Genomic DNA, 72,089 nt, shown 5'->3' on the forward strand with positions numbered 1-72,089 from the left:
ATCCAAACAGGGCCTTTGAACGGTCGTCTAATCCGTTAGTTTGGGGAGAGACGTGGGGCGGGTTTGGTTTCGACATTGCTGACGTGGCCGTTGGCTAGGCCGCAGCAGTCACCTACTCACCAAGACCGTCTCCAACACACTATGTATCACGCTACTTATATCAAAATGTATTGTTCACAGGGAAAAACATCCTTCAACAGACTACGCAAACGGATTACCTATTTTACGTCCATGGTGAGAGAGAACCCAAAGCTACGTTGCCTTCTCCCCGCTCTCCTCCAAGGCCGCCCTCTCCCCGCACTTCCCTCCCGCGCTCGCAAACGCCGACGCCGACGCGCTGGACTTGTCATTCACCTCCACCGCCTCCGCCTCCGCCTCCACCTCGTCCTTCACCACCTCCACCACCTTCAGCGCGCGGAGCTCGTTGTCGCTATCGTCCTTCTCCTCCACGTCGCTCTTCCCACGCGCGCACTCCTCCTCCGCGTCCCCGCACTGGGTGCACCTCGCCGCGGCGCGCGCCGCCACGCTCGACGGCGTGCTCTGCCTCGCGCACCTCCACCTCGTCCGCAAGCTCGGCCACGGCCACCTCGCGCGCGGCTTCCTCTAGCAGCGGGGGTCGCGCGCCCCGGCATGGGTGTCGCACGCCTCGCTGGCGTGCTTCGCGAGCTCCGACAGCGGATCGAGGCGGTACGAGGCAGATCGAGGTGGATCGAGGCACATCGAGGCATATGCGACGGCGTGCGGTCAGATCCCTCCTTCCTCAGCCAGATTCGGCATGGAGGCGGGCGAGGAGGAGGCCAGCGTGGAGGCGGGCAGCGCTCGACGGGGAGGGAGGCGGCCAACGCTCGGCGAGGAGAGAGGCGGGCGGCGCTCGGGGCCTCTTTTTTTGCATTCACTGTTGGAGTTCGCCAGTTTTGGTTGCGTTTTTCTTTCACTGTGCGTGACCCAAACAGTGAAATAGGTCTCGTGTTTGGGTCGGCTCTGTTGGAGATAGTCTAACACGTGGTCCCAGTTCATAACTGGCGCCCCCGTTTGTGAGTTGTGAATTAGGCGAAATAGCTATCATTCAATTATTGTCTGGTGTTCAATTTTATCCTTGAATTTTTAAAATGATCATTTCAATCTTTAAACTTTAATTCTGGGCTCACTTTCATCTCATGACTATCAAGCCATAGTTCTAGTTCTTAAACTTTGCATTACGAACTCAATTTTATCCATAAAATTACTCTTGAGGAACTAGACCAAAATGCATTTTGATAGTGTCGGATTCATAAACACGGGGTGCCTCATGGACCGGCTTCCCAACAAAGACTCGGCCTAGCAGACGATGTTGCGAACAACGCGTAACTCATGGGCCAGCCCAAAAACCTAAACGATGGGCCAGAAGGGTAATCCAATCTCCGACCGGAAGGCCTGGCCGAGGAAGAACGGCGCTCGCTTCCGACTCTGGCCAGCCTCTCCGACCAGAAGGCCTCACTGAGGAGGAAAAGCGCTCGCTTCCGACTCTAGCCCGCCTCCGAACAACCTCACCGACCAGAAGGCCTAGCCAAACATCACTTCCAACTCTGCCCCACGTCTCCGATCGGGGATGCGTCGAATCCCTGCTTACAGCTCTTCTCCGACTGACGTAATCAGAGCCGACTGGGGACCAACCGACTAGGGATGCCTGCTCGGTGAGGACCAGGAAATGGACGGAGAAAGTAAGGCAGGGCACTCAAGTCAACCGTAATACCAAGAATCGTATCCTATACACATGTAGGACAGTACCAACAAGGCATGTCAGAAGGGTGCCCTGCAACCTTCCTGACATGTCAGGACCCAAGCAGTGTTATAGGCGCCGACATTTTCCCTATAGTGTTGTGGGCGCCATCAACTCCCATACCAGACAAACACGGTAAGGCTCCCCCCATATGCCTCTGGGCATCAACAGTATTGTGGGCGATGGCATTTACTGTACCAGACAAACATGGTAAAATCCCCTGCATACCTCTGGGCATAAGCAGTATGGCGGGCACCAGTGTCTGTCATACTAGAAGAAGACGACGTAACCTCCCACATGCATCTAACATAAACAGTATTGTGGGTGTCTACCATTATCTTGTACATGACGGCGTGGGCAACAAGACTTAGCATACGTACTCTCTCTCTCTCTCTCTTGTAAGGCCATCCCCTTCATCTATAAAAGGGGGTGCGCTCTCTCCCAAAGGGGGATCGGTCCACAAGAACTTGAACAACACACACAATAGAAGAACCACTAGGTTCAAACTTCAAGCACATGCTCAAACACTTAGCACATAGTGGAGCTCCCGTCACTCTCAGTCCTTCAGACCGGAGTCCGACCGGACCTCTTGTACCCCCACCTTTCTCCCTTCTGTTTGTAACCCCACAACAAACTTTGAGCACCTGGGCTCAGGAATAAAGTCACTGACCGACTCAAACTGGACGTAGGGCACGTTGCCTGAACCAGTATAAATTCTGTGTCATTGAGTGTTAGGCCACCTCTGATCACAACGTATATCAAAACTACAAATATTTACGTGTTGGTCATTTTCTGCACCGACAGTTGGCGCCGTCCGTGAGGGAGACTTTGTATGTTCAACACTTTTGGTCATCGGATGGCCCACTTTTCCACCACCTTCGCCATGGTAGGCTCAAGCGATACGACTCGTTTCGGCTCGCTGGAGTTTCCCGTACTCCCACCTGCTGGGATGAGGGTTCCACCCATCTTTGAGCTATCCCAGACCTTCATCTTCGAAAGCCTAGATTTCATCGTCGACCGGCTTGGCGCACTACACCTCCATGAGGAGGCACTTGTTCCGGCATCCGTCGGAGGGGCGCCCTCCATCGGCTCCAGAACACATGATGACTTCAATGACGAGGCGACTGTGCTTCAATCCGAGCAAATGCTCTGCTCCAACCTCGCTCTGAGTAATGTACATTCTAATATTTGCTCACTATTTACTATCTCCAACCAATTATCCAGAGGGACCACATTATCCGCACCGCGACCACCGTACGACCAGTTCCCCTACGGCCTCACATCCCCCGTGGGCGCGTGCGCTCGAGGGCTTCGAAGGATGCTGGCATCGCCCCCTCTCATGTCCGAATTCGTTGGAATGGCGAGCTATGCTCCCACCTATTTCCTCAACCTCATGGATGACAACATCGAGAGCGATGGCTCTAGCATCGACGATGTGGCACCTAGCCATCGTCCGTCCTGGGAGTACGCTATGGCAGACGCTCCGGGACAGCCGCCGGTGGTTGCGGAGTCCTTGCAGACTCACACCCCTCTAAACCCTCATGCGGGCCCCTCGTGCTCGCACAAAAGCATGGCGAGGAGCTACGACAACGGCGGCAGAACCAGTCACCACATGCGCCGGTGCGCTCGGTGCACCACGTTGCGCCCCATGCATGTAACCCGGCGAGTGGCACCCAGAGTCATGCCCGTTAGGTCCAGTGCAACATCATAGATGGGGGGACGATCCCCCACAGTTCACTCGGGTCGCCCAGAACATCGCCGCCGCGGTAATGCTTCTGCATGGCCTTCCTGAGCTGAACAACCCCTAGGAATAGGCGATCCACCGAAACCTCTGGGCGCTGGTGGAAACTGTCGCCGTTGAACAGGTGGAGAGCTCCGCATCACGACACCGAGTCATGGCCTCTCTCTCCACTAGGGGAGTGGGGACACACCAGATGAATCGCTCCACCCGCTCATCGCTCCACCCACCGAGCATGGCATAGGAGGCCGTATCTACGCCTTGGCCTAACCTGGTGCCCGCTCTACACCGATCGCCTATACGCGAGTGGCTTGGGCCGAACCAATACGCTCGCAGCGTCATCAACAACTGGCATCGATCCCCGCATGATGATGACGCCCATCAAGCGGTAGTGATGGCAGGCAACATGGACCCCGGCCAAACCATCGCGAGGAGTGGTGAAATGCACCCCAGGCGCGGTCACCGGCCGGACGACCGAAGTCCTAGCCCGGATGGCCTGAGACCACGGGCCTTTGGTCGATGCATCCAGAGAGCGCCGTTCTTGTAGTGCTTCAAAAAAGTCCACGACAAAGACAAGGCCAAGCGTGAGGAACAGGATGAGGGCCCCTCTATGCAGAGGGGCAAGAAGAATAAGAAAGATCATCACCGACTGGCCGACTCCACGTTGGTCGCCATGGCTGATCACATGGGCAAGCAGACCCAGCAGGGCCTTCTGGACCACTTCAAAGAGCTCATGGAGAGCCCATGCACCAACCACGCCTACCCCGTTAAACACCTCTACAAGGACCGCGAGCTCCTCAAGCGCCTTCTGCGATAGGCCGGCAGGCCGAAGAAAGGAAAAGGTAAAGAAGCAGCAGCCAAGAAAGGGGGCGTAGCAGGCAAGGATCTGGACGACTGAAGGTCCCTATACGGCGACCGAGGTGATCCGATCGGAAGCCTACCTACTGAAGGACGACAATGGCAATGTTCTCACCAACACTTAGAACAGCGAACAACTACGTCATTTCTTCCCCTAAAATTCAGTCTTATCATTATTTACTTAATGTTTGCTCCTATAGAGCGTCCCGACCCAAACACTTCTATCCTAGGTCGCTTAGGGGCTCCATGGGGGTGCAATGCCACCTCTCCTTTTACTATCATATGATAAATACATTTTCCCCCAAACGAAAGGGTAGTCTATTCCTTTAATTACCTTATGTAACTTTGCTTTAAATATTCTGACCGATCGCACCCCACCTCTACCTACTGTTACGAGCAGCTGAGCCTCGCGGGCCACGCCTAGGCTCTTAAGGTTGTAGCCTATGGTGTGAACAGGTAGGTGTGAAAAAGAAAAGAATAAATAACAAAGTTATGCTAAGGTAAAAATAAGGAATGGACGGGAGAAGCTTCCCCGAACGAAGTAGTTCCATCACAAAAACAAAGTTACTGTATTCATGAATACACAAAAACACTTTACATAGGGATCTCCCCCATGACATTATCTTCTACATTTGCTAAAGTATTTCTACTCTAAAAACTTCTGCTATGGCTCCTCGGCGGCATCAACTATCGGCTCGACCGGCAAGGGTAGGGGTTGCTCGTCCTCTGACCGGGCAACTATTGGCTCGGTTGGAGATAGGGTGACGCCCACTTTCGACCCAAGCTCCGTGCCATCCGTAGGCTAGGCGACGTCCTCCTAATGCATGCTGGCGGCCATGTCCGCACGACGAGCATCCATCACCCACCGCGTGGAGACTTGCTTGGCCACCAACTTTGCGTGTGGCAACAAGCTCTTCCCGAGCGGCTGGATGTCCTCCGTGCTCTAGCCGTCGGCATACCCACTATAGATGGTGGCAAAGTCTAGGTCCGGGTGGTACGTCTCCACCAAGGTGAACACCCCCGATGTCCCATAGAACAGCCCGTCAGTGATGAGGGCCCGAACCTCATCCGGAACCTCCGCCAGCCGGATGGCGGGCGCGCTGGTACTTGGCACCGACTCGAAGACCTCTGAGATGATGAGCTAGGCAACATTACATATCTGGTCAAGTTCCTCCTCGAGAGCATGTCGCTCTTCAAGGGACTTCGCCAGCGCCTTTGCATTCCGGCCAATCATCGCCTTGGCCGTCTCTAGGCCCCACTCCAATGACTCCACCTTTCCACCCAGCTCTGGAAAAAGGACGATAAGCTCAGAATCAAGCTAAAGGAAGAAACCAACATATCGAAAGCAGAAAAGGTACCTACCGAGGTAGGTGTTCTTGAGGATGGAGAGTCCCTCCTCCTATCGAGTCACCTGCTCACGTAGCCAGACGTTCACCTCCTCCGTTCCCATCACCTGGCTCTAAAGCACAAACACTTCCTGGTCTAGCTCTGACCGAGCCTTTCGCTCTGACTCCAGGGCATTCTGCTTCATCTCCAGGGTCTCTAGGGATCTTTGGAGAGCTGCCTCGATGTCCGCTAGGGACTTCTATAGCGCTACCTCGGTCTCTGCCTGGTGGGCCTTCACCGCCTTAAGCCCCTACTCGATGACGGTCTCGTGCTCCACCATGAGTAGCTCAGCCACCCACGCCTCGGTCACCTCTGTCGCCTGGTCTTAGGACTCACGGCGGGCAGACTCTAGCTCATGCTCAAGCTCGGTCATCCGGGCGTGCTCCTCCCAGAGGAAAAGGGACTTGCAGCATGACATCCCCTCTAAGCCCTACAAAGCAAGGAGCTAATACACTGAAGCAACCAGCAAGGAACTAAGGAATCAAGGACAAATCACAAAGGACTTACCTCTGCGATGCGGGGCATGTCAACCATAACTGTCCGATGGAAGGACTTAACCTGCTCCAAGACCTCCTCATGCCTCGCCCTGGTTTGGGCGAGATCGGACTTCATTGACACTCTACTCTCCATTAGGAAGTGCCTGAGCACCACCTCTTCGTCACCGCGGAGGATGAACCAAGCCCTCCTCGAGTTACTAGGACAGGGCCACACTAGATTATGGCTCACCTCGAACCCACTGGAAGGCCTAACCAACGATCCAACCACCGCTAGCTCCTGCGACGGTGTTAGTGGCTCCACCTCATCACCTGCTTCGCCATCGGAGGGGATCTCCACCACCTCATTTTCATGGGCCACCGGTAGATGTTCTGGTTCTAGCCTGGCCACATCTCCCCCAGCACCTTCAGCTCTGAGTGGGAGGGTGAGCCGTGTGGCCCTTCGCTCAGCGAGGCAGGGAGCTCGGTCTCCCTCTCCTCTTCCACCATAGCCGGTAGAGGAGGGGCCACAAGGGTTACCTCCAACATGGCCTCTGTCGTCACCACCGGGATTGCCGCTAACATCACTGCCGCCATACTGGCGATCGACCCGAGGGGCGCTGCCCCCGGAAGGGAAGGACCCACCACCACTACCCAGCTCTCCCCGCTGCTCATTGCGGTGCGCTACAAGGTGGGCATCCAATCCTCCTGCATGAGAGTTGGGGCGATGCTCAGCCCCGTCAGCATCCAGCCACTGTAAAAAAAGTATAGGTCAGTCATACTCCAAAAAAACTCAACAACAACATAAAAAAGAAACAAAGAAAGGCATACCAGGATGTAAGCGGTATGACTCTTAAGCCTTGACCCAACATCAATGGGTCCACCATGATGTAGACTAGGCCCGATCTTCCGAAAGGTATGATAGCGTCAATTGGTGGAGACTCAACATTCATGATCTAGGCTTCAAACCAAGACTGATTCAGACCCCCTCAACTGTTACACCACAGCTCCATTGGTTATCAACCATGTGAACGTGATTGACCTCACCGAGAAGGTTGTCCTACAAGTGAATCGAGAACACAAGCAAGAACGGAATGAACGCAATCTGAAATTGCAAATAAATATGAGGCTTATGATAACGAGAAGGAGTTCAAGTCTTTATTCGAAAGGACTAATCGCCACAGGTGAACAAGATCAAGAACTAGGGCCCTGGTTCACAGCAAACGGCCTTGGCGGCGACAGTTGTAGCAAAATGATGTCTGTTTCATGAGGAAATCAAGAACTAAATAAAACCCAAACCCTAAGGAGAGCAACGACTAGTATTTATAGAGTCTTGGGCTTCACCACCCCTAGACGCACCCCCTAATGGGCCCAAACATGATACACGGTCCAACAAACCAAAAGAGGGTGTCACAGCACCCTGATAGATTCTGGACGCTGACTTATTTCAATGATTTCTATTGATTTTGAAGGTCTTTTGATGTGAAACCACTTGGATTGGCTTCCTTATCAAATTATCTTTCCAACCATATGTGAATCGTCGAAAACAGAGTCAGGATGCGTCCTAGGTGACTAGTTTAAGGCAGACTGGTCCTAGAGCCCGAGCTGAACTCGAACTTGAGTTGGACTGGGCTTCCACCATGAAAAAGATGAATTGGATGCCCATGCTGGACCTCCTCATCTCCTTAGCTTGTATGTGATGAAGTAGTGATGTCCTCATCACACCGGGTGAGGACCGCTCCCAGATCGTGACCCACGCCCCCTCACATCAATCAGGGGTGGGAGTCGACCCAACCGGCTCCTGCTCCGCCCGCGAGTCACCATGACCTTCGACTTGGGGCACACCAACCGGGGCAGCTTATGGGGCATCCTCCCATTGTGGATCGCACGCTGACACCGGCCCTGACAACGCGTAGGTGTGAGCCTGCTCCTCTAACCACCTAGCCTATCCCATCGCGCCCACGGCAGGTGGGGACGAGGCCGATGACACCTCAGAAGGGCACAGTGACCGCATCTACTTCGCCTCCCATTCGCCGATGGTGTTCATGCTTGTAGTGCGCTTCCTTAGCACAAGAACATCGCTACGCCTCTCTGCCTCCTGCTCACTGCCAGCGGACATGGCCATAGGATCGCAACGCTCTGCCGAGGTCGCAACAACCTCCCAGCTCTCCTCCTCCTCAAAGAAGATCATGTCATCCCCTACCTTTGTGGGGTCCTTCGACTCGAGCTCTGACTCGATGTCACTCCTGTTTTCCCTAGCCCACACACACCGGGCTATCTCCATCTCCTTCTCGTGCTTTCGTTGAGCCTCCTTAGCTTTCTTCCTCTTCCTCTCAACCGCCGCCTCCTTCTAGGCAGCTTGCCGCGCCGCGCCCTCTAGCCCCTTCGAAAGGTGTGTTTGGGACTTGTGACCTCCAAGTCCCTATGAAATAGGCAACTAAAAATCAAAGAACAGAAGGGCAGAGGAGAAAAAAACATGGAGTAAGGAGAAGGGGAGCATACCAGTTTGGACACTGTCATGGCGTTGAGAGGTCCGGGCTTTCCATCGAGGGTCTCTTTGGGCTTCAGCTGTAGCACCCGGTCAACGCTACTCCAGACCTCGTTGTTCGTAAGCTCCTCTAGCGACGCACGGTCGGGGTTCATCGGGCCATCGTACTTCCACATCGGCCGTGTCCTCTCCACCAGTGGAGCAACCCGACAGCGAAAGAGGGTGTGGAACACCCGCACCCCATCAAGGCCACGCCGCACGAGCTTCTAGAGCTCCACCTCGATGATCCCCACCTTCTTCTTTTGCCAGCTGGTGGGGCCCCATGACCAGCTCTCCTACTTCTCTGGCCTCCCATCGGTGAAAGGTGGAAATGGCGCCTCCACCGGGTTCGTGATGTAGAACCACTCCCCGTGCCACCCCTGATTGGAGTCATAGGGGGTGTACATGGGGTACGAGCCCGACACGCTCGGTTTCTTCTGTAGCGCGAAACCCCCCACCAGCGCAATCATGTGCGGCTTCCCCTCCGACAAAGCTTGCCCAGAAAACATCCGCCAGAAGAGGTCTGCGTGTGGCTCCATCCCAAGGAAGGCCTCATAGACGATGACAAAGCCGGCGATATACAACACCCTAGTCGAATTGAGGTGCTGCAGCTCCAGGCCCCACTCATTGAGGAGCCCACACAGGAACCAGTGCGCAGGGTATCCTAACCCACGCTCATGGAAGGCGAGGAAGGAAATAACCTCGCCGGCCTGAGGTTGTGGGAAATCCTCCCTCCTAGGAGCCCTCCAGTGCGCCACCTCCTTCTAAAGCGACCTAATTTCTGCGAAGGGAAATCCACAGAGTCGAAGTGTAATAAGACCGTTGTAGATCATATTACCCAAATTCCAGTCGAATATTACATCCATACAACGTAATATCAGAGTACAAATAGTGCGGAATTACATAAATTATTACATTGCCGTATTGGTGGAATCAAAAGTAGCATTCATTCAGAACAGCTTGAAGATAAGATCATCAAACTCGAGCGTAGGTTCGAACCCCTCAACCGTCAAACTCCTCGGAGCTAAACTCCTCGGCAGAACCTGTGTGCCAAAATGTATCAGTACAATTTGTACTGGCCACTCCCACCCTATGAGCATTGCTTTGTGGAAATTGGATGCAAGTTGGATATCATCAAAAGGAACCTATAAGGCTGGAGTTTCCTATGTTTTAGCATATCAAGTATATAATAATAATTGGTCAAATTTTAACACCATTCCCACACTCATTCCACCTCATTCCCTTTCTCGAGCCAGGTTTCGATCCTGGGATCGATATACCACCATCTCCACACCATCACCATACCATCGCTCAGTCGACAGGCCAACTCCCTCTCGGCACTATCTCAAGGCCCGTAGCCCCTGGCTACGACCGACACTCTCTCTCATGGGGGAAGAAGAGAAGGACTCATCTCTAAAAATGGAAAAGGTTGAATTAATATCGTGCTGACACGTGTCACACTATGACTGATCCATGTGGCATGCTGACATTAGTATGACGTCAGCATGACATCATCATCTCGGTTCTAGTACTGACAGGTGGGACCATGGGTTCTTGGGTCACTGACAGGTGGGTCCGGTCAAAGTCAACGTCAAGTCAACGGGTGAGTCAATGGTCAACGGGTCATAGTCACTGACATGTGGTCCCGGTCAACGGTCAATGTTGACCGGTCAATGGCCAATACAGGCCAGGCCTCGACTGGGCTGGTTGGGCCTAGATTTGGGCCAGGCTTGGCCCGCCATGTGGCATGCGCTGGTGCGGCCACATCATCATACTAGGCCACTAACGGGCCGTGGTCCATGGGCGCAGGTGAGGCGTGGTTCATGGTGAACCCGCCTGCGTTGGTCCATAGACCGCAGAGCCGGTCTATGATGGACTTGGTCCACTTACTCCTTCCTAGGGTTTGGTTCACGTGCATGATGTGGTCGTGGTCGGAGCTGCTCGGGACGTGGTCAGCGTGGTCATGGTCGATGAGGTCATGGTCGGAGCTGCTCGGCGGAGCTGCTCAAGACGTGGTCGATGAGGTCATGGTCGAAGCTGCTCGGCGGAGCTACTTGGGATGTGGTCGACGTGGTCGTGGTCAGCGAGGTCGTGGTCGGAATCAGTCGGGTGTCAATGTTGCCTTTACCACGACATAAAAGACGCGGTGGTCTCGCCATGGTTGTGCTCTCAGCCATGGTGAGCGTGTCCATGCATGTGCACTCCTACTTCGATGTACAACGTCATGGCTGGGGTCCTCCTTTTGGCTGATGGCAGCGCGCACGGTGCATCCTGGTTCTCAACAAGCGTGGCCATGGCAGTCTCCCTAGCTAACCAATTGGGCTAGGCCAGAGCTCAAAGCTTCAGTAAGGTTTTGATCATGGCAGTGCACGTTCCATTTGGCTAGGGAGGTGGTCTTAGCAAGATGGCTCACCGCAGGGTTCATGGCGGTAGGATGGCGGTGCGGTGATGAGGCGAGGCCATGATGAGGCGATGCAGTGCCGTGCCGAGTAGCTACGTCGCTGTAGCTGATCAGGGCGGCGCTCCTGGCTCCGGCGAGGTCCTCCCCACCGCGGCTTCCTTCTCCTCCTTGCTTCTCCCTCCTCTCTCTCTCGGCTTGATGATGTGTGGTGTTGTGCCACCAGCGGTGGCGACGAACGGGCTGAGGGTTAGGGCTAACGGTCATTGGCTTTTATAGCCGAGCCCTAAGGGCTCCAATGGTGGACGACGATCGGGCGATGGTGATACGTGCAGCGCATCCGATGGCCTGCGTGTAGTAGCATAGGCGCAGCGCAAGGGGAACAAGGTCATGCAATTTGCGTGACCCTAGGCCTACGCCTGCCATGCTGGTCGGCTCCCGGTCACGCGGGGAGATTGCGTGGGCGAGGGGAAGAAGATGCTACTATGCTGACAAGCGGGGTCGGGTCATCAGGCACTTGGCGCGATGTGGCTGCGTGCGGTGCGTGATAGCTGACGAGCGAGCTCGGCTTGTCAGCGGCTGTGCGCGTGAAAGGGCAGGCGAGGCTCGGCCAGGCTAGCTGGGCCGGTCGAGGCAGGCTAGGCTGAGCTGTTGCCTCCCTCTTCTTTCCTTTCTCTTTTATTTGTTGCCAATTTGGTTAGGGTTTATCATAATATTAAGTAAGTTAGTTAAACATCACATAAGGCAAAAGAATCCAAATCACAAGTGGGATTAAGGATGCATGCATGATTTATTTATTTAGGAATTTAATTACTCATGTGGCATAAAACCAAACTATGCTTATGATTTTAACCTAGTTGGGTCACATCCAATCTAGAACTAGGGTTGGGCTTCTACATGTGTCACTCAACATCACATAGGGCTAAAACAAAAATTTTGTAGTTGTGATTTTTGGTGTGTGGATTTTTAGGTTGTTACAGTCCTACCCCCTTAACAGAATCTCATCCCCAAGATTAAAGCGTAACGTACTCTTCGAAGAGGTAAGGATATCGTAGCCGGAGGTCAGACTCTTTCTCCCATGTTGCTTCTCTCTCAGTGTGATTGCTCCATTAGATTTTGCACATAGGAATAGTTTTGCTTCGGGTCTCTTTGGTATCTCTATCCAGAATTCTGATAGGATGTTCTTTATACTCGAGTGTCTTGAATGTCAAGTGTATCAGTTGGAACTACTTCATTGGGCACTCTCAAATACTTGTGTAGCTGTGAGACATGGAATACAGGATGTACACCTACCAATTCCTCAGGTAGCTCAAGTTTGTAAGCGAGCTTTCCAATCCTTTTGCGGATCTTGTATGGCCCAACAAATCTAAGGGCTAGCTTTCCTTTCACATGGAATCTAATAGTTCCATGTAGCGGGGATACCTTGAGATAGACGAAGTCTCCCACATTGAACTCAAGTTCTCTTCTTCTTTTGTCAGCATAGCTCTTGTATCGACTTTGGACAATTCTCAAATTCTCCTTCACTTGAGCAACTCCTTCTTCGACATCTTGAATCTTAGCGGAGTCAAAGAATGATCTTTCTCCTAGTTGGGACCACATTAAAGGTGTCTTACAAGGTCTGCCATATAGGGCTTCAAATGGCGACATCTTGATACTGGCTTGGTAGCTGTTGTTGTAAGAGAACTCTGCATAGGGTAGGTATTTCTCCCAATCAGAGCTATAATTCAGTACACTAGCGCGAAGCATGTCTTCTAAGATCTGATTTACTCATTCAGTCTGTCCATCTGTCTGTGGATGATATGCGGTACTGAATTCAAGTGTGGTTCCAATGGACTTGTGCAGAGCTTCCCAGAACCGAGACACAAACTGAGGACCACGATCAGATACAATACTAGAGGGAGCTCCATGCAACCTAAGAATATGCTCAACATATAGATCTACTAATTTTTTGGCATCGGTCTTGGTCTTAACTGGTACAAAGTGAGCAATCTTGGTCAAACGATCAACAATCACCCAGATGGAATCATTGCCTTTCTGTGATCGGGGCAATCCAACTATAAAATCCGTAGATATGCTCTCCCATTTCCACTTGGGAACGTCAAGAGGCTTTAGCAAACTGTAGGCCTTTGATGTTCAGCCTTGACTCTATTACAGGTGTCACACTGTGCCACATGTCCCATAATGTCTATCTTCATGCCTTCCCACCAAAAGTGTTTCTTCAAGTCTTGATACATCTTTGAACCTCCAGGGTGAATACAGTACTTGGAATCATGAGCTTCTGATAGAATTTCCTCTCGTAGTACTGGGTCAGATGGAACATAGATTCTGTTCTTGAACCAGATGGTTCCTTGTTCATCTTCCTGGTGGTTGGTCTTGTAGCCTAGTTTCATCAGACCACGAAGATATTCGATCTCTTCGCAACTTTTCTGAGCTTGACGGATGCGATCTATGAGATCATACTGTATGCGAAGCTCATTTAGCAAGTCATGCGGTAGTATCTCAAGTTGGAAATCATCAATCTCTTCCTTGAGCTCAGGTGGTATGGATTCAGTGATCAAAGTGTGACAGTAACTTTTGCGGCTGAGAGCATCTACGACTACATTAGCTTTTCCTAGATGATAGTGAATTTCGAGGTCATAGTCCTTGATCAACTCTAGCCATCGGTGTTGCCTCATGTTCAAATCTTCTTGAGTGAAAAAGTACTTCAAGCTCTTGTGATCGGTGTAGATATCACACTTGTTGCCTATCAAGTAGTGTCTCTAGATCTTTAAGGCATGCACAACTGCTGCTAACTCAAGATCATGAGTAGGGTAACGGTTCTCGTGTTCTTTCAACTGTCAAGACGCATATGCCATCACTCTTCCATCTTGCATCAACATACAACCAAGTCCTTGATAGGATGCATCACAATAGACCACAAAATTCTTGCTGATATCAAGCAATGCTAGCACAGGAGTTGTGGTAAGCTTCTGTTTTAATTTCTAGAAGCTTTGTTCGCACTCAGGCGTCTATTCAAACTCCTTAGTCTTCTTCAGAAGGTTGGTCATTGGACATGCTATCTTGGAGAAGTTCTCAATGAATCGGCGATAATATCCAGCCAATCCCAAGAAACTTCTGACTTCTGTCACATTACGGGGTTGATCCCACTCTTTCATGGTTTCAATCTTGGCTGGGTCAACTATGACACCTTTAGCTAATAGTACATGGCCTAAGAAGGCAACTTCCTGTAGCCAAAATTCACACTTGCTAAACTTTGCGTAGAGCTGATGTTGGGCTAGTTTCTCAAGCACAGTTCTTAGATGATGTTCATGTTTTTTGGTGGTGGGTGAATAGACAAGGATGTCATCAATGAATACTACCACGAACTTATCTAGTTCATTCATGAAAACCTTATTCATCATGTTCATGAAGTATGCTGGAGCATTCGTGAGTCCAAAGGACACCACGGTGAACTCAAACTGCCCATACCTAGTCACAAAAGTTGTCTTTGGGATGTCACTCTCTCGAATCTTCATCTAATGATAGCTAGATCTGAGATTAATCTTGGAGAAATACTTGGCACCTCGAAGTTGATCGAGCAGATCATCGATTCTTGGCAGAGGGTACTTGTTCTTGATGGTGACTATGTTCAAGTTCCGGTAATCAATGCACATTCTCATTGAGCCATCCTTCTTCTTAACAAACAGAACAGGGGATCCCTAGGGTGAAGCACTGGGTCTGACATATCCCTTCGAGATGAGCTCATCAAGCTGTTTCTTGAGCTTGGCTAGTTCATCAACTGACATACGATAGGGTCTCTTGGCAATGGGTCCTATTCCCAGCAAAAGATCAATGGTGAACTCTACATCACGGTCTAGTGGCATACCCGGTAATTCTTTAGGGAATACATCAGGATAATCTCTGACCACAGGCACATCATGAACTGTCTTCTCCTCTTCTTGTGATTCTAAACTCGCTTTAAGGGCACATAGGATGAAAGTGGACTTTCTGGACTGGGGTTCACATCTAATAACTTGGCCTGATGGGTGGGTCACTTGGGCATATCTAGGTGAACATGATATGATACATCGGTGAATAGTCAGCCAATCCATACCTAAGATGACATCTAGGTTTGTGGAAGGTAACAGGGTTATGTCGGCTTTAAAGGTAAGACCCTCAATGGTAAGACTCACTCCCTTACAGATGTGGGTGCACTTTAGGTCTCCTAAAGGTGAACTGGTGATGATAGGCTTTTCATGTGGGGTTACAGGCAGGTCATGTTCTCATGCAAACTTGGATGATATGTAAGAACAAGTTGCTCTAGAGTCAAATAGAACTGATGCAGTATTGCCATTAACTAAAAACATACCGTACACCACATCAGGGGCAGCCTGTGCTTCCTCGACGTCCAGATGGTTGAGACGTCCACGAGTAGTAGATCCCTTGGACTAAGACTTCTAAGCGGCTGAGTTTTGTGGGCACTCAGTGGCTTTGTGACCCAGTTGGCCATAAGAGAAGCAGGTGAAAGGCGTACCGCCTATAGGGGTTGGCGCGGGTGCCTTCCAGTTTCCAGTGCTTGGTGCAGGGCGATTCTATGTTGGGCGTTCATTCGTAGAGTGAGAACGGTTGAAACAGTCCTGAGTGTTGCGGTCTTGAGCATAATGGTCCTGGGTGTAATGATCCTGAGCAGGGCGGGAGTATTTGGCGGTGTAGCCTCCACTACCCCTACTCGATCTAGGGTTGTCATCCCTGTTGTGGCGAGAGCATTCCCTGGATGGTGCATCTCTATGGAACCTCTTGCGATCACGGCCATGGAAGGACTCCTCAGGCTTACGCTTCCTCTCCCTGTACTCCTCTCTAGCTTCAGCGCAATCTTTCTTGATCTAGATGCAGCGATCCACTAGAGCACGCAACATGTTACTCTCAATACCGCCAAACTTCAGCTTGATGTGCGGGTTAAGTCCCTTGCGGTAATAGTACAGCTTCTCCTTCTTAGAGTTCACAACATAGGAAGGTGCATAGCGAAGAAGATTGGTAAAATGAGTAGTGTACTCAGTCACCCTGTCCTTTCCCATCTTGATGTTGCAGAACTCCTCAGCTTTGGCCTCCATGATACCCTTGGGAATGTGATACTTAGTGAATGCTTTAGCGAACTCATCCCACGAGATGTTGGTAGGGTCCTAATGGGAATCACTAAAACTATCCCACTAGGCGCATGCTGCACCTGTGAGCTAGTGTGCGGCTGCTCCAACACACTCATCGTCAGTGAAAGTAGTGAGGTCAAGCTTCTTCTCTATCTCCTTGAGCTAGTCATCGGCTATAAGTGGGTCAGGGTCGGTGCCATCATAGGTAGGTGGCCTTAGCTTCAGAAATCCTTCCAGCTTCCTTTAGAAGTCATTCTGCTGACCTCCCTAGTGATGGTTTGCTCCATTAACAAGAGCTACAAGAAGTTGGGTCTATTGTGCCATTACTTCTACCGGGCTCGGTGGTGGTGGTGGCGGAAGGTTCTCCTCAGGCGGCGGGGTATTCTCCAGGTTGAAGGGTATCCCTCCATGTCCACGGCCATGGCCACGGCCATGGTTGTTGCTGCCATGCCCCCCATTTGGTTCGACTGGTTCAGGGGTGGGCGCACGTCCACGGTTCATTAGGCGATCAGATCGGCGGTTCGACATCTGCAACATGGATCATAGAAATTTTAGTGTTTGTGCTATAAGTGCTTATAACTTAGTATGATTATATAATTTTGATGATTTAATGAAACATTTATTCTATCCAACACTCATTACAAAGAAGCAATAAGATCCATAAGATGTAATAAGATCCAAAACATTCATTACATGGGTTTTTATTACATAACATCATCTCCAGTAGCTACACTTGAAGACATGTGAGAATCGTACTACGCATAATGTCTCATAATACATCTCATAAGGGGTATATCATGGGGTACAACTTATGGAAGCCACTGATATAACTCATGACCACGTAGGGTCATCTACTCTAACTCGTACACTGCAGCTGGGATACGACTGTTCTCAATCTCGATCTCCTCGTCTGACTTGTGAAGTCGAGACACGTACTTCAAGGCCTCGGCGAGCTCCTTAGTAGGCTTGGCTCCAGGTAGGGTAGGGTAGGCGTCTAGGTTGAGGCGAGTCAGGGCTAACTCAAACTCCTCTATCTTAGGCTTCGTCTTGCTACGAATCTCCTTGGGTAGCTGATCCCACATACCCTTCATCTCCCTGAGACGCTTCCTGTCAGACTTCTGCCAAGCCTGCCATGTCCTTTCACACTTGTCCTATAGGTACTCGTTCTACCTAAGTGCCTCGATCAGGTGACCCTGGTTGCAAACAGCCTTCTTCCTAAACTCCTCTAAATCCTGAGTCATGGTCTTGTTCTGAGATTGGATTTTCAGCATATCAATCCCCTTGGACCTTTCTCTGTCTCCTCTATGGTTGAACTCGGCCTTCTTGTCATCCAACTCTCTCTGCAACTCCAAAACCTTGCTATCGAGGTAGCAGTTCCTATTGCCTAGGTCGGCGGCTTTGTCCTATAAGTCTGCAACCTTGGTTTTGTGGACTTCTTCACGTCGGTTGAGCTTGTCCTGTAGCTTGGCAACTGTCTCAAGTAGACTAGCTCACTCCTGTGCTCCCTGCGAGTCTCGCTCCTAGTACTCCCATAGAAGGGCCTGGTCTTGTCATCTCCTCTGCTCTAGCTAGGTCACGTACCTATCCTGCTCTAGTAGGTGGATAGCTGAGATACGAAGGCATCTGTCCTCCTCGATAAAGATAACTCTACCGGCTACGAAACTCTGCTCACTAGGGGTAAGGCTGAGGTTGAGGGCCTAGGGAAGTAGACGGAACTCTGTTGTCTTTAGGTGCTCGTAGTGGTCTCTCATCACTCTGCGAAGTGCCTTGTGTGAGATAGCTTGCGGTCCTTCCTCGACTGTGTCCTCTATAGTCATCTTGGTAAAAGCTGGGACACTAGGTAAGGTAGTGCTAGCTGGGAACTCGACTAAGGTGACAATCGGTCCTTCGATTCCTCCTTCCTGAGCTGGCTTCCTGGTGCAGGTGACCTTGACAAGCTTGTCGGGGACTCCTAACATGATGAGAACTCGGCAGAGGGTCTATGCAAAACCCCTGAGCTCACGTAGGTCAAAGGTAAGCTTGGCGTGGTCTAGAGGTAGCGGTCCTAGAGGCGGCCAGTCGACATTTGTTGCCATCTGCATGTTTTTAAGGAATCAGGTGTTAGCAGGTCAATAATAGATAAACCTTACATAAAAGTAAATGCAGGGTCGGTATATAACTAAAAGAAGGGTTGTTCACGTCCTATTCTATTGTCCATTTCTGAGGGTTTCGTACTATGGTCAAGTATGGCTCTGATACCAACTGAAGCGATCTGATTTCTGCGAAGGGAAATCCATAGAGTCGAACTGTAATAAGACCATTGTAGATCATATTACCTGAATTCCAGTCGAATATCACATCCATACAACATAATATCAGAGTACAAATAGTGCAGAATTACATAAATTATTACATCGCTGTATTGGTAGAATCAAAAGTAGCATTCATTCAGAACAACTTGAAGATAAGATCGCCAAACTCAAGCGTAGGTATGAACCCCTCAACCGTCAAACTCCTCGGAGCTAAACTCCTCGGTAGAACCTGTGTGCCAAAATGTATCAGTACGATTTGTACTGGCCACTCCCACCCTATGAGCATTGCTTTATGGAAATTAGATGCAAGTTGGATATAATCAAAAGGAACCTATAAGGCTAGAGTTTCCTATGTTTTAGCATATCAAGTATATAATAATAGTTGGTCAAGTTTTAACACTATTCCCACACTCATTCCGCCTCATTCCCTTTCTCGAGCCAGGTTTTGATCCTAGGATCGATATACCACCATCTCCACACTATCACCATACCATCGCTCAGTCGATAGGCCAACTCCCTCTCAACATTGTCTCAAGGCCCGTAGCCCCTGGCTACGACCGACACTCTCTCTCACGGGGGAAGAAGAGAAGGACTCATCTCTAAAAATGGAAAAGGCTGAATTAATATCGTGCTGACACGTGTCACACTATGACTGATCCACGTGGCATGCTGACATTAGTATGACATCAGCATGACATCATCATCTCGGTTCTGGTACTGACAGGTGGGACCATGGGTTCTTGGGTCACTGACAGGTGGGTCCGGTCAAAGTCAACATCAAGTCAACGGGTGAGTCAGCGATCAACGGGTCATAGTCACTGACATGTGGTCCCGGTCAACGGTCAATGTTGACCGGTCAATGGCCAATATAGGCCAGGCCTCGACTAGGCTGGTTAGGCTAGGATTTGGGCTAGGCTTGGCCCGCCATGTGGCATGCGCTGGTGCGGCCACATCGTCATACTAGGCCACTAACGGGCTGTGGTCCACGGGCGCAGGTGAGGCGCGGTTCATGGTGAACCCGCCTGCGTTGGTCCATAGACCGCAGAGCTAGTCTATGATGGACTTGGTCCACTTACTCCTTACTAGGGTTTGGTTCACGTGCACGATGTGGTCATGGTCGGAGCTGCTCGGGACGTGGTCATGGTCGGCGAGGTCGTGGTCGGAGCTGCTCGGCGGAGCTGCTCGGGACGTGGTCGATGAGGTCATGGTCGAAATCAGTTGGGTGTCAACGTTGCCTTTACCACGACATAAAAGACGTGGTGGTCTCGCCATGGTTGTGCTCTCGGCCATGGTGAGTGTGTCCATGCATGTGCGCTCCTGCTCCGATGTACAACGTCATGGCTAGGGTCCTCCTTTTGGCTGATGGCAGCGCACATGGCGTGTCCTGGTTCTTGGCAAGCGTGGCCATGGCGGTCTCCCTAGCTAACCAGTTGGGCTAGGCCAGAGCTCAAAGCTTTAGCAAGGTTTCAATCATGGCGGTGCACGTTCCATTTGGCTAGGGAGGTGGTCTCAGCAAGATGGCTCACCACAGGGTTCATGGCGGTAGGATGGCGGTGCGGTGGCGAGGCGAGGCCGTGATGAGGCGATGTAGTGCCGTGCCAAGCAGCTATGTCGTTGTAGCTGATCGAGGGCGGTGCTCCTGGCTCCGGCGAGGTCCTCCCCGCCACGGCTTCCTTCTCCTCCTTGCTTCTCCCTCCTCTCTCTCTCGACTTGACGATGTGTGGTGTTGTGCCACCAGCGGCGGCGGCGAATAGGCTAAGGGTTAGGGCTCACGGTCGTTGGCTTTTATAGCCGAGCCCCAAGGGCTCCAATGGTGGACAGCGATCGAGCGGTGGTGATACATGCAGCGCATCCGACGGCCCGCGTGCGGTAGCATAGGCGCGGTGCAAGGGGAACAAGGTCATGCGATTTGCGTGACCCTGGGCCTGCGCCTACCACGCTGGTCAGCTCCCGGTCGCGCGGGGAGATTGCGTGGGCGAGGGGAAGAAGATGCTACTATGCTGACAAGCGGGGTTGGGTCGTCAGGCGCTTGGCGCGATGTGGCTGCGTGCGGCGCGTGATAGCTGACGAGCGGGCTCGGCTTGTCAGTGGTTGTGCACGTGAAAGGGCGGGCGAGGCTTGGCTGGGCTAGCTGGGCCGGTCGAGGCAGGCTGGGCTGAGCTGTTGCCTCCCTCTTCTTTCCTTTCTCTTTTATTTGTTGCCAATTTGGTTAGGGTTTATCATAATATTAAGTAAGTTAGTTAAACATCACATAAGGCAAAAGAATCCAAATCACAAGTGGGATTAAGGATGCATGCATGATTTATTTATTTAGTAATTTAATTACTCATGTGGCATAAAACCAAACTATGCTTATGATTTTAACCTAGTTGGGTCACATCCAATCTAGAACTAGGGTTGGGCTTCTACATGTGTCACTTAACATCATATAGGGCTAAAACAAAAATTTTGTAGTTGTGATTTTTGGTGTGTGGATTTTTGGGTTGTTACACCTTCGGCGGTAGAAACCCCTTTTCGGCGAAGGCAGCTAGCACCAACTCCCTCATGATGGATGACCTCCAGCTTGATATTTCGCTCTGGGTTCATGAATGGATCTGTGAGTTTTCTCCTCTCCCTCGCTCTCCCCTTTTCTCTCCTAGGAACCACCACGACACTCAGACGCTCTTAGCGAGAAGGAAGAATGAGAAGAGACGGCATATGAGGAATGGGCGAAGGAACATGGCAAAAGCCCTCTCCCTTCCTCTACTTAAAGAAAATGGCACAGCGGTTGGGAAAGGCGCGACGATAGGGGAAAGGCGAAACACCAGGGGCGAAAAATCCTCTCTCTTCCCCCCATTCAATGCAGATGGGAGACAATGGGATGTGCCCTGACCGATGGGACGTGCCCTGCCCCATGGAATGATGACTAGTCAGACAGGACATGGCCTGGGTATGGCCCACCACTCCCGCATGCCGGGCGCAAGAAACAAGGCGCCACTATGCATAGGCGGCCCTTTGCCTTCCTAGACGGGACTTGGAAAGGCCCAACAATGGGATCTCCGCTAGGAGAGACCAACGGGCTTCCTAAGTCGATCGGACGGCTCAGGCGAACACCGAGAGATAGGTATGGAACATAGGGATGTCCCATGTGGGCCATGCTGACTCCATCATGAACGACGAGTGCGGATCCCGGTCGAACATATCCAATAGGAGCTCCTCAAACCCCGTCACTCGAGTCATCAATGTAACGTTACCAACCCCCACTATTTCTTTATATAAACATTCATTTATCTATGCACGCATTCATTCATTCCATACATCCAAAGCATTGCATATGCAGTCAAATGCATCACAACGCTCCTTGTTGCGTCACAAAGCGGTAGTTGCCTCATTCAACATGAGCAACGACCGATCAGGGTTCGAAGGTCGGCCCACGAAGGGCTCGAGGCTACCTTGTGTCAAACAGAGCTAGGGGAGAAAATGTAGATGAGCCCTAAGCGGCCCTCACCCAGTCTGCCCCGAAGTAGTAGGGTCATCTTAACCTTCTCGTTCGATCTTAACCTCACCAAACCCACATAATCTCCATCGAGGGAAGGCCAGCAGGCCACCGGGTCGGTCTCTAGAATGACCCAGGCATCTGTCGAGTTGCAGGGTAAGGAGTAGTGGAGTGCCACATGAGGTCTATGCCGACTCCATCACGAACGATGGACCCGAACTTCACTTGAACATTCCCTTTAGCGAGCTCACCGAGCGCATCACTCGAGCCATCGAGGCAAGTGATGTTAGCTTAGCCCCTTCGGTTGCGAGAGACCACAGACGGGGTAATGCACAAAACTCAAACCAACCCCAACCAAGCCCAACGAGGCTTAGGGGCTCAAGACACCCAAACGCCTCGGCGACGTCTGGATCCGCAACTCCGACTCGCCCGATCCCTTGGCGTGCCCGATGCCTGGATCCATGAGTCCGTCTCGTCCGATCCCTTGGCACGACCAACACCTAGATCTATGAGTCCATCTTGTCCGATCCCTTAGCACTCCCGACACCTTGGTTAGCGACTCCAACTCGCCTAATCCATGGATTAGCGACTCTGATTTGCTCGAAACCTCGCCCCGTCCCTCGGCCACAACCAATCGACTGGGACCACGCTCCTGGAAACGATGGGCTAGAAACTAAAAAGGGAGGCTACACCCACCAAAGTGCACACACTCACCCGCTGACAAACCCCCCAGACGATTTTGCCCAAATAGCCCGGGGGCTCAGGAGCGCACCCGCTGACAAAACGAAACTTCCCCCGCTGGCAACACGAAACCCCCAGACAATTCTACATGAATCGCCCGAGGGCTCAGGGGCTACACCTGTGGGTGCGCTCGCACGCACCCATCGTCAAGACAAAAATCCCCTAGATGATTTTGCCTGAATCGCCTAGGAGCTCGGGGGCTACACCCCCGGGTGCGCTCGCACGCACCCGCCGTCAAGACAAAAATCCCCCAGATGATTCTACCCGAATCGTCCGGGGGCTCAGGGGCTCCTGTCGGGTTCATAAACCCGGGGTCCCTCATGGACCAGCTTCCCAACAAAGGCTCGAGCCAGCAGACGATGTTACGAACGACGCGCAACTCATGGGCCGACCTAAAAACCTAAATGACAGGTCAAAAGGGTAATCCAATCTTCGACCGTAAGGCTTGGCCGAGGAGGAACGACGCCCGCTTCTGACTCCGGCCAGCCTCTCCGACCGGAAGGCCTCACTGAGGAGGAACAATGCTCGCTTCCGACTCTGGCCTACCTTCGGACGGCCTCTCCGACCGGAAGGCCTGGCTAAACATCACTTCCAACTCCGACCCGCGTCTCCAACCGGGGATACGCTGAACCCCTGCTTATAGCTCTTCTCCGCCTGACGCAATCAGAGCCGACTGGGGACCAACTGACCAGGGACACCCGCTCGGTGAGGACCAGGAAACGGATGAAGAAAGTAAGGCAGGGCACTTAAGTCAACCGCAATACCAAGGACCGTACCCTGTACACCTGTAGGACAATATCAACAAGGCATGTCAGAAGGGTGTCCTGCAACCTTCCTGACATGTCAGGACCCAAGCAGTGTTGTAAGCGTCAACATTTTCTCTACAGTGTTGTGGGCGCCATCAACTCCCATACCAGACAAACACGGTAAGGCTCCCTCCATATGCCTCTGGGCATCAACAGTGTTGTGGGCGACGACATTTAACGTACCAGGCGAACATGGTAAAACCTCTTACATATCTCTGGGCATCAACAGTATGGCGGGCACCGACGTTTGCCATACCAGAAGAAGACGACGCAACCTCCCACATCCATTTGACATAAACAGTATTATGGACGCCTACCATTATCTTGTACCCGACGGCGTAGGCAACAAGACTTAGCATACATACACACTCTCTCTTGTAAGGCCATCTCCTTCATCTATAAAAGGGGTGCGCTCTCTCCCAAAGGGGGGATCGGTCCACAACAACTCGAACAACACACACAATGGGAGAACCACTAGGTTCAAACTTCGAGCACACGCTCAAACACTTAGCGCATAGCGGAGCTCCTGTCACTCTCGGCCCTTCAAACCAGAGTCCGACCGGACCTCTTGTACCCCCATCTTTCTCCCTTCTGTTTGTAACTCCACAACAAACTTCGAGCACCTAAGCTCAGGAATAAAGTCACCGATCGACTCAAACTGGACGTAGGGCACATTGCCTGAACTAGTATAAATCATGTGTCATTGAGTGCTAGGTCACCTCCGATCACAACGTACAACAAAACTATAAATATTTACGTGTTAATCACTTTCTGCACCGACAAATAATTTATCGATGAAATTGAGCTCAGAATTCAAAGGCCATAGAAACTGAGTTGTCATATTCCCTGATCCTTTGGGAATTGAACACACAGGAAAGTAGATGAGGGAGCCTTTGGTTGCAGCACAGGTAAACACAAAGCTTGATGCTTCCATTTTTTTAATCTGAACACCTACCAGTGGAGCATTCAAGCAAAGGCTGCAGTTTACTACCAGACAATTTTTTTTTTACATTTTCCTAGCCTATGTTCTAAAGAGACCCTAAGGATTGAGATAGTCACTTCGTAGAAAAAAAAATTAGCCTGAAAATAAAGTTTAAGGATTGAAATGGTCATTTTGAAAGTTTAGGAATAATATTGAGCCTCGGCCTAAGAGCATCTCAAGAGTTCCTAATAAAACCTCCCAATCTATGATTTATGGCAAGAATAGAAAAAAAACATCTCCAAGAGTTCTCAATACAACCTTCCAATCTTTTGGCACTTGGAAGACGCGCGTATCGGTTTGCCAATTCAAGCTGGAAGGGCGTGAGAAAGAATAAAGAGTAGAAAATGATTCCTGACACAAATATACAAAAGAGAAAGAATATATAAAAGTGATTAAGATAATTTAGAAATTGTACATGATTCTTGATGTAAAATTATCTTCTATGTTTTAGGAGTGAATTATTGAAAACTGTGGGAGATTGTCTTATTTATTGCTTCCACGTTTTAGCGGGTTGGAAAACTTATGGTTTCGGGAAGAAATAATTGGGAACCATTGGAGATGCTCTTGAGATCAAAATGCCTATATCCATCTGTGACTTGTGACTAGGGTTGAAAATGGACAAAATTTTTCTTGTTCCGAACCGCCCGGCTTTCCACATTTGATCCACCCATTTCTGTATTTTCGGAAAAATCCAAAAACGGTACAAAATGCGGAACGACTGTTTCCGGAATCGGAACAGAAACAGGAAAGGTCTTTTCCCGTCCGTATTTTCGTAATTCCATATTTGGCCAGATTTTTATCGGATTTGTTCCAGATTTTAGCCAGGGCCATAAAACCTTGTATCTTGACGTCTTATCTTGAAGGCCTAACACTACAACCCATCTAATGAAACCCTAGATCTCATCTCTCTCAGTCTCTCACCTAAAAAAAATCTCTCTTAGTCTCTCTCAAGCACAAGCAGAGCCGCATAGGGACTGGGGAGCAGCCAGCCAGCCGTCCCGCCTCCCCCTCCCCCTCCAGGCCACCACCGCCTAGTCGCCAGTCATGTGCCCGCGCAGGGCTCCGCCTCCGCCTCCACGCTGCCGCCATGCAGTGAAGAAAAGGCCTTGACTAGTTGGGGTATGACCTCCTCCGCGCACCTGTTATGTTAATTTTGGACCTAGTTATTTTTAATTCTGAGTGTTAAGTTGTGCTGTTATTTTTGAATTATGAGTGTGAAGTTTGTCATTTGTGAACTATTTTTGTGTGATTGTTATTTGTAAGTATAAAGATGTGCGGTATTCCGACTTAAGTTCCTGGCTTCTAACCCTTTCTATTGAATTCCGATCATATTAGTTCATTTTGAACACCCGTATATTCCGGTTCCGTTTCCGTTTCCAAACCCGATTTCGTTTCGAAAAAAAGAAACACTAGAAATGGTTTCCGTCCGTTTTCGTGACGCACGAACTCCGTTTTCATCGATACATTGTGACACCCTTCTCGCTCGGTCGCTGGGAAAGCTTTCCCCTTCCCGAAGCTTCGCACCGCCTCTTCCTCCTCCTCGTCCTACTCGCCGCCGCCGCCGCCCCTTCTAGAATTATCCAGAGGCGTGCCGGTGAAGCGCGAGAGCGGTGAGGCATGGCGACGCAGACGGGGGTCGCGACCTCCAAGGTCCTTATCCTCGTCGGTGCAGGTCCTCGTCTCATCACCGTCATCGACGCCCCCATCAAATCTCTATCGGATTTGATGCGATTTCCCCCCGATCGGCTGTTGTTTCGACACCTTACGTGGTGAAATGGTGTCCTTGCAGGGATGACGGGGTCGATCCTGCTGCGGAATGGACGCTTATCTGATGTGTTGGGGGAACTCCAGGTCTGTATAATTTTTCCCCATTTTTATGTTCATGTTTGATTACACGCACTATCATGCGGTTTGGACAGGTGAGCGTTGTCAGATATGGAGTAGCTGATAACTTACACATTTTTTTAAATGACTTGGCGATGGGGTGCTAGAAGTATTAGTTCTGTCTGTATGAGTATGTGATTAACACCATGTGATAAAATTGCATCAACGACTTAATGCACCAATTGTCGTTCGGAAGTCCTGCATAATTTATGCTTCACTAGTTAGTGATTCCTAATACATATCATACAGATTTTGATGATATGCTCTGCAACTTCGCCTACAACCACACATATTAACCCTGCAAACTACTAATTAATGTTTATTTAAGACAATGCTGTATTTGTTATGTTTTTAGGAGATTATGAAGGGTGTAAATCAAGGAACTGCTTCAGGCCCCTATGATATTGCATTTATTCAAGCTCAGGTATGATCTTCTTCATATAGAATGCATCTGACATTCTCAGTGGCAGCATCTGCATAGAAGTTACTCTTCCTTCCTTCCATCTTGATAAAATTATTCATTTCATCTTAATTTTGCATGCTCGTGCTTGATATTAGATTCGGAATTTAGCCCAAGAGGTCAGAGATTTAACGTTGTCAAGGCCCATTACCATACTGAATGGCAAATCTGACTCAGGAGGTCTGTATCAGTTTCACTGTCTCCTCGTTCTGTTTCCTTTATTCACTTATGTGTACAAATTACCATTTCATGCAAATATTTAGCTTCAGTTCAGATAATTCCTGTATCAATGTTCACAGAAGATTAAATAATCAGTTTCTTAATCCCCTACAGGCTTATTTACACTTCTAAACTATGTACATCTGAAAGGAGACCACCCACGTAGTAGTTCTGCAAAAAACTCTTGAAAACATGTTGAGTGCTGAAGTTAGCAATGAGTGATACATGATGTCTGATTATTTACAAGCTGGAACAGTGGAACCGCATACACATTGATTCTTAGCTTATAGCAGTTTACTATAAGTGGGTAAATGCTACTGTTATATTCGGCTTTTGTATTATTTTCCCAGTTATGTGCTTGTTCCTTTTGCAGGTGGTTTATCATCCTACATACTGCCAGCAGCTGCAATTGGAGCAATGGGTTATTGCTACATGTGGTGGAAGGTAAAATGCAAAATCTATGCCCTTAATTAGTTGGTTGTGAATTTTCTTTATTTTCTCCTCCTTTTCTCCATTAGTTGTCTCTGTTTTTTAGGTTCAAGGTAACTTTTATTGAATTAGTAACCAAATAAAAGAAAGTAAATTTTTTTATTCCCTGCATATTTATTATTTTAGCTATTCTGCTCTGTTTTGTTGTCTGTGAGTACTGATATTTGTGTTTTAAATAAGGAAGTTATGCATCATTTCTTACTGATGCTACCACATTCAGTTCCAGAGGGTCTTATGTGAAGCAGCTTAAAAGTGGTATCCATCCATGTGGACAAGTAATTGGACATTAGTAACTGAATAACTGGTACTCATCCATGTGAACACCATGGATAAATCCTCTTTATATTAATTCTATAATAATGTCTTCCTGGTTGGCTATGGATGTTATGGCCGGTATTGTATACACCCAGCGGAAGAAGGACCAGGGGCTAACGACACGTCCGAGACATCCGACGCAGCAGACTCCGGGAATTAGGCAGTTCCTTAGTAGATTAGATAAATAGGAAATCCTCTGTATCAGTTAGGCAGGCAGGACAACTTCTATTGTTGCCTCTGCTCTTTGCGCCCGCTCTTCCGAGGTCGTGACAGCTCCCTTACGCCGGCGATCCTGGAAGTGGCGGCCTTCTCCCTCCCACTCATATGCTCTCAGATCACTAGGCTCTTCCAATTTGGTATCAGAGACCAGGTTATCCAATCAAGTTTCATGTTTTCGAAGTTGACAGTTGATAGGCACTTTGATTCTAATAATACAGTTTTCCTGTTTCACTAGGATTTAGAGGCAAGATCATCAGATGTTAACAGCTCCAAGTCGAGATTTTTTTTTTCATTTAATAACATGTTGCAGTCAGAATGATCGTTTCACCTATTCTGCTTAGGCTTTCTGACATGTTAATAACCTCATGCAGGGATTGTCTCTCTCAGATGTCATGTTTGTCACAAAACACAACATGGCAAATGCTGTTCAGAGCATGTCAAAGCAGTTGGAGCAAGTTTCATCAGCACTAGCTGTATGCTCTGTTCCCAACTTCATTTCATATTTACTTCAGCATCTGTCATATCTATAAGTGCAATTAATTTCAGGCAACAAAAAGACATCTAACTCAGCGGCTTGAGAATTTGGATGGCAAAATGGATGAACAAGTAGAGGTCTCCAAAGCTATTAGAAATGAGGTTCGTTCATTTTAACTATGACTCCTGCCTCCTGGGCAGTAATATTATGATATTCTCTTGATACCCACATGGGCCTCCTAAAAGGCTGTTGTTTCCTGTGCCTGAGCATAATGTTCTTCTTTTTTAATACTATATGCCTGCATTTGATCAGCACTAAGTCCATATAGTACAGCCCTAAGTGGTTTCACGCATATTTGCGTCTGTTGCTGCATAACTGTTTCATTGAAGTTATTCATTGCAAGGATTTTCTTTGGTATCTGCTCCAAACTAAAAATAAAAAATGGAGCCTGTACCAGCGAGCAAGTAACATTTGAGATAGACTGTAAAGAACAGAAGAAAACAAGCATTAGCATGTTGATATTATTTTTTATTAAATTATGTGATTACATTGGGCTATGGCTGTTGATAAACCAGTGTAAATCTGTAACATTCTAACATTCCCATATATGTGGCACTGATATGTTGATAGCTCGTTTCATTTTCTTCGCTTAGAGCACCGAAGACATTTTATGTTCTTCCTAATGATATGCAAAAGCTTTTCCCCACACCATATACACTTATAAGCTGTAAAGCTACAAACTATATTTTATTATCCTTGTTTCAGTTTATTCATACAATTTTGTTCTATATGTGAAGGTCAATGATGTTAAAGATGACCTGTCTCAAATTGGATTTGATATCGAAACAATTCAGCAAATGGTTGTTGGATTGGTGAGTTTGAGTATTCTCTTAAACTTGTTCATGAACTGCTGTCAAAATTATACATCTTGACCTTTTTGTTTCCCTTGTTATCAGGAGGGAAAGATCGAGTTACTTGAGAACAAGCAGGTAGTTGACTTGTGAGTATCAGTTATCCATGCCATCCTTTAATTCCCCTTATCCTAACTTCCGGTGTATACTGAACAGGACGTGGCTAATACTGGTATATGGTACCTCTGCCAAGTAGCAGGCGGTTTAAAAGATGGAATAAACACCAAGTTTTTCCAGGTGATCAGATTATTGAGCATTCTGCATGATAAAAGATTTTTTCATTCATGTAAACTTATATCCTCCCAAGAACTAGCAAACCAAACATATGATAAAGCAGGCTTGGCAAGGTAGGGTCAATCAGAAACAATGTGTGAAAAGACATCTATGTGTTTGTTGTTCTTTTCTTCTGATGATTCTTCACTGTTCTTCATAACGCAGGAAACCAGTGAGAAGCTGAAGCTCTCACATTCAGCTCAACCTGAAAACAAGCCAGTGAAGGTACCCCCTCTCTCCCTCCCCCCTCCCACCCTCCCTCCCTTTGTTATGAAATTGTTGATGCCGAATCTCCTGTCTTATTTGTGCACATTCTAGGGACTTGAATTTTTTTCGGAAAGCGCCAAGGAACAGAAAGTAGCTGACTCCAAACCAATTGCGGTCGCAATCGACGCCGAGAAGCCCGCGAAAACCACAGCTGTAAAGGGCACCGCAGTGCACAGGTCTATCAGGTTCTCATATCGGAAGGAAGGCCTTGCTTTGTGATCAAATCCTCTCCGCTTGAGATGCACATGCCCTTCCTGGTTGCTTTGTGTGTCAGAAAACATAGAAGAATAACCTGCATCTGGAGTGACAGAATTTCTTTTTCCCTGGAGTAGACATGTGTGATTATTTGGTCTGGTTTGAAACTATCTCCAGTTCCACTCATTTATCATTTTTTCTTGGATTTTGATCAATTTTATGTTTTGATTGGTTGCTTTGTACACTGTAAAGTCATTGGAAAGAATAAATAAAACACGATTGTTTTCTTGTAAAATTGGAGATGTACTAGAGGCCAAGCGATGCTTCCAATCCCGAGAGATTACAAACTGCCTCGACTGCTTAGCAAGTTTCCTTGCTGACAAAAGTACGTAGCAACAATCAGCAATAGATAAGGAGGCACCGAGCCAAAGCCAAAATGCAGAAACATATCAACTGCAAGATTAAAATTCCGCCGAATCATAGGGCGGTCGAAGTTAGCAAAATTTAACCACAATTTTTTTTAGCAGAATTTCATCACAATTGGTGAGCAATACGTATATAGACCGAATAAAGCTCAGCCCATCAACGCCCAGGCTGTAGGACCCAGGGAGAAACCCGCCCTAACCCTCCCTTCTCCCGTCCGCCGCTAGAGGGGGGACGCGTGCACCGCCTCCACCAGCAGCTGCCGGAGAGGACGCGACCTCTCCCCGCTCCCGCCCACAAGTCGGTCATCTTCTTCCGGGCGCCTCACAAGGTAAGCAGCGCTCTTGGCCCGTATGCCTTATCCTTCGTCGTATCCTTTGTTCTTTTACTCATGATCCTTTGTTCTTGCGCGTGTGCTTCCCATGGTTTTATCAGTCGGAGCTGTTCACAATTTTGTTGAGGAATCCGGTGTAGTGCTCCCTATAATCTGTAGGCCCTAGCATTGTTCATGCCCGTGTGCTTCTCCATGGTTTTATCAGTCGGAGCTGTTCGCAATTTTGTTGAGGTATCCGGTGTAGTGTTCCCTGTAATCCGTAGCGATCGGTTGGATATGGTTTGTGCGAGAGTTGAGTTGTTTGATCGATCGATTGATACTTTAGCGATTAGCTTCTGCTTAGACGTGACATGGGAGAATTAAGGTTCCCTATAATCCGTAGCGATCAGTTGGATATGGTTTGTGCGAGAGTTGAGATGTTTGATCGATTGATACTTTAGCGATTAGCTGCTGCTTAGATGTGACATTGGAGAATTAAGGTTCATGTTGGGTGTACGGATATAATCGTGTTTTTCAGCCAGAACAGTATTTTCCTTTCACAATATTGCCCCGTTCGGCTGATCATAAATCTGGCTTGTTTGGCTTCTTTTTTCAGCCGGAACCGTGTTTTTCTCACAACATTTCAGCCAGAACAGTGTTTTTAGCCAATTTCAGCCAAGTTTCAGACAAGCGAACGGGGCCAGTAGTTCGAGCATGACCACCGAAACCTTCAATTAGTTTTGTGCTACTTTTTCTTTGTGGATTTTGTGCAGCTAATCAAGATTGTTTTGTTCTTATCCATGCAAAGGATGCCTGTTGTCTGTTACTGGCATCTTGCCTTTCCTTAGCTTAGCTTTAAACAAAAAATCATTCTTGCCTGCAGGTGATGCATTATGATTTGTGCTCGCCTTAGGATTTTGCTGATGCCAGTTTAATTTGCTTTTGCTTTTTCTGATAGTATCATTGCCGTGCGTAGTAGCAAGGTGCTGTGTGATTAAATTGGTTCATTGCCATGGAGTATTCTAAAGCAACCAATAGCATGTTCAACTTAATATGGAAATCGGTTTGTCTTTATATTTGGTCTGATTAATCTGTACCTTCTTGTGAAGATGCATATTGACGCTTTTTTTATAATCATTTCAAAACGAATGCTTGCAAAGACATTGTTGGTTATGTCGTCTTAGAATTTCTTGTTCCTAATTTTGGGTATCTATAGTCAGTATCTGAAATTGTAATCGGGTAGTTTGGGTACGGGTAATTCGGGTATGGGTTCGGGTATCGGGTATTTTGCCCAGTCTTATGTGTAGCATTCGCATTTGTTCTTGTTTTACAGGAATTGGTATTCAAGTTTTGTATCACCAAGATGGTGCAGTACAATTTCAAGAAGATCACTGTTGTCCCTCCTGGGAAGAACTTCATTGACATAACCCTGTCCCGCACTCAAAGGCAGACACCGACTGTTGTCCACAAGGGATATGCTCTCTCCCTCATTCGCCAGTTTTATATGCGCAAGGTTAGGTATTCCCAGCAGAACTTTTATGAAAAGCTCTCCACCATCATCGATGAGTTTCCTCGACTGGATGACATCCACCCTTTCTATGGTGATCTCTCCACGTGCTCTACAACAAGGATCACTACAAACTTGCCCTGGGTCAGATCAACACAACTAGGAACATCATTGCAAAGATATCCAAGGACTTCTTGAGGCTCCTCAAGTGTGGAAAGTCCCTTTACCAATGCAAGCGTCTGAAGGAGGCTGCACTAGGGCGTATGTGCACAGCTGTGAAGAAGATCAGTCCTAGTTTGGCTTACTTAGAGCAGATCAGGCAGCACATGGCCAGGCTTCCTTCCATAGACCCGAACACCCGGACTGTGCTAATTTGTGGATATCCAAATGTGGGCAAAAGTTCTTTCATGAACAAGGTTACAAGGGCAGATGTGGATGTCCAGCCGTATGCCTTTACAACAAAATCCCTGTTTGTTGGTCATACAGATTACAAATTCCTACGCTACCAAGTGATTGACACACCAGGTATACTTGATCGGCCTTTTGAAGATAGAAACATCATAGAAATGTGCAGCATCACTGCTCTGGCACACTTGAGGGCTGCAGTGTTGTTCTTTCTGGACATTTCTGAATCTTGTGGGTACAGTATCGCTCAGCAAGCTGCACTCTTCTCCTACAACTAAAAAGAACAAAACATGGACACTTTTTGGTGCGACATTCCAATGTAGGCCCATAGTCTTGCTTGCTGCGTTCCCGCAGCCCTCGCTCCTACACCCATTCCTTGCAACAAAATTCTTCCTTCCAAATTAGTCATACACAATTATAGCAATACAATTTGCTAAATGAGGACTATATATACGAATGATTGATTATAGACCAATCTCTATTCTTTTTTTTTTGAAGAAAGAAAGAATATCAAGGAGTACGTGAAACCGAGCAACCAGACCACCTTCCATGCACGGCGCCACAATGGTGCATGCAAACAGGAATCGTGCATGTGCAATCAAGAAGGAAGCCATGCAACCAATCAAGAAGGAAACTGCCATAATCAAAGACCACATAAACCACAAGCGGCACGTTAGCATGGCTCATCAATCTCTTCTCTCATCATGGCTAAAAAGACTAAAAAGTGGATATCGTTTTGGTGCGACAATCCAACGTTGGGTCATCGGTCTGCCTGTGTGCGATCCCATGCTCGTTATCCCACCCGGCGTCGTTGCCGCCCACAATGGCCCACACGGCGCTTCTTCCCTAAAAATGCCACTCCACGCGAGAATCATGTGATCACGTCTCATCATATGTCACTAATAGACAGAAACCTACGGAGCATGCCCGTGCGTTGCTACCGGACATCTAAACTTCAATTAATGTTACCGATAATGTTACTTCAATTAATGTTACCTATGTCATCCAACTAAACAAGCCAGTTAGGAGCAAGTACCGTAATACAAATTTATATTTTTATTTATGATAATTAATGTTACTTTAGCTTTAAACAATAATTGTTTATATGCAGGGCCATACTTTCATAAACAGGACAGCTGCAGGTGACATATTAAGATTGAGTTTTGTCCTAGTAGTTTGCAATAAGATTGTTTTGTTTCGATTTTATGCTAAAACTTAAATTATATTTTAATTATTCACGCATTATGAAGACGGATTTACAAAAAACAAATGTTCTGAACATCTCTTAAGTTACATTTTAATTGTTCATGCATCATGCTTATGTCGACCTTGTGCATGCCGGAGCTTTGGCCAGTAGATGGCAGGGCAGTAGCTATAGGAATTAATATGCTCTATTTAATTATTCTTTGCAATATTATTTGCTTGATCATAAGGCATAAGAGCAGGAGAGCATAGCAGTTCTGTTTTAGTTCAGTAGTTGAGTCATCTTGCGAACAGAAGCACAGTGCAATTTATTCATGATTCAAATTCTATGTTTTTGGAGCTTCCTAGAATTTTTGTTCTTATCCACATATAGTTTTTGTGTTGCAGAGGCTGTACTACTAGGAGCAAGAATGCCGCAATAGCTGGCATTATTGTGGCGGTTTCCACGGTGTGTAACTGCTTTAGTGTTATTAGTAGTATATATTTAGTTTATGTGGACTTCCTAACAATAAATTAATGAAAATGCTTAAGAGAGGGTATATCATCATTTCGTTTTCTTTTGGGGAAATATATGCATCATTTTGGTATTCAGATCAAACAGTGGCGATCTAGCCCTGAATGGCCGCGCCAGGCCAGCGGGCGCAAACTTTGTGGCACTCGCGTCCGCCCGGTAACGCAGCACTCGCGCATCCTCCTCTCCGACATCGTCTCCCTCCCTCCACCGCCGCAACCACTGTGACACGCAAAGGTGTGATCTTAACACCGGATTCGGCTCCCCTTGCGCCATTGGTCCCCCAAGGCATCGCCTTTGCTCTGATCTGTGGTGTTATGTGGTCGGGGTTGCTTGTGATCTCTTCTCTGGGGGTAGACTTAATGTTGCCGGGCCGGAAGTGGGTCGCTAGGCTGTAGTTCTTGCCGTCGTGGAACGCCAAATCTGGAGCCTAGAGGAGAGTGGAGGCCTCCGCGCCTCGTCGATGTCCGATCAAGGCTATCCATGCAGAATGAGCTGTACTTTGATCATCTTCATAGCAAGTGGTGATTTTGAGTAGTTAATACCTTCTTGCCAGATATATTTTAATCTACCTAGGTAGTGGGGAAATAACAAAGGACACAAGAATACCTCCATATTTTAAGTTTTTCTTTTGCATAATACTATATAAAACTTGACTGTGAACAAGAGCATGGCAGCTTAGGAAGCCGTCTGTAGGGATCATCTCCTATTCTAGAGTCACTGAAAAATGTTCAAGTTATAAAAAAATAGAAAGAGATGTTTCTTGTTTGACTACACTGTCTATCCCTTCTTCTATATACAACACAGAGTTCTGAAATCTGAATTGCATTAAAATTTTGCTTGCCTTCTGTAACTACTTGTGTTCTAGAAAGGGTGAGTAGGTTTGTTGCAATTTCATGATATGTGACTTCTTAAGTATGATAATCCCATTATAGTATGCTAGAATTATAGTCTGATCATTACAAGTCTTTTATATTGAATTAAATAATTGCCTACATCTCATTGAATTACTAATGGAATAATGTTTTAAAGCGGCAAAGGCATACTAAACTGGATCAAAATTCAATACTAGGGGCATATGGTTGAAGACATGTTATGTTATTATCTAAAATATGAAGAAGTGTGACCTTGGTATACCAGTCCTGTATGAAGCAAACTAATAATTCATGGAGATGGTTAGTTTTAAAAGGTTGAGGAATCAATTAATTTTGTTATAGTGATATGAACTTTTATGTGCGTATGCACAAATGTACAATACTATAAATGTATACCTTGATGATTGCAAACCATCGATGAGAGTTTTAGCCATGCACAAGATTCAATTTGTAATATTGAACATCATGCTCGCATTATCTTTTTTTAACAATACAACACGTTCATGCTCAAATTATTAGGACATTATTTATCCTATTGTAACGCACGGAAAGGTCTATACAGTAGAATTGATGAGCCTGCGACGCCGCGCTCTCCGTGAGAGTGTTATTTTCATGAACTTTGCTTTTTGATTAAATATTACTTTAACGTCGGTATTTAATTACACAATATTGTTATCTTATCGTGTGATCCGTGTATTTTTAGTACAAAAGTTATGTTAATTTCATGAAATTTGCTTTTTGGATTAAATGTCATTTTAATGTCAGTATTTAATTTGATAGTATTGTTATCTTATCGTACGATCTATGTGTTTTTAGTACAAAAATTTAGTTGTCCCGTAGCAATGCACGGGTACGCTACCTAGTCCACAGTATAAAGTCTCTATTCATGAATAAGCCTTTGGTCATTATGTGCAACAAGACTGACTTGCAGCCTCTTGAAGGGCTTTCTGAGAATGACATGAAGCTAGTTATGGAGATGAAGGCATAGGATATGAAGACCGTAACCCAAGCTGATGGTCCTAATAAAGAGGGTGTTCTGTTGACTGTTGGCCCCTGGATCTCCGGCACGAGTGAGCCGATCGCTCACCAGCGTTGCCGACCACACACTATGACTTGAGGTTGAAGAAGAGAGGGAGAATAGAGCGCACACATATACAACACAAGCACCAGCGTTGGCCAGAGCTCTGCAGAGGAGATGACAAAACTAAACTCGCTCACTTTACTGAGTTGCAGTGAAAAACTATATATACAACTCTACCCATCTAATCCTAGTACACAGACATGTCATGCTGTCATACTGCTATAGTGACTAGATGTCACAGCATGGCTGACTTTGATGCCTGCCCATGTTGTGGCTACAGTGCGGCAGGGGAGCCTTTTAACGCATGCCCCTGCAGCGGCTACAGTGCAGCAGTAGGGAGTCTTTCGATGCCTGCCCCTGCCGCGCATTCATAAAGGGGAGCAGCAGATTACTTAACAATTGTTCTTCTAATCCTCCTGCTCCGATACCACTTGTTGGCCCCTGGATCTCCAGCACGGGTGAGCCGACCGCTCACTAGCGTTGCCGACCACACACTATGGCTAGAGGTAGAAGAAGGGAGGGAGAACAGAGCGCGCGCGCACACACATAGCACAAGCACCAGCGTTGATCGGAGCTCTACAGAGAATATGGCAAAACTGAACTCGCTCACTTTATTGAGTTGCAGTAGGAAACTATATATATAACTCTACCCATCTAATCATAGTACACAAATATATTAGGCTGTTATGCTGCTACAGTGGTCCCATTCGCTTGGAGGAATTCTAGAGAAATCTGGATGAATCTAGAGAAATTTGTGAGAGGAAAACACTGTTCTAGATGAAAAAAAGAAACAGATCAAGCCAGGTTTAAGGGCACGCGAACGGGGCCAGTGACTAGATGTGACAGTAGGACTGACTTTGGCATCTGCCCCTGCTATGGCTATAGTGCGGTAGGGGATCCTTTTGACACCTACCCCTGCAGCGGCTGCAGTGAGCCTTTCGACGTCTGCCCCTATGAAAGCTCTAGTTTGGTTTTGATGAATTGATGAAAATCTAAGTGCTAACCTAGTTTATCAAGTGATTATGAGATAGGTAGCACATTCCAAGTAGTGAAGCAAATGAAGATCATGATATGATGATGGTGATGCCATGGTGATGATCAAGTGCTTGGACTTAAAAAGAAGAAAGATAAAAATAAAAGGCTCAAGGCAAAGGTATAAATGGTAGGACCTATTTTATTTTGGTGATCGAGACACTTAGTGAGTGTGATCATATTTAGGATCGATAGCCGTACTATTAAGAGGGGTGAAACTCGTATCGAAATGCGGTTATCAAAGTGACACTAGATGCTCTAACTCATTGCATATGCATTTAGGATCTAGTGGAGTGCTAACACCCTTGAAAAATGTTTGTGAAAATATGCTAACACATATGCACAAGGTGATACACTTGGTGGTTGGCATATTTGAGCAAGGGTTAGGAACTTCACTGGTGGAGTGTCCACCCGTAGAGTGCGGATAGTTCGACGGTGCCACCGGTGCCCTAAAATCAGGTGAATGTGGTCACTGTAAGTGACCGGACGCTGGTCTCTGAAGGACCAGCATGTCCGGTTAGTAGCAGCAGAAGAAGTGCAGCGTCGGTCTTCGACCGGACGCTGGCGCTGAAACGACCAGACGTTGGCTGGCTGGGTCCGGTCACACTGATATGGTCACACACAGAGGAGTCACCGAGTGACCAGATGCTGGGTGTGTCCGGTCGTGAAAAGTCGTCTCTAGATGCTTACTAGAAACGACCAGACGCTAGGGGTTCAGCGTCCGGTCACTTTGAGCTACAGCGTCCGGTCGTCATATGACCGTTGAGATCGGGTGTTCAATAATTGAAGAGAGGGACACATGGCACGCATCACGTGACCAGACGATGAGGTCCAGCGTTCGGTCAATATGACCGGAGCGTCCGGTCACCCTGTGTTGTGCCTAGTGAAGGGGCACAATGACTATTTCGTGGGGACTTCTATTTAAGCCCCATGGCCGGCTCAAGCTCACTCTCTTGGCCATTTGTATTGACATAGCAACCTTGTGAGCTTAGCCAAAGCCCTCTCACTCATCTCCATCATTGATTCATCATCTTTGTGAAATTGAGAGAGAATCCAAGTGCATTGCTTGAGTGTTTGCATCTAGAGGCACTTGGTGTTCGTATTTCGCTGCGGGATTCGTTTGTTACTCTTGGTGGTTGCCGCCATCTAGATAGCTTGGAGCAGCGAGGATCGTCGAGCGAAGAGTGGTGATTGTCTCTGGCTCCAATCGTGGTGATTGTGAGGGGTTCTTGACCTTTCCCCAGCGGAGAGCCAAAAGGTACTCTAGTGGATTGCTCGTAGCTTGTGTGATCCTCATCTTATGATGGTTGTGCGACACCCTATTGAGGGTTTGGCGTGTGATGTCAATTAGCTCATGAACCTCCAAGTGAGTGAATCACTACAACGAGGAGTAGCTTGCCGGCAAGCAAGTGAACCTCAGTAAAAAATCATTGTGTTCATCATTTGATTCCGAGATGATTGGTCTTCATTGGTATTCATTCTTATGATTGATTGGCTCCTTCGACATGGCGGTATAAACAAATTGCTCACTCTCTTTATATTATCGCAAACTAGTTGTCAAGCTCTTTAGTGTAGCTAGTTGTGAGAGCTTGTTAGTTTGGTTAGTGTTGCTCTTTAGTTAGCTTTTGAGAGCACACTAACTTAGTATAGTGTCATAGCTATTGTGTGGATAGAAACTATATAAACTAGAATTGTGGTAGATGGCTTGCATTTTTAGTAGGCTAGCGCAACACTTGCTTCGCCTCATAATTGTCTAACCAGTTTGTTTAGTGTTGTTATAGAATTTTTAATAGGCTATTCACCCCCCCTCTAGCCATTACGACCTTTCAAGTGGTATCAGAGTCGAGGTCACCGTGATTTGAGGCTTAACAACCTTCGATGTAAAAAATAGCTCAAATCAACAACACCAAGAAGCCACCCCAATTTGACGACACAAATTATTCGTATTGGAAATCAAAGATGACCACACACATCAAGTCAATCAATAGAAAAGTGTGGAAGGTGGTAGAAACCAAAATTGAGATGGGTGATTCAGAGAATCCCACCGTAGCCGAAGAAGTGCTTCTCCAAAACAATGACATTGCTCTAAGTGCCATTCATGATGCAATTGATGAGAAAATATTTGAGCAAATCAAGAATATTGAAATGGGTCATGAGGCGTGGAAGAAATTGGAGGAATCATTTGAAGGCACTCAAGCCATGAAGGGTGCAAAGGCATATATTCTCAAAGAGAAGTTTGCAAGCTTCAAGATGAAGAAGGATGAGAGTGTGTCGGAGATGTTTCATAGGCTTCAAATGCTTGTCAATGATCTCAAAGCACTTGGAGAAGAGGTGAAGGACAAGGACTTCTCCCACAAGTTCTTGAGATGTTTACCTTCAAGATTTGGCACATTGGTTACTATTCTAGTGAGAAGTGGTTTGAACACCATGACACCAAACCAAGTGTTGGGAGATATAATGACCGATGATACATATAGAGATGATGATGAGAAGGAAGAAAAGAAGGAGAAGAAAGATGAGAAGAAGGATGAGAAGAAGAAGAGCATGTCATTCAAAGCCACATCATCCAAGGGCAAGGCAAAGCAAGATACATCAAGTGAATATGATGGCTCATGGGATGATGATGATGATGATGAGAAGATGGCTCTCTTTGTCAAGAAATTTGGTAAATTCATGATGAAGAAAGGATACCGTGCTAGAAGAAAGAAATCTTCATCTAAGAACAAGGAAGAGTCAAGAAGGTGCTTCAAATGTGGAAGCAAAGATCATCTTGTTGCTCAATGTCCATACAATACCGACAATGATGATGACAACAAGAAGAACAAGAAGGACAAGAAGGAAAAGAAAGAGAAGAAGGACAAGATGACCTTCAAGAAGAAGGAGGGTGGTTCATATGTGGTCACTTGGGATAGTGATGCTTCCTCAAGTGATGATGATGATGATAGTAATGATAACAAGACCACCATGAAGAAGGCACTTGCAAGCATTGCAATCAATGAGAAGCCTTCTCTCTTTGACATTCCATCATGCTTCATGGCTAAGGCCACTAAGGTACAAAATTGTGATGATAGAAGTGATGAGGAACATGATAATGAAAATGATAGTGATAGTGATGATGATGAACCTACTAAAGATGAATTATTTGACATGCTAGAAGATGCCAAAGAACACTTTGATATTAAGAGAAGGGAATGCAAGAGCTTGAATAAGGAGGTAAAAGCCCTTAAGCAAGTCCTTGATGAGCTCAAAGCAACTCATGAGAGGCTAGAGGAAGCCCATGAAAAGCTTGGCAAGGCTTACAAGAAGCTTGAAAAAGCTCATTTCTATTTGCTTAATGAGCAAAATAAAAAGAAGCATGTTAAAACTTGCAATGTAGGCTTAACTTGTGATATAATTGATGAATCATTATCTATGCCTATCATTGTTGCTCTCACTAACCCTTTTTGTAGTACTTCTACTTCCACCTCATCTAGTAGTGATGGTCTTACTTGTGATGCCTCACTAATGGTTGAGAATGAGAACCTAAAAAAGGAGGTCAATAAGCTCACTCACACCTTGGCTAAGGCCTATGGTGGTGAGGACCACTTGCTTATGTGCTTAGGTAGCAAAAGAGCTTCTCTCTACAAAGAGAGATTGGGCTATACCCCCAAGAAAGGCAAGGCGGCCTTTGCTCCTCACAAGACTAATTTTGTGAAGAACAATGGTCAGTTTTGCACTAGTTGCAAGTAAGTTGGTCATAAAGAGCATGAATGCAAAAACAAGAGCAAAAATGCTAATGTATCCTCCATTAAGCTTGATTCTTTCTATATGCTTACCAATGGTACAAATGGTGTGAAGGCTAAGTTCATTGGTAAACCATGGATGAGCTCAAAGAAGAAAGCCATTTGGGTACCAAAGATCTTAGTGACTAACCTTCAAGCACCCAAGCAAGTTTAGGTACCTAAAAAGAATTGATCTTCTTTTATAGGTTAATTACAAAGCCAGAGGAAGGCATTGGGTTCTTGATAGTGGGTGCACTCAACACATGACCGGTGATGCAAGAATGTTCAACTCAATCAACACCAATGGCAATGATGGTTATGCTAGCATTACATTTGGTGACAATGGCAAAGGCAAAGTCAAAGGGCTTGGTAAGATTGCAATATCCAATGATATGAGCATATCCAATGTGTTGCTAGTAGAGAGCTTGAACTTCAATTTACTATCCGTGGCTCAATTATGTGATCTTGGATTCAAATGCATATTTAGGGTAGATGATGTAGAGATCATAAGTGTAGATGGCTCTAATTTGATCTTCAAAGGATTTAGATATGAGAATCTATACTTGGTTGATTTTAATGTTAGTGAAGCTAAATTATCTACATGCTTGTTCACTAAGTCTAGCATGGGTTGGTTATGGCATAGAAGGCTTGGTTGTGGCAGAACCGCCTAATCTAATGCCTCACAGGAGTGCTCGTCTTCCATTAGACACTAAGCACTCAAGGGAGAACACCAAATTACTCGGTTCCGTCGGGCACACCCCAGGGGAGAACCCAAAAATCCATATTTTTGCCATCAGGATCGCAAATGACAGAATAAAACTTACAACATTTAACCATTTCTTACATTACTTTTAATACAACATCAGAGTATAATATTTATTATTATAACAGCAGAATGTAAGCATATTATCAAAGTTATGAATCATTCAATTAAACATCAGAATATAAACATGTGAATAGAGTTATAGCAGAAATAAATATCTATTAATGACATGATGAAGTATTGGTATATAGACTACAACAACAGATTATGAAACTTTCGTTTATAAAAGTATTTGGTGAGAGTTATAAATAACAACTACGATCGCAGCGTAAAGGAAATCCTCTCTGAGCCCACCAGGAGGTATCCACACACAAAGGTCAGCTCAAGCCTCCACCTGTCACCTGCAGCAGGGGGAATAAAACCCTAAGTACTCAATTGTACTCAGCAAGACTTACCCGATAGGAGGAAAGAAAAGACTCCAAGGATATGCAAGGCTATCTGGCTTGTGGGTTTATTGTATTTGTAGGAAGCATTACTAAGCGTGCGTCCTTATATTGGATTTTTATCCATAGCCACATTGGTTCATTAACTAACCATTCTATGTAAGCACATGTACAACTTTCAAGCAGGTGGTAAGCAATTAGATTTCCTTGTCCATCTTCCATCTTTCATCTTCAGTTCTTACTACGATGCTAAACCGTAGACAAGCCGTACTGGATCGCCCGGCGATTCAAGAATCAATGCCCCTAGCTAGGTACCCCGAAAACACATGACCCGCTTGTACCCCAGGCACAAGCAAGACCAACCCATCACTCTCCTATCCCGGGTGTCTAGGTCCCCGTCCAAACTGGGACTCCAAGCCCCCGTCCCTGAGTCTCGGACTCAGTGCGGTGCAAGGATCTCCTCCACCAAAAACAAACCCTAATAGTCGGTCCGAAAAGAGTCGGATCCGTGACAAGAGAGCAACAAGTCTTCCAAGCGCCTATACACAAGTATGTGCTCGGGATAATAAGTCTGTGACCTACCTAGAGTCATATGCAACGATCGGTCCTTAACCGACCAGATAGGGAAAAACAGTATAACCAAGCTATGCCCCGTGTCCACGGCGACACAACTCCTTACACTCACCAATACCCAAATCATATCCCTGCCTGGTCACCATTTTTTCTTTCCACCATTTATATTTTTCAAGTGATAGTAATATATTTCCTATCTCTCACGAGTGACGGACAATCACTCGACTTCTACCAGAGTCCTATAGCATAGCATTCTACATGATCCTGTCATACTAGTAAGACTCATAGGAATAAAGATATATATGCAAGTGGGTTTCATTCAACTCCTTAAAACTTAATGCACAAATATAATTTAAACTATAGAAAAGTAGGGGTTATGCACCGGGGCTTGCCTGGGTAAGATATAACCAAAAGTTAGTATTTGCATCTTCAGATCATCCACCATCAATTGGATAGAAAGCCCATTGCATCGTCTTCGGATTCCCAATCATCCTTCAATTGATCCGTGGATCCATCATCGTACCTATATGATATGCAATGCGATGCAATGCAAAGATGTAATTAATCGACTACAACGGTGACTTGTAAAATACGATTTACGCCTCTCAAGCTAACGAGCTAGTTCTAATGACGACCATACTTAGGCTACATATACACGTTGTCGGATAAGGCGTTATTTCCCAACAATTAGTTTAGTTATATAAACCCAAGTTGTTTCTTTATTCCTATCTATCAATTTAATCGTTATTCGAAATAGATCATCATTAGCTACCTAGCAAACTAATTATTATTGAGCTACAAAAATTACAGTGGGTAGATTATAATATTAGTAGTTTACTATCAAATTTTTAGAGTCAACACTATTACCGATTTATCCGGGAAATTCCTACAAGTTCATCTTTGAACAATATTAAGCATTTTAAAATAATTATATAGCTCCCAAAAATATTGCCAAACTTTGTGAACAAAATATACTAATAAATAGAGCATGATTTTAGGAGACTAACAAAACTAGTTTCATAAATTTTGGATCACTACATAGATTTATATTGATTTTACAGTTTTGCCTTACAAGCGAATTTAGAAATTGCTTAAGAAAAAATAAAGAGGCCAGCAATCACCCACTCGGCCCAACGGCCAGATCAGCCCAGGCGAGCACAGGACCGGCCCAGACGGGGCAGGACGCATGCGGCCTAGGCACGGGGATAGGGCGCACGGCTGAAAGGTCCTAATATGGCTAGGGGGGGTGAATAGCCTATTTAAAAATCTACAAATCAACTAGAGCAATTTGATTAGTATGACAAATAGCGTAATGCAAACTTACTCTAGCTCTACAAGGGTTGCAAGCCACCTATCCAACAATTCTAGTTGCAATGATTACTTAGGCACACAAACTTGCTATATAATTACTCGCTAAGAGCTCTCAACCTTGCTACTCTAAAGAGCTCAACTAGATGAATGTAAATAATAAAGCAAGCTCTCAATTCTAATTACACTAAATAGCTTGTATCAACTAGTTTTGCAAGAATGTAAATAAGTGAGTAGGGTGATTATACCGACGTGTATGGGATGAACCAATCTCAAGATGAATATATAGCCAATCACCGGGAGAATGCCAAAGACAAGAGACAATCGATTTTCTCCCGAGGTTCACGTGCTTGCCAACACGCTACGTCCCCGTTGTGTCGACCAACACTTGGTGGTTCGGCGGCTAAGAGGTGTTTCACAAACCTCGTCCACACGATAGGACACCGCAAGAACCGACCCACAAGTGAGGTAACTCAATGACACGAGTAATTTACTAGAGTTACCTTTTGGCGCTCCGCCGGGGAAGGTACAACTCCCCTCACAATCACCGGAGATGGCCACGAACAATCACCAACTCATGCCAATCCTCCACCGCTGCTCCAACCGTCTAGGTGGTGGCAACCACCAAGAGTAACAAGCAAAATCCGCAGTGCAACACGAATACCAAGTGCCCCTAGATGCAATCACTTAAGCAACTCTCCCAATCTCACAAAGATGATGAATCAATGATGGAGATGAGTGGGAGGACTTTGGCTAAGCTCACAAGGTTGCTATGTCAATGAAAATGTGCAAGAGAGTAAGCTTGAGCCGGCCATGGGGTTTAAATAGAAGCCCCCACGAAATAGAGCGGTTGAACCCCTTCACTGGGCACACTGCGGGCTGACCAGACGCTCCGGTCAGACTGACCGGACTCTAGACCCAGCGTCCGGTTAACCAATGTAAGCCACGTGTCATCCTACGTTCAACAGGAGTCGTCTGATCTCAACGGTCATGACATGACTGGACGCGTTAGTTACAAAGTGACCGGACGCTGGATCTCAGCATCCGGTCATTTCCAGTAAGGTTCCAAATCTAGTTTTCTTCGATCGGACACGTCCGGTCCACCTTGACCGGACACAAACCAGCGTTTGGTGCTAAACCCTAGTCACTGTGTTGCCATGTCAGTTTGACCAGACGTAGAAACTAGCGTCCGGTGCATCTCAGGTCCAGCGTCCGGTGCAACACCGAAACTGGTGATCTCTCTGCCACACCTGACTAGACACGCCAGTCCACCCAAGATCAGCATCTGGTCACTCACAGTGACCACCAATTTTTCTGTCTAGGGTGCTGGTGGCACCGTCGGACTATCCGCACTCTACAGGCAGACACTCCGTCGGTCGAGTTTCTTGCTCTTGCACCTAAACTTCACCACCCTTGATTAAATATGCCAACCACCAAGTGTATCACCTTATGCACATGTGTTAGCATATTTTCACAACCACCAAGTGTAGCAGTTGGGCTAGAGGTGCAGGCCGTGGCCCAACAGCCAGCCCATGCGTCTAGGATCCAGAGAGGACATGAATTTATGCAAAAAGGTCCCTATAGTTTTTCGAAATTGATCCACAGTCCTGACTACACTATTCATTTGAGTCATGTATTAGCAATAAAGACCCTATATTACGCTCTGGCTTGGATACTTACCCTTCGTCTTCTTCCAAAGCAGAGGAGGCCAGCCGCCGGTAGGGCGACAGCGAGCGCGGCCAAGCGGGTACTATGGTGGAGCAGCCGTACCAGAGCGGCGTGGAGCTCTGATGGAGAGGCACGGGTGGAGGCAAGGTGCTGCTGCCTGGGCGTGCCATGGAGCAGTAGACCCGCACGGAGCCAAGGCGGGCATGGTGGTCGTGCGACGACTTATGTGCGCTCACGCGAGGTGCTACGGCCGGATGAGCAGCGCGGGCGGTCGCGAGAGCTGTGCGGTAGTGAGGCGCACCTACAGACACCCACAGCGTGGCCCATGACAGCCTGTGGCCCTCTTGCCATGTGAGCCAGGGCACATGACAGTGGCTTCACCTCGGCGATAGCACGGAGGCGTGGCCCGGCGACCGGATGGCAGCGACGTGAATGGCCTTGGCAGGGTGATGCGGAGTGGAGCTCCACGGCGGCGGATGCTGGCGTGCAGGGCCAAGGAGCGGACGCCCGGTGACGGTGGGGCACGACGGCAAAGCATGGGCTCGCGGGCACTGGAGACGAGGTGGTGTAGCGCTGGCAGGGCGCCTTCGGCGGCAGACGGCATCTGGGCTATGCGGCACCGGCGTGGATCGGGGTGAAGGGACGCGCTCGCACGTCGTGCTGTGCTTGGCGTGGCCCTGTACGGAGTTAGGGAGGGGGCACAGCAGCCGAGGGACATGGATGTGGTGTGGCTGCCGTCCAGCGCGGGCACAACGACTACAGTGTGGGCACGCGACGTGGGCAGCGGTCCAAATCAGACCAGGCTCACACGTGCAGCGATGCTAGAGCGGATGGCCGGCAGATAAGGAGGTAACGCGGTAGAATGAGAGCAAGGAGGCATCGGTGAATGCTGCGGCTGTGGCCTAAGAGAGATAGCGGAGCAGAGAAAACAAGGAGGCGCGACGAGTAAGCCAAAACGACTGGGACGCTATCAATCGGGTGCCTGGCTTGGTACCGAGGCAGTCTAGACAAGCAAGGATTGATTTGGACAAGCCACGGCAAGGCAGAGAACCATGTACACTGTAAGCACAGGCAAAGCCATATTAATGCAAGGAGAAGACGTGGCAAGTAGTGAGGGAGAAAGCAAACAAAACTGTAGCAGCGAGGATGAGAATGAGTCAACGAGGAAGCACACGCCCAGTACTCTCCTAGCACAGAGCAAACCTCAGTGCACGGCTCAGCCTAGAGGCGGGGACAAGCCGAGCCAAGTAAGGAGACGTGTGCGGGTTCGGCCAACTTTCATTAAACAAGAACAGCGCGACGAAATTGACACGAGTTGACCTGGAAACAGGACCACATGCTTCTGGCTCAGGCACTCTTCTATATCTATATCATCATAACAGCACTTTGCTTTAGAGCACATTCATCTATCGTAACTTTTACAATGGTTTACTAATTTACGCAAGCTTCGCTTATCGTTTCCCATATATTTTAAATCAAAAATTCGAGAAACTCGTTCGAAAGTTTTACTGAGGCCTAAATCGCGGCGCTGAAAGGATCGTAACACCAGGGTGTTACATTGGTCATGTTAGAATGAAACAATTGAATAGATTGGTTAAGCATGACTTGGTTAGAGGCTTGAAAGATGTTGTGTTTGAAAAGGATAAGCTTTGTAGCTCTTGTCAAGCCGGAAAACAAGTTGGAAACACCAATCCTAAGAAAAGCATGATGAACACTAGTAAAGCATTTGAGTTATTGCACATGGATTTATTTGGGCCAACACAATACATTAGCATTGGTGGTAACAATTATGGCTTTGTGATAGTAGATGATTACACTAGATACACATGGGTATTCTTTCTAGTGGATAATAGTGATGTGTTTGCAACATTCAAATCATTTGTCAAGGGCATTCACAATGAGTTTGAAACAACTATTAAGAGAGTTAGAAGTGACAATGGTAGTGAGTTCAAGAACACTAGAATTGATAAGTTATGTGATGAATTTGGAATTAGACATCAATTCTCAGCCAAGTACACTCCACAATCAAATGGCCTTGTTGAGAGGAAGAATAGAACACTCATTGATATGGCAAGGTCTATGCTTAGTGAGTACAATGTGAGTCAATCTTTTTGGGCCAAAGCTATCAACACGGCTTCCTATTGTAGCAACCACCTCTATTGTCACCCATTGAAAGAGAAGACACCATATGAGCTCTTGAATAGTAGAAAGCCCAACATTGCATATTTTTGGGTCTTTGGTTGCAAATGCTATATCTTGAAGAAAGGCACTAGATTGGGCAAGTTTGACAAGAAATATGATGAAGGATTTCTACTTGGTTACTCCACTACAAACAAAGCATATAGAGTTTGGAATTTGGATAGTGGTACTCTTGAGGAAGTTTATGATGTTGAATTTGATGAAACCAAGGGTTCACAAGTAGAGAATGAGAACTTGGAGGATGTTAGAGGCATTCAACTTTCAAATGCCATGAAGAACATGGATATTGGTGAACTAAGGCCTAGGCAAGTAAATAATGATGAAGATGATTAAGTGTAAGTGCTCTCTAACTTAAATGTGCAAGATGATACAAATCAAGTTAGTGCAAGTGGATCTCATGATAATGAACAAGATCAAGTGGCCAGTACATCATCTCAACCCAATGATCAAGCAAGTGCAAGCAATCAAGTTCTAATCCTCCAACCAACCAATGTTGCAAGGGATCATCCATTGGACACTATCATTGGTGATATTTCAAGAGGTGTACAAACTAGATCAAGATTGACTTCATTTTGTGAGCATTTCTCATTTGTGTCATCCATTGAACCAAAGAAAATAGATGAAGCATTGAAGGATGTTGATTGGGTGAATGCTATGCATGAAGAATTGAATAACTTCACAAGAAATCAAGTATGGGAATTAGTAGAGAGACCAAAGGGACACAATGTGATTAGAACCAAATGGATCTTTAGAAATAAGCAAGATCAAGATGGGATAGTAGTAAGGAACAAAGCAAGATTGGTAGCATAAGGATATACACAAGTTGAAGGTCTTGACTGTGGAGAAACATATGCCCCGGTTGCTAGATTGAAAGCAATTAGAATCTTGCTAGCCTATGCTTGTGCCCACAACATCAAGCTATATCAAATGGATGTCAAGAATGCATTTCTCAATGGTTACATCAATGAAGAAGTATATGTTGAGCAACCTCCCAGTTTTGAAGATGATAAGAAGCCCGACCATGTGTACAAGTTGAAGAAGGCATTGTATGGCTTAAAGCAAGCACCTAGAGCATGGTATGAGAGATTGAGGGACTTCCTACTCTCTAAAGGGTTTATGATGGGCAAGATTGACACCACTCTTTTCATCAAGAAGATAGGAAAAGATTTATTTGTGTTGTAAATCTATGTTGATGATATCATATTTGGATCAACCAATCAAGACTTTTGTGATGAGTTTGGAAAGATGATGGCTAATGAGTTTGAGATGTCCATGATTGGAGAGTTGAGTTACTTCCTTGGTCTTTAAATCAAGCAATTGAAGAATGGTACATTTGTGAGTCAAGGCAAGTATATTAAGGACATGATCAAGAAGTTTGGCATGAGTGATAGTAAAGCCATTAGCACACCAATGGGAACAAATGGCAACTTAGATAGTGATGCAAGTGGAAATATGTTGGATCAAAAATTGTATCGGTCTATGATTGGAAGCCTACTCTATGTGACCGCATCAAGGCCAGATGTCATGTTTAGTGTGTGCATGTGTGCAAGATTTTAAGCCTCACCAAGAGAAAGACATTTGAAGGCTACTAAGAGAATATTGAGGTACTTGAAGCATACATAAAATGTTGGTTTGTGGTATCCCAAAGGAGCAAAGTTTAAGCTAGTTGGTTACTCCGACTCGGATTATGCGGGATGCAAGGTTGAAAGGAAGAGCACCTCGGGCACATGTCAATTGTTGGGACGATCACTTGTTTCATGGTCATCAAAAAAGCAAAATAGTATTGCATTATCAACCACCGAAGCTGAATACATATCCGCCGGTAGTTGTTGTGCATAAATACTTTGGATGAAGGCCACTTTGAGTGATTTTGGAATCAAGTTCAAGAAAGTGCCATTGCTATGTGACAATGAGAGTGCAATCAAGTTGACCAACAATCCGGTTCAACATGCAAAAACAAAGCATATTGACGTCCGCCACCATTTCATAAGAGATCACCAACAAAAAGGGGATATTTGCATTGAGAGTGTAGGCACCGAAGATCAACTTACCGATATATTCACCAAGCCATTGGATGAGAAAAGGTTCTGCAAGCTAAGGAATGAGTTGAACATATTGGATTTCTCAAATATGTGTTGATGCACCCCCCATTTATATGACATGCCTCTCCTTTGAGCAATCCAAGGTAAAAGTTGATTGGCATGTCATACATCCTTGCTAAGGACATGTTTAGTGCATCTAGTCATCTCTCATATTAAATAGGCTCATTCATGAAAATCAAATGAATTTGATGATTATATGGTACCACTATTGCTTCTATGCTTATTTTGATCTAGTGGTAGCATATAACTTGTTTGTGGGCTTGTAAACCTAGTATTTGATCTAGAAAATGAGCTCTAAATGTTTAACTCAACATGGTACAAGATAACCCTTATTTGGAGGTGTGAAGAAGCTTGTCCTTGGATCAAACCGAGTTAAATATTTTTGGCAAATGATCTAGATTGGACCAAATTTGGGAAAATGATCCTCGCCCCATTGATTGACATTGATAATCTCAACCTATCTACATTTTAAACCTTTGTGGTCATTGATGACAAAGGAGGAGAAATAGTGTACAAAGATAGTGAAAAGACAACACAAAGGGGAGAGAAATAAAGATACAAGTGATAGGAGGAGAACTTGACATAAGGGGAGAAATATGACAAAGGAAAGGGAGCAATTAAAATTTTAAGATCACAAGTAGGGGGAGCAAGCTCATGAACTTATATGGTGCATTTGAATGTGCATTTCATATGTTTGCTTGTATGGCACAAGTTTTAAATTTCAATATTCATGCTTGTGTGGTGTATGCTAGTTATAGGTTTGAATGATGAAATGAAAATCTAGCATGCATAGGTTATCTAGTGATTTCATTTCCGAGTGTTTCCAAGTGGTATCAAGCTAACCATGGTGCTAAGGATGGTATAATGGTGCACTCCGATTGGTATCACGCTTTAAAGGTCCATCTTTTATACCTTAGCATCATTTAGTAGACATTGTCTCCTATATTTCCTATCTAAGCATATGTGTAAGTTACAATTCAAACTCTTAGCACATATGTAGGGGGAGCAATTGCTACCATTTAGGGTTCATGAAACTTGTCCATATCCTTTTACACATAGTAAATATGCTTGGGCAAGCAACATGGATTTAATTGAATTTCAATTCATATCTTTGTGAAAGGGTTGTCATCAATTACTAAAAAGGGGGAGATTGAAAGCTCTAGTTTGGTTTTGGTGAATTGATGAAACCCTAAGTGCTAACATAGTTTATCAATTGATCATGAGATAGGTAGCACATACCAAGTGGTGAAGCAAATGAAGATCATGACATGATGATGGTGATGCCATGGTGATGATCAAGTGCTTGGACTTGAAAAGAAGAAAGAGAAAAACAAAAGGCTCAAGGCAAAGGTATAAATGGTAGGAGCTATTTTGTTTTGGAGATCGAGACATTTAGTGAGTGTGATCACATTTAGGATCGATAGCCGTATTATTAAGAGGGGTGAAACTCGTATCGAAATACGGTTATCAAAGTATCTCTAGATGCTCTAACTCATTGCATATGCATTTAGGATCTAGTGGAGTGCTAACACCCTTGAAAAATGTTTGTGAAAATATGCTAACACATGTGCACAAGGTGATACACTTGGTGGTTGGCACATTTGAGCAAGGGTTAGGAACTTCATCGGTGGAGTGTCCGCCCGTGCCACCGGCGCCCTAAACTCAGGTGAATGTGGTCGCTGTAAGTGACCGGACGCTGGTCTCTGAAGGACCGGCATGTCCGGTCAGTAGCAGCAGAAGAAGTGCAGCGTCGGTCGTCGACCGGACGCTGGCGCTGAAATGACCAGACGCTGGCTGGCTGCGCCCGGTCACACTGACATGGTTGTGCACAGAGGAGTCGCTGAGTGACCGGACATTGGGTGTGTCCGGTCGAGCATGACCGGACGTGTTCGGTCGTAAAAAGTCATCTCTAGACGCTTACTGGAAATGACCGAACGGTGGGGGTTCAGTGTCCGGTCACTTTGAGCTGCAGTGTCTAGTAATTGAAGAGAGGGACACATGGCACGCATCATGTGACCGGACGCTAAGGTCCAGCATCCGGTCAATATGACCGGAGCGTCCGGTCACCCCGTGTTGTGCCCAGTGAAGGGGCACAATAACTCTATTTTGCGGGGACTTCTATTTAAGCCCCATGGTCGGCTCAAGCTCACTCTCTTGGCCATTTGTATTGACATAGAAACCTTGTGAGCTTAGCCAAAGCCCTCCCACTCATCTTCGTCATTGATTCATCATCTTTATGAGATTGGGAGAGAATCCAAGTGTATTGCTTGAGTGTTTGCATCTAGAGGCACTTGGTGTTCGTGTTTCGCTATAGGATTCGCTTGTTACTCTAGGTGGTTGCCACCATCTAGATGGCTTGGAGCAGCGAGGATCGTCGAGTGAAGAGTGGTGATTGTCTCCAGCTCCGATCATGGTGATTGTGAGGGGTTCTTGACCTTTCCCCAGCGGAGAGCCAAAAGGTACTCTAGTGGATTGCTCGTGGCTTGTGTGATCCTCATCTTGTGGTGGTTGTGCGACACCCTATTGAGGGTTTGGCGTGTGATGCCAATTAGCTCGTGAACCTCTAAGTGAGTGAGTCGCCACAACGAGGAGTAGCTTGCCGGCAAGCAAGTGAACCTCGGTAAAAATCATTTTGTTTATCATTTGATTCCGAGCTGATTGGTCTTCATTGGTATTCATTCTTGTGATTGATTGGCTCCTTCTTCGACACGGTGGTATAAACAAATTACTCACTCTCTTTACATTATCGCAAACTAGTTGTCAAGCTCTTTAGTGTAGCTAGTTGTGAGAGCTTGTTAGTTTGGTTAGTGTGGCTCTTTAGTTAGCTTTTGAGAGCACACTAACTTAGTGTAGTGTCATAGCTATTTAGTGGATAGAAACTATATCAACTAGAATTGTGGTAGGTGGTTTGCATTTTTAGTAGGCTAGCGCAACACTTGCTTCGCCTCATAATTGTCTAACCGGTTTGTTAAGTGTTGTTGTAGAATTTTTTAATAGGCTATTCACCCCCTCTAGCCATTAGGACCTTTCACCCTGCCACGCGTTCATACAGGGGAGCAGCAGATTACTTAATAATTCTTCCCCTAATCCTGCTGCTAACCCTAGAACCCCCTTCATGCCGATCTTCTTTAGCTCCATAAACTTAAGATGACCGAGCGGCTTGGTGAGGACATCCGTGAGTTGCCGACCAGTTTTGACGAACTCGATGATGATCTGCCCTCCATCGATACAGTCCCTGAGGAAGTGGAACTTATGTCGATGTGCTTGCTTCGGTCGTGGAGAACTGGATTCTTTGTGAGGGCGATGGCGGGCTAGTTGTCCACCATCAGTGCTAGTGGGTGAGCTTCCACACCGATCAGCTCTCCCAGCAGCTGGTATAGCCACATAGCTTGGCACGCTGCTGTGGCCGCCGCCATGTACTCTACCTCACACATGGACAACGCCACCACCTTCTGTTTTAGCGACAGTCATGAGATTAGAGCTGACCCAAGGAAAACAAGCACGCTAGAGGTGCTCCACCATCCGTCGATGTCCCCCACCATGTCTGCATCACTGAACACAATGAGTTGCAGCCTACTTCCATTGGTCTTAGGGAAGACGATCCCCTGATCCACCGTCCCCTTGATGTAGTGCAACAGCCGCTTCACTGTAGCCTAGTGATCCTCTCAGGGATCCTCCATGAAGCGCCTGACGTAGCCCACGATCAACACAATGTCCGCCCTCGTGTGGACTAGGTAGCGCAAACCACCGACAATGCTCTGATAGAGTGTTGCATCTACCTTCGCCATGGTACTGGCCTTCGTTAGCTTTAGCCGCCCCTCCATCGGAGTCATGCACGACTTGCACTCAGCCATGCCGCTCTGCTCTAATAGCTTCGAGGCGTACGCGCTTTGCCCGAGCATGAGCGCCTCCTTCCCCTATCTCTCCTCAATGCCAAGGTAGTAGGAGAGCACACCAAGATCGCTCATTCGAAAACAAGCCGCCATCTCGCGTTTGAAGCTATCAATGCCCTCCATACGTGCGCCGGTGACGATCAAGTCGTCCACATACATGCCGACGACGAGCTCCTCCTTCCCCCGTCGCCGCCTGTAGAGCACGTGCTTGGTTGTGCACCACATGAACCTAAGCTCACCTAGCGTGGTGTCAAGTTTGGTGTTCCACGCTCGTGGGGCTTGCCGCAGCTCGTAGAGCGCCTTGCGCAGTCGGAGCACCCTATGCTCCGCTCTCTTGACGGAGAAATTTAGAGGTTGCCTGACGAAGACCATCTCTGCTAACTCGCCAATGAGGAAGGCCAATTTTATGTCTAGGTGATGGACGCGCTAGTCCTTCGCTGCTGCCAAAGCCAGCAGCAGACGAATAGACTCCATGCATGCTCCGGCGTAAAGACTTCCTCGAAGTCGATGCCCTCGTGCTGGACAAAGCGTCGGGCAACGAGGCGTGCCTTGTGCTTGATAATGGCTCCACACTCGTCCCGCTTGACCTTGTACACCCACTTTAGGCCGATCGGATGGCATCCTAAAGGTGGATTGATGAGCTCCCAAGTCTCATTTTCCTTGATTGCCTTCATCTCCTCTAGCATCGCCCATCGCCAATTTGCATCACGCTCAGCCAGCGCGAATGTGGGTGGTTTCTCTGCACTGACGAGAAGCAGCTCTGGGTCATTGAGCAGTTGACCCACTAGGCCTAAGGGCCCTGTGCTGCCAATGATGTCATCCAGCCTATGGAACCGCACCTCCTCACCGTCGTGGAAGGCATCCATGAACTCAGTGATGTCGTTTGTAGGTGAGGCGAACTCGATCGACATCAATGGAGTTCCCTGTTCTACCGAAGTGGTCGGCAAAGCACTTGGAGTGCTTGGCACCCTAGCTGCAGTGCTCGGCACTACTCTTAGACCGCTCGTCACCACTCCTGGAGTGGTCGGCACCACTACAGGAGTGCTCAGCACCAGTCTTGGAGTGGTCGGCACCACTCCAAGACCTCTTGGCTCCGCTACGGGAGCATTCGCCACCCGTCCTAGAGTGGTCTGCACCACTACAGGACCGCTTGGCACCACTCCTAGAGTGCTCGGCACCTCTCCCAAAGTGCTCAGCACCGCCCTAGGAGTGCTCAGCTCTATTGCTGGAGTGGTCGGCACCACCTCTCTAGCATGTCCACCACCGTGGATGACCAAGTGCTCGACAACGAAGGTGCTGGTGAAGCCGCCAGCTTCCCCCATGCCTAGACTATCCTAGTCCCAAGTGGCCTTCTCATTGAACACGATGTCACGTGAGACAACCATCTTGCCTCCGTGTGGGTCATAGTCTCATAGAGCTGGTACACCTTAATACCTTCCGCATAGCCCATGAGCACCATCGGTGTGCTCCTGTCCTCCAGCTTGGTGAGGAGCGGCTTTGTCTTCCTGACGTGGCCGATGCAGCTGAATGTTTAGAGGAAGGACACGGTTGGCTTTCATCCATACCAAGCTTTGAACGGCATCTTGCCCTTCAGGGCTTTGGTGGGCACGTGGCTGAGGATGAACACCATCGTGGTCACCGCCTCACCCCAGATCCTTGCCAGCATGCTCTTGCCCTTCATCATGGATCGAGCCATGTCGACCACCATCTGGTTCTGCCGCTCCACCATGCTATTCTGCTGTGGCGAGTACGACGCGGTGTGGTGTCACAACACACGCTGATCCATGCAGTACGCAACGAACTCCACTGAAGTGAATTCACCATCGTGATCAGTCTGCAACACGCGCAACTTCTTGCCGCTCTTCGCCTTTGCGCGCGCCTTGAACTTCTTGATCACCTCCTCTGCCTCGTCCTTGCTCATCAGGAGTTGCAGCCACATGTAGCGACTGCAATCATCCACGAGCAAGAGGAAGTACCGCTGACCGCCATTTGTGGCTGGCGTGATTGGCCCGCAGAGATCACCGTGGACGAGCTTGAGAGCGTCCGCTGCGTGATACTTGGCCGCCTTTGGGAACAGCAGTCTCCTCTGCTTCCCGGCTAGGCAGCTATCACATAGCTTGCCTCCGTGCTTACTGTGGGGCAGCTCTTAGACCATCTTCTCCAACCGATCGAGCATGTCGAAGCTGAGATGATCGAACCGAGCATGCCACAACCACGGCTCCTCGGTGTGTCGTGCTGCTAGGCACACCCACTGCTCTACCTTCAAGTCGAGCAGGTACAATCGATTATGTGAGTGTTTTACCTTCATGACAAGATGCCGTTCCTGATCCCGAATCTTTAGGATCCCGCTCTCGATCAGTACCTCGCATCCGCGCTCGTCTAGTTGCCTGATGCTGACGATGCTTAAACGCGGCTGCGGGATGTAGTAGACATCCGTCAGCGCATGGTGCTCACCGTTCTGGCACCTGAAGATGATGGTGTCATGCCCTCGGATCGCCACCCTTGAGCTGTCACTGAACTTCACCGTGCCAGTCACATTACCGTCAAGCTCGAAGAAGTCTTCCTTGGAGCCTGTCATGTGGTTCTTGGCGCCAGAGTCTAGGTACCACCGCTACCCCTATTCACCGCCCACACGTCCGAGGTGGACTTGGACGCGCGGTTCGTCGAAGTTGGTAGCCTTCAGAGCCTTCCCAGACCTTTCCACCGCCATCACCACTCCCTTCTCCTTGGCCTCAACGTCGTGCAGTGCACAGAACATCGCCATCAGGAGAGTGGCTTCATCATCATCAGCCTGTGCCAGATGAGCCTCAACCTTCTTCTCCTGCTTGTGATTTGGACACTCCTTTGCTCAATAGCCCGTCTTCCCGCAGCGTCGGCAGGCATTGGGGTCGGCCTTCTTCTTCTTCTTGTCCGAAGAAGCCTTACCGCGATGTTTGCCATCGCCACCGCGGCTGAAGGAGGCTTTCCTAGAGTTCCTCCAGGCAGCCCACTCCTCCCCTGTCAGCAGCAGCTTGCCGCTGTCCTTCATTGTTGTGGTCTGCTCCATGCACTCATCCACCACCCGCAGACAACCTATCACATCCTCAATGGTGAGGGTGGACAAGTCCAACATCGTCTCTATGGAGAGAGCGATCTAGATATACTTCACCAGCACGGAGTTGATGTACTTGGAGACCGCCTCCTCTTCATCGATGGTGATGCTGTGGCTCCTCACCTTGGTGATGAGCGACTATAGGCGGAGGGAGAAGTCCTCCACCAATTCACCATTCTTGAACTTGAGGTTGGCGTACTTCTGCTTCAGCAGCTGGGCCGTCGCTTTCTTTGCACGGTCGGAGCCGACGCGCATCGCTGCAATGGCCTCCTATGCATCCTTAGCAGAGTTCTTCGCCCCCAACGGCTCCCTGTACTCCGCTGGCACAATAGCGAGGATAGCCTCCAACGCTGACATGTCGTCTTCTTCGTTGTCGGTGCCCTTGTCAATGACATTCCAGAGTCGTTGGGCTCTGAGCTATACCTTCATGGTCACCGCCCACTCGCCATAGTTGGTGCGAGTCAGCGTCGGCCAACTGGTGCCACTGATCTCCCGCATCGTGCGCACGACGACCTCCTGTCATGGTTAGGTAGCCACAGCAGCGCCGCTACTGTCGCTCATCTCCAAACCGTCCGTCATCGTCAACGGTTAGTCCGGCGACGGCGCTTATACGGCTTCGATACCACTTGTTGGCCCCTGGATCTCCAGCACGGGTGAGCCAACCGCTCACCAGCGTTGCCGACCACACACTATGGCTAGAGGGAGAACAAAACACACACAACACAAGCATCAGCGTTGGCCGGAGCTCTGCAGTGGAGATGGTAAAACTGAACTCGCTACTTTACTGAGTTGCAGTGGGAAACTATATATACAACTCTACCCATCTAATCCTAGTACACAGACATGTAAGGCTGTTATGCTGCTACAGTGACTAGATGTAATAGCAGGGCTGACTTTGACGTCTGCCCTTGCTGTGTCTACAGTGCGGCAGGGTAGCCTTTCGACGCCTACCCCTGCAGCGGCTACAGTGCAGCAGCAAGGAGCCTTTCGTCGCCTACCCCTGCCGCGCGTTCACACAGGGGTGCAGCAAATTACTTAACATTGACTATGAGCGCTTTAACAGATGATGTTGTAATGGAAGTAAAACATGCTTCATGCGAGAGGCTTCTTGAACTTAGGGTGGATGTGAAGATGAAATCAAAGAAGATGATGGATTGCTTGAATAGGTTTCATGTTGCTGTTCCAAAGCCTCGTGACAACAAGGAGAGGTCTGTTTGCATACCTCTGGCCGTTCTGGAAGCTAGGGTGAATGCTGCTGCAATGGAAAAGAAGCTTGAGAAGAACCTTGAGAATGAGAATGGAGGTTCTGGGGTCTATTCTGCAAGTCTCAAGAAACATTATATATTGGCCAATGATGAATGGAAGGAAGATATTCTTTCTGAGATACTGGATGGTCACAACTTTGCTGATTTTGTGGATCCAGATATCAAAGTAAGGTGTGAAGAGTTGGAAAGAGAGGAGGGGCTTCGTCTGGAAGAACAAGCTGCAGAAGATGCTTTTCAGTTTGATGGCCATGAATTAACTCAGGAACAGAAGGAGATTTTGGCTCAGATTAGGAAGAAGAAGGCATTACTCATCCAAGAGCATAGAATGAAGAAGAGAACTGCAGAAAGCCGTCCTATTGTCCCTAGAAAGTTTGACAAAGATAGGAAATTCACAACTAATAGGATGGGACGGCAGCTTTCCTCCATGGGTGTGGATCCTAGTGCTGCCATGGATAGAGCTTGCAGCCAGTCCAGGGGCCGCAAGCGTGAGAGGTCAGTGAGCAGAGCTGCAGCTGATGGTGATGATATGGAGATAGATGGTCTGCAATCCAATAAGAAACTGCGTCTGACGTCAAGGTCTAGGTCGAGGCCACGGGCTCCTGAGGAGGTCATTCCTGGAGAAGGATTCAAGGACTCTGAGCAGTAGAAGAAGGCTATCAAGAAAGCAAAGGGCGCTACAAGGAACAGGAACAAGGATGCTCGCCGTGGAGAGGCTGACCGCGTTATTCCCACTTTGAAACCAAAGCATCTGTTCTCTGGGAAACGCACTCTTGGAAAGACAAGCAGGCGATAAGGTCAGCACCTCACTAGATCTGGTTGGTCTTATTTTCAATCAAACATTTGTGTTGGCTTTCTTTGCTCTACTATTGTGTCCTGCCACATAGTTAGCCTAATTAGCCTAATCCTGATCTCAAGCTTTGCCACCGTGAGAAAGTTTCAGAGCTGTAGCAAACTTGTAACTGCAGTGCCAGCTTGAATTTGAAAATGTATATATGTTTTGTTGGAAATAATCATGTGTGTCTAGGTGCATGCTAGTGTCTAAGTTCATAGCATTTACTTTAGCTAAATTCCGGCATGCATGGAGTAATAGGTTGTTTATTTGGGTAATATTCTGCATTAATTAGGAGAATGTCACAACCATGATTGTAGCTCACGGCTGCCTATATATATGAGATAAAAACAGAAAAAACTAAGTCATTCCAGCCACCAAAATCATTTGTGCTCGTGTATGTTCTTGTGTGTGAGTTCCTGGTGAACTGTTAGAGGCTATTTGCCTTACATGTTTGACCTTTTAATAGTGTTTTGTTCGCCTTCTGTTTCATCCTCCCTTTCCGGACAAGAAACTCAGTTTGTTTTTGAAGGAAAAGAGTCAAAACTCGCACTGAGATTATCTGTTTGATGTGTTCTCTTTATATTGTGCAGGGATTCAGAAAAGAGGTCATTGGGCTTTGCACTTCCACAGGAGGAGGGAGATAACACTCTAGCGATCAGCAGCAGGACCGGAGTTCTTCAGTAATCTTCTGGAAAAGCAAGTCAGTCGTCGATGGCCTGCGTGCCGTAGCAGCCCTCTCAGGCTTGTAATTAGTTTTAACTCTGTTAATTTTTGGCCTTGAACCTTGTCTTTTCGTTCTGGGTGAGGTTTAGTTGTCTACGGTTTTGGTTGCCGTTCTGGTTGGGCCCTGTGTGCTCAGTTTGGATGGTAGATTGGTAGTTGATTTTTGGTCACAAACTTGTTAAGATGCCATGAAACTCCTGCAATTTCGTTGCTTATCAGTAATGAAATTCTGTTCGTCCGTGATGGAAAAAACAATGTCCAGGCTGACATTCTCCCAAGTGGATTGGGGAAAGGCGTTGATAAAATAAAGGTTAGATGTGACAGACTAATGCATTAACTGGAATATAATCAAGCTCTTCAGATTTATATTCATATCATACGACAAGTATCGTGTTAGTTGCTTTTGTACAACATAATAGTGCGTTCCAGGTGTAATTTCAAGTTTACAATTTGTTTTCTCCTACTATTTTACTTAGTCCATTCTAAATTATAAAACACTTTGGTTTCCTCTAATGTAGCTTTTTTTTTGAAAGGACGGCAAAAGTTTTGCCGCAATTTTTATTAGACGATAAGAAGAAAAAACTTTACAAACGAAGACAGGAAGCAAAACAAAAACAAAACCTTTTTACAACTATGATTGTTCGACTGCTAGGCGATGGCCATAAACGAAGCTTGCATCTGCTATGATTTCGTCAGTCCATTGGTTCTTATTGATTTGGCGTCTCCATTGCCATGCGGTACAGGGTAATATCATCTTTACACAAGCCCGCAACCTGTCTTGGGTTTAAAGATTTTTGTTGGAAAATTCGTCTGTTTCTCTACTTCCAAATGTTCCACCAGAAGTAGATTATTATCCCATCAAACTTTCTTCTCTGATTTTTGTCCACCTTTCTCCTACATTTTGGCAGAACTGATGGAGCGATCCATTTGTGCTCACCGTGTTGAGAGCCGAAAGTTGAAACCATTGTTTGATGTTCTCCCAAGCCTCTTTTGTGTATGGGCAATCCTTAGAAAGATGCGTCGGTGTCTCCTGCTGGATCCCACACAATTTGCAAATTGGATCCCGCGCATCATTAGATTGTTTGCCGTTAGGATTTTCTTATGCAATAAGGTCCAGGCGAAGAACCTACATTTCGGCTCTGTACTGGCCTTCCAAATTGGCGCCATCCTTATTTTACTGAATGTACCCTCGAATTGTATAAGGTAGGCACTTCTTGTAGTGTATTCCCCACTCTCTGTCCATCGCCATTTTATCTCATCCTCTACCTCCGGATTTAACTGGATATCCTTGATTGCTTCCCAGAGATGCACAAAATCATTTACTTCTGCTTGTGTGGTGGGAGGGTATATGTGGTCGATCCATTTGTTGGTTGCCAAAGCCTTTTGAACTGTGATTTTTTTGCGGCGTGTTTTTTGATACAAGTGTGGTGCCAAGTTTTTTTTTGCTGTGTCACCGTTTATCCAAGGAGAGGTCCAGAAAGCTGCTGTTCTTCCATCTCCAATGTTGACAACCGTTGATGCATTGAAAAGGTCATGATCATACTTGTCGCAAGGAATCTCCAGTCCGTTCCACGCCCTTTGTTTTTGTTTCCATCTGAACCACAACCATCTTAGTCTTAAAGCTTATTGGCCCATAGGATGATCGGCTCAGGTGAGTGAATCACTCACCAGTCTAGCTGAGTACCCACTAGCCGCGCCGATCACGAACAAGTGTTATCCGTCCCACACACTATGGCTGGAGCTAGAAGAAAAAGAGAGAACAGAGCAAACACATACAATACAAGACACCAGCATTGACCGAAGCCCTGTCTGTGAGATGACAAATCTAAACTCTCTTTACTGAGTTACTGTGGTAGTCTATTTATACAACTTTATTCATCTAGTCCTAATACAGCACATATGCTGTAACAGTAACTAGATAACATACATGGCTGACTCTACGCCGGCCACTGCATGTGCCTACAATGTTGCAGGTGAGCCGTGCGGCGCTTGGACCTGCAACGGCTACAGTATCACAGCAGGGGGGCTTTTCGGCGCCGCCTTCCCTTACTGTGTTCACACAAGGTAGCAGTAGATTATCTAACAATCTTTCCCTAATCCTACTGCTAACTCTTGTACCCTCTCCATGCCGATCATCTCCTTCAGCTCCATGAGTCGAAGACGTCCGAGCGGCTTGGTGAGGACGTCCGCGAGTTACCGACCAGTTTCGACAAACTCGATGACGATATGCCCTCCATCGACACAGTCCCTGAGAAAGTAGAACTTCACGTCGATGTGTTTACTCCGGTCGTGCAAAACCGGATTCTTCGCGAGGGCGATGGCAGGCTGGTTGTCCACCATCAGTGCTGGTGGGTGAGTTTCCACGTTGGTCAGCTCGCTCGACAGCCGGCGTAGCCACACAACTTGGCATGCCGCTGTGGCCGCCGCTACGTACTCTACCTCGCACGTAGATAGCGCCACCACTTTCTGCTTCAGCGATAGCCATGAAATTAGGGCCGACCCGAGGAAGACGAGCACGCCAGAGGTGCTCCGTCGTCCGTCGATGTCCCCCACCATGTATGTATCGCTAAACATAGTGAGCTACAGCCTACTCCCGCCGATCTTGAGGAAAATGATCCCTTGATCAATCGTTACCTTGACGTAGCATAGTAGCTGCTTCACCGCAGCCCAGTGATCCTCTTTGGGATCCTTCATGATGCGACTGACGTAGCCCACGGCGAATGTAATGTCCGGCCTCATGTGGACTAGGTAGCGCAGACCGCTGATGATGCTCCGGTAGAGTATCGTATCCACCTTCGCCACGGTGCTGGCCTTCGTCAGCTTCAGCCGCTCCTCCATCGGAGTCACGCATGGCTTGCACTTACCCATGTCGCTCCTCTCCAATAGCTTGGAGACATACGCGCTCTGACCGAGCGTGAGTTCCTCCTTCTCCTGTCTCACATCGATGCCGAGGTAGTAGGAGAGTGCGCCGAGATCGCTCATTCAAAAACGAGCCGCCATCTCGCGCTTGAAGCTGTTGATGTCCTCCATGCTTGCGCTGGTGATGATTAAGTCATCCACATACACACCGACGATGAGCTCCTCCTTCCTCTGTCGCCGCATGTAGAGCGCGTGCTCTGTTGCGCACCGTTGAAACCCAAGCTCGCCCAGCGTGGCGTCAAGCTTGGCGTTCCATGCTCGTGGGGCCTGCCGTAGCCCGTAGAGCGCCTTGCGCAGTCAGAGCACCCTGTGCTCCTCTCCCTTGACGGCAAAACCTAGAGGTTATCTAACGAAGACCGTCTCCGCCAGCTCGTCGTTGAAGAAGGCTGATTTAACATCCAAGTGATGGACGCACCTGTCCTTTGCTGCTGCCAAAGTTAGTAGCAAACGGACCGACTCCATGCGCGCTACTAGCGCAAAGACCTCCTCGAAGTCTATGCCCTCGCGCTGAACAAAGCCTCGGGCGACGAGGCGTGCCTTGTGCTTGATAATGGCACTGAGCTCGTCTCGTTTGACCTTGTATACCCACTTTAGGCTGATCGGACGGCATCCTGGAGGTGGATCGATGAGCTGCCAAGTCTCGTTTTCTTCGATCGCCTTCATCTCCTCCAACATCGCCCATCGCCAGTTTCCATCGCACTCCACCAGCGTGAACGTAGGTGGTTACTCTGTACTGACAAGCAGCAGCTCTTGATCATTGAGCAGCCGACTAGCCAGGCTTGAGGGCCCTATGCCACCGACGATGTCGTTTAGCCTATGGAACCACACCTCCTCACCTTCGTGAAAGGCATCCACGAACTCAGTGATGTCACTTGGAGGTGAGGCGAACACGATCGGAGTTCCCTATTCCGCTTGAGTGCTCGGCACATCACCTTGAGTGCTCGGCACCCTGGTTGCAGTGCTCGGCACTATTTCTGGACAGCTCATCACTACTCCTACAATGCTTGGCACAACTTTAGGAGTGCTCAGCCTCAGTCTTAGAGTGGTCGGTACCACTGCAAGACCTCTTGGCTCCGCCACGGGAGTGCTCGGTATCCATCCTGGAGTGGTCGTCACCACAGTAGAACCTCCTGACACCACTCCTGACGTGCTCGGCATCCCTCTAGGAGTGCTCGACATCCCTCCTGAAGTGCTCGGCACTGTCCCAGGAGTACTCGGCTCTACCGCTGGAGTGCTCAGCACCCTCTTCTGGAGTGCTCGACACCTCTTCCCTAGCATCTCCACCACCGTGGATGACCAAGTGCTCGACGATGAAGGTGCTGGTGAAGTTGCCAGCTTCCCACGTGCTCGGACTGGTCCAGTCCCAAGCCACCTTCTCATCGAACACGACGTTGCGCGAGACAAGCACCTTATCTCCGCGTGGGTCATAGAGCCGGTATGCCTCGGTACCCTCCGCGTAGCCTAGGAACACCATCGGTGTGCTCCTATCCTCTAGCTTGGTGAGGATCAGCTTTATCTTCCTGACGTGGCCGATGCAGCCGAATGTCTGGAGGAAGGACACACTCATCTTGCATCCATACCAAGCTTTGAACGGTGTCTTGCCCGTTAGGGCCTTGGTCAGAGCACGGTTGAGGATGAACACTACCGTGGTCTCCGCCTCACCCCAGAACCTTGCCGACATTCCATTAGCCTTCATCATGGATCGAGCCATGCCGACCACCGTCTGGTTCTGCCTCTCCACCACGTCATTCTGTCATGGTGAGTACGACGCGGTGTGGTGTCACACTACACCCTGATCCATGTAGTATGTAGCGAACTCCATCGAAGTGAATTCACTGCCGCGATCAGTCCTCAGCACGTGGAGCTTCTTGCCGCTCTTGGCCTCCGCACGCATCTTGAACTTCTTGATCGCTGCCGCCGCTTCATCCTTGCTCATCAGGAGTTGCAGCCACATGTAGCGACTGCAATCATCCACGAGCAGGAGGAAGTACCGCTGACCACCGTTTGTAGCTGGCGTGATCGGCCCACAGAGGTCGTTGTGGACAAGCTCGAGAGCATCCTTTGCGCGATACTTGGCCGTCTTTAGGAATGGTAGCCTCCTCTGCTTCCCGACCAGGCAGCTATCACACAGCTTGCCTCCATGCTTGATGTGGCGTAGCCCTTAGACTATCTTCTCTAGCCGACTAAGCGCGTCAAAGCTGAGATGTCCGAACCGGGCATGCCACATCCATGGTTCCTCAGTGTGCCTTGCCGCTAGGCACACCAGCTGCTCTACCTTCAGGTCAAGCAGGTACAACTAGTTTTAGGACCTCTTCACCTTGGCGAGAAGTCACTGCTCCTGGTCCCTGATCCTAAGAACTCCGTCCTTGATCAGTAACTCGCTACCGTGCTCATCCAGCTGACCAATGCTGATGATGCTGGAATACAGCTATGGGATGTAATATACATCCATTAGCGTGCGGTGCTCCCTGTTCTAGCACCTGAAGATGATGGTGCCGCGCCCTTGGATAGCCACCCTTGAGTCATCACCAAACTTCACCGCACCAGTAACATCATCGTCGAGCTCGAAGAAGGATGTCTTGGAGCCCATCATGTGGTTTCTGGCACCAGAGTCTAGATACCACCGCTGCTCCTGGTCGGCGCCCACACGTCTGAGGTGGACTTTGGCGCGTGGTTCGTCGAGGTTGACAGCCTTCAGGGCCTTCCCAAGTCCTTCCATAGTCATTGCCTCTTCCTTCTCCTCGGGCTCGACGTCGTGTAGTGCACGGAACGTCGCCATCAGGATAGTGGCCTCATCATCATCATCAGCTTGCGCCAAAAGAGCCTCAGCCTTCTTCTCCTGCTTACGATTTGGGCACTCCTGTGCCCAATGGCCTATCTTTCCGCAGCGCCGACTGACGTTGGGGTCGACCTGCTTCTTCTTCTCCGAAGAAGCCTTGCCACGGCACTTGCCATCACCACCGTGGCTGGAGAAGGCTGCCTTCCTGGAGTTCCTCCGAGCAGCCCACTCCTCTTCTGTTAGCAGCAGTTTGCCGCTGTCCTTCATTGTTATCGCCTGCTCTAGGTGCTTGTCCACCGCCCATAGACGGCCTGTCACATCCTCAATGGTGAGGGTGGACAAGTCCAGCATCGTCTCTATGGAGAGAGCGATCTGGATGTACTTTGCCGGCACGGAGTGGAGGTACTTGGAGACCGCCTCCTCTTCGTCGATTGTGACGTCGTGTGAGCGTCTATAGGCGGAGGAAGAAGTCCTCCACCGTTTCACCATCCTTGAACTTGAGGTTGGCGTACTCCTGCTTCAGAAGTTAGGCCGTCGTCTTCTTTGCGCGGTTGGAACCAACGCGTATCGGCCGCAATAGCCTCCCACGCCTCCTTAGCAGAGCTTTTCGCCCCAACGGCTCCCTGTACTCCGCCGATACAACAGCGAGAATAGCCTCCAACGCTAACATATCATTTTCCTTATTGTCGGTGCCCTTGTCAACAGCATTCCAGAGCCGTCGGGCTCTGAGCTTGACCTTCATGATCACCGATCACTCTCCATAGTTGGTGCGAGTCAGCGTCGGCCAACTGGTGCCGCTGACCTCCCGCACCGTGCGAACAACGACCTCCGATCGTGGTTGGACAGCCACAGCAGTACCACTGCTGTCGCCCATTTCTGAACCGTTCGTCATCGCCAGCAGTCAGTCCACGGCGCTTGTACGGCTCCGATACCACTTGTTAGCCCATAGGATCACCGACTCAGGTGAGTCGACCACTCACCAGTCTTGCCGACCATGGCAAAGCACGACCAAGGCTGTCCGACCACACACACTATGGCTCGAGATAAAAGAAGAGGAAGAACAGAGTATACACACAGTTTAAGCACCAGCGTTGGCTGGAGCCCTGTATAGGAGATGGCAAAACCGAACTCTCTTTGTTGAGTTGAAGTGGCAAACTATATATACAACTCTATTCATCTAGTCCTAGTATAGCGCACATGCTGCAACAGTAAGTAGATAACACAGCAAGACTGACTTCTGCGCCTGTCCCTGCATGTGGCTACGGTCCGACAGGTAAGCCGTTTGGTGTCTGCCTCTGCAGCGGCTACAGTACCACAGCAGGGGGCCTTTTCGGCGCCGCCTTTCCTTGCTGTGTGTTCACGTAAGAAAACAGTAGATTATCTAATAGAAAAGCATCGGCGATAACGGATCGCCTTGTCTAAGGCCTCTTGCGTGTTTAATGTTTTGGCTCGGACGTCCATTAATGAGAATTTTGGAGGACAATGTTCCCAAGATTGTAGAGATCCAGTCTCTCCATTTGGTGCCGAACCAAGCGCTCTCAATACCTCCAGCAGGAATGACCATTCTATTGAGTCAAAAGCTTTAGAAATATCTAGCTTTACGAATGCTGGCTTCTTTTACGGATGCTGGCTTCTTATTTTAACGTAACTTTTGTTACGTAGCTATGTCTAGATAGTAAAAGTAATTTATCAGCAAAAACATTTTATAATTTTGAAGAGTAATACTTACTTGCACCTGCGGCGAATTTTTCTCTGGCGAAGCTTGTTGAAGCCGCCTAAACTTTTTCTGACGTGACTAACTCGCGGTTGTGAAACAAACACTAGCCTAAGCGGTGTGCACGCCTAACAGTGCAGCAGCTCAGGAGTCCATACTACTACTCTGAAAACGGCAGAGCTTACTCTGAAAGCATGTTCAGGTCTAATTACCTGATTCAGGCAGGAAGTCAACGTGTCGCGTGATGCAAAGCTGCAGATTTTTAAAAATGCACATATATATATATATATCTGACACATAACGCCAGGAGATTGATATTATTATGTTATATATACTAGTAGTATATGTATACAGTAGTAAACAACCCCTTGAGGCCTCGTTTGGATGCATGTGTATCTACCTCAATCCGTATGTGTTGCAGTGGAATGAAATGTAATTTAGTTTAATTCAACTCCAATCTACTTCAACACATGTGGATTGAGACGAATACATGCGCATCCAAATAAGGCTTGACTGAATAAAATGAAAAAAAATTGAAGCAGCTGATGCATGCAAACTTTGCAAACATATGTATGCACGCACACGGATTCAAAACTTAAAACTAGCCACGCTACTAGCGTCGAAGCTTTGCGTCCCTTGAGTCTCGGACACCGATTCTCATGGCATGCATTGGGCATTGGTGCCACCAAAGTCAAAACCAGCAGCTCAACGAGGCTGACCGCATGCATAGCCATCGTCCATCGATCAGATTTGGTAACCAAACCGAGAAGAGAAGCGCGCAGATTAAAAACTCCATTACCCAGTACGACGACACTGATGTTGGGGTGCAAACCTTTGATTCCTAGCAACGCTACCATAATGACCCGTCTTCCGTGATGCCGCGGGTGGCGACGCATGATGCGGCAGCGTTACTAGTTTCGCGGCGGCGCCACACACGTGCAGTCACGGAAAAGAAAACGGATCCCGAGGCCGTACGTACGTACAGCGGATTTCTGGACAGGCCGCCGGTGCAGTACGTAACGTACCGCTGTGGTACAGGTACAGCGGTGCCGGTGCACTGCAACGAGTACGAGTGCCGCCGGCCTTTCGTATCTCTACCCTGTCTGTACACGTACACATGTCCAGAATGTCGTATACAGTATATATGATGATGTACATTCATTAAATAGACTGAACTCATGTCCATAGTAACTAATAAACTTTTTAAAAGGGTAAAAGAAATTTCGAAGTTCTACTAGTTGTGATTCATGTGAAAATCATGCTTCCCGAACGACGGAGGCAGAGGAATGCTTCTGCACGTCTCTGTGCAAAGCTGTCAAGTACGTTGAAAACTAGAAGTAACGTACCTAGCTAATCATGATCAGCAGCATGTACTTGATAACTTGAAGGGCTGCAAAAGTAGCATATATATCCTAAGCCCAAAGGCCATGTGTACTAACAAAGCGAGCGAGATAGAATTAGGTGAAGAACTGGTACTTCTAATTCTCAACACCTGCCACTTAATCTCACAAGCTCCCCTCCCAACTGAACATTCCTGGCTGGTACGTACTGTCCGTGTGTCATAGTCAAGAGTGAAGGGTGCACGCTTAAGGCACCTAGCTAGGACTAGGGGAAGAAGAACAATGACAGAAATGATTTAACAATCGGTACCAGCACTCATTATCTTTGCTCCATCAATGGCCCTTTCCAGGGACAATAATAAGGTCCAGACTCCAGACTCCAGAGCATCTAGTATCTGTGAAGGCACGGCAAAATAAATCTTATCGGAACGTTCTGTACGTAGATCCTCTTCTAGTCTAGATTAAATGGACTGTAGCTAGCTAGTGTACGTACCATACTGCGCGTACGTACACGCAGGCAGGCCTAGGAAGAAATTGCAGTACGTACTACACAAACGGCTCTGTACGTACGTGCACATATGGACAGCGCACACACAAAACGGCTTGATTGGACTTGTGACTCCATCAGTCCATCCATGTAGAACCTGTAACAACAACATACAGTAGGTACAAAGCCACGTTCCCGAATTCATCAGCTAGACACAGCTATAGCATTGAAATTACACGTTGGAGTAAAGCGTTCCCTTTGATCACTAACTCTCGAGAACATGAACGTGCATTACAGCCTCATTGTGCCGCTGAGAAATTAAGTTGTTGTCCCTTATGCGTAGTATAACAGGAAGAAATGTGTGCGGAGCACAAGAGTTTCCACATATCAGTGTGTTGAGGTGGAAGAGGGAGAAGAGAGGAGAGTGACTTACAGTCAATGGCTCCAATAAACTTTATGTTATAATAAGGTGAGCCAACCATTATACTCATAATATTATAATGTTAAGCTATTATATTGGCTAATGGCAATGAGGTAAAGACCACAATTAACTTTATTATTAGCCATGCTCAAATCCTACGTGCAACAAAGCCAACATTGGTGGCACACTCGACTGCGGGCTACAGTTAATGTCACAACGAATGAGAAATTTGATCATCCAGGATCTTGATATTTTCTATGACATATATAGGGAATCATATATACTCCCTCCGTCAAGGAAAACATGCAATTCTAGCATAGTAACGTGTTTTAGTATATCATGTTTGACTAATTATAGATAAAAAAAACTATAAATATTTATAACATCAAATAAATATCATTAGATCAAATATGAAATATGCTTTAATAATAAATTAATTTAGAGTCATAAATATGAATATTATTTACTAAAAATTTGATCAAACATGAACAACTTTATCTGGCACGTAACTGATAGTTGCGTGTTTTACGAGACAGAGGGAGTATCTCGTAAAGAAATTACATAAACGGCATGCACGAGTAAGTGTCTGACACCAACGGTAGTACTGTGCAAACGAACAGAAACGACGCGTACGTAGTAGAGCCGCCAGAGCACGTATGGATAGTGCAAACCTTTAGAAAAAGTACTCTCTAGTAACTGGATCCATGTACATCGGTAACAAGACAATGGAAGTACGTATGTACAGCCACATATATCATTCCCAAACATTTAGCAGAGCAGGTAGCATAAACATGACACGTCAACAAATATTCATTTGATCGATCGGTGATGGATTCTCGAGAACATATGCAGTACTTAGAATCTTACAAAAGGAGAGAGAGAATACGAAGAAACCTTTAGCAGCAAGTTGTATCATCGCACCTCCAGAGGAAAATGCAGATATACATACCCCACTATTTTGATCTAAATAACCTAGCTCCTTCAGCTTATTAGTACTACTACTACTATGCCTAAAGAATCCCAAAAGAGAGAACAGATAAAACGAACAATGCCAAAACAAATAAACAGTTTTTTTAGACGATGGATTAAAACAAGACCAGTTGATTAACCATCACCGTGCAATGCATGGAGATGAGGAAAGCTAACGGAAGGTACTTGAACTGCGAGAAAATGCCTGGCTTTCCCATGTATGCCGCCGAATCGCCGATGGAGTTAGAACTACACACCACCAGTTAGCTCCTTCTTCAGCCTTTAGCCTTGGATTGGATCACCCTCCGTTCCTTGGTCTGTCCCACGCGCCCGACCATCCCCGAAGGCAACTGCATCCTACACGCCGAGCAGGAAGGCAAGCAGATCACTGCCCCGCGGCCGCCGGCGACGGACGAGAGCACCAGGCATGCGCGGGAGGCGCCTCCTGGGCCTCGCCAGAGAGGGCATGCACCGAGCAGCGCACACCCTCCTCATCCTTGCCCATGTCGTCGCCGCAGGTAGGCTAGCTAGTAGCTAGCGCTACAAATGCGAAAGCATGCACCGCTCGAGCTAGGTACTCGAGAAGGCCAGAGAATGGCTGGAGAGGGAGCGCGAGAGAGAGACGGGGGAAGAAGAAAGGTTTTGAGGTGCTGCTAGCTATTAGCTGAGCTGAGCTGCCCTTTGGCCTCGGAATATTTCAGGGGCTTTTAAGGACGGGACAGGAAAGCGGAAGAGGCGCCGGGTCAGGATCTCTCTCTCTCTCTCTCTCTCCCGCGCGCGGCCCCGAACCGAGATCATCTGCGCCCGCCCGCCCCGGCGTCCGCGCGTGCGCGCGCTCGTGCTTGTTGCGCTTGCGGCTTGCGCCCGCCCGGCGGTCCGGCACGTACGGCCTGCACGTTCGCGTCGGGATCCGCGCGCCTCCAGCTCCAACAGCAGCGGGGGTTACGGGTGTCGGGTGCGTGCGCGAGCGTCGGCGGTGTCAAACCAGACCTGCCGCCTCGTCCGTGCCGGTACGCCCGGCTTCCTTGGCGTGGCAGTCTGGCAGCCAGCGTACGCGCGCGTGAACGCGCGGAACGCCCAGCCCAACGCGCCGCGCCTGCCATTGATCCGTCCGTAGACCAGCCGCGCTGCGCCTGCCCTGCACGCCACGGGAACGCGTGCGTCGACCGTTCGGTTACGTTCAGACGTGACTCCACCTGAACTGACCGACACTCCGGTTTTGGTG

The 72,089-nt window shown here is 47.7% G+C and overlaps 1 protein-coding gene, 1 long non-coding RNA gene and 1 pseudogene across 2 annotated transcripts; all 3 read left to right on the top strand.

Moving 5' to 3' along the window:
• The first annotated feature begins 26,003 nt into the window (after nt 1–26,003).
• LOC136546466 (uncharacterized) lies at nt 26,004–30,559 on the top strand. Its single transcript, XM_066538439.1, has 12 exons — nt 26,004–26,229; nt 26,347–26,408; nt 26,797–26,865; nt 27,000–27,081; nt 27,494–27,564; nt 28,515–28,616; nt 28,690–28,779; nt 29,416–29,490; nt 29,575–29,607; nt 29,686–29,766; nt 29,968–30,027; nt 30,121–30,559. Exons 1-12 carry the CDS (start codon nt 26,175–26,177, stop codon nt 30,286–30,288), a joined length of 948 nt encoding a protein of 315 aa, XP_066394536.1. The 5' UTR covers nt 26,004–26,174; the 3' UTR covers nt 30,289–30,559.
• A 334-nt stretch (nt 30,560–30,893) lies between these two features.
• LOC136546468 (uncharacterized) lies at nt 30,894–33,222 on the top strand. The gene is made up of 2 exons (XR_010781361.1): nt 30,894–31,018; nt 32,334–33,222. It is a non-coding gene; the product is annotated as an uncharacterized lncRNA (long non-coding RNA).
• Nucleotides 33,223–58,462: 25,240 nt separating this feature from the next.
• On the top strand, nt 58,463–59,568 carry LOC136546467 (nucleolar GTP-binding protein 1-like; annotated as a pseudogene).
• The last annotated feature ends 12,521 nt before the right edge of the window (nt 59,569–72,089 follow it).

This window comes from Miscanthus floridulus, chromosome 3 (assembly GCF_019320115.1).
Source record: "Miscanthus floridulus cultivar M001 chromosome 3, ASM1932011v1, whole genome shotgun sequence".
Taxonomy (NCBI): Eukaryota; Viridiplantae; Streptophyta; class Magnoliopsida; order Poales; family Poaceae; genus Miscanthus; species Miscanthus floridulus.

What these genes read in the sequence shown, in the direction of transcription:
- LOC136546466 (XM_066538439.1), top strand. Translation starts at nt 26,175, where the DNA reads ATGGCGACGCAGACGGGGGTCGCGACCTCCAAGGTCCTTATCCTCGTC. An exon ending in AGCAAATGGTTGTTGGATTG is followed by an intron (nt 29,491 to 29,574) that starts GTGAGTTTGAGT and finishes CCTTGTTATCAG; the next exon opens with GAGGGAAAGATCGAGTTACT. An exon ending in AGTTACTTGAGAACAAGCAG is followed by an intron (nt 29,608 to 29,685) that starts GTAGTTGACTTG and finishes TATACTGAACAG; the next exon opens with GACGTGGCTAATACTGGTAT.